Here is a 62921-nt window from a genome sequence, read left to right on the forward strand (position 1 = left end):
CTCAAGTGCCTTAGTAATTATTATTAGCCGCTAGTAATTAATATACGAGCTGTATAAAACCCAAATTGTAAGTAAAGCTTTAAAGCAAAGCCAAAGGCTTAAAAAATAATTATTGTTATAACTGCAATGTTATTAAATCTGCTAAGAAAGGCAAAGTTTCTCTATAACTAGGTTTACTCCGAGAAAAACAAAAAACAAAATTAGATAAAAAATATACCTTGTTTATTTGTTAAGTAATGCATTTTGATTTTTTTTTGTAAAATAAACTACTATCCTTATACTAAAGTAACAGGATGTCTGTTGTCTGTGTGTTTGTACCAATGGATCTTGCCAACTACTGAACCGATTGGGTTCTCCTTAACAGGGTAGCTTCTCATAGGTCCCGGGATGGTTTATAACTATTTTGGGGAGGGTACCACCACCCTCCCAAGAAAAATCGCCCCTAGAAAAAATTCCCCCCCCCTAAATTTTTTTTACTCTTTCTTTTAAAATCTAAAATAATAATTAAGATATCAAATTCGACTCTCTCCTCCTCAAGTGCTCCTAGAGGCCTAGATATGATATACAAAATTATTCCTTTTGAAGGTTGAAACTTTTGGTTGAAATGTTTAAACACTACAAGTTTGGAAGCAATCAATCAAAATCCATTACAAGTAAATAAAGTTTTGAACCAACAAATAAGATAACGCATTAGAAAAACTTTAGGAACAAGTGTAATTTACAATCCAATGTTCCCTCCCTCCCTTTGATGCTTTTAAAATTTCTTTTCAATTATATACCTATATTTATATACATAAATATGTATATATTCAGGTCTTTTGTGTTATTTATTCTGAAGTAAAGGATCATAAATGTATTTGCTAAATCTTTTACTGTCCAACAAGGATGACAACATTCAGTAAAGCAAAGCTCTAAAAATCAGAAGGAAGGACAAACGAACAATAACTTTTGTAGAGTTTCAGAAATTTATAAGCAGAACATTAATTTTTTAGTCTAAAGAAAAGTTTAAATAAATTTGTTGCAAAATTGCGTAAATATAGGATACAGTAAAAGGACATACTTTCATTTTTAGGATTTAATTATTGAGTTGACTCGCTTATAGCACTTTATAATCGATAGGACAAATTAACGAAAAGAGCAAACCGTTACGGACGGACTGACCGACCCTAATCATAAAAAAGCTTTGCTTTTAACAAGGAGAATTGTATCCATAATAAGTAACAACAAAATAACAAATTCTAAAGAGTACTTAAACTGTATACATTATTAAGATTCTGTACGTTTATGGGTGTCATATTGTATGGACAGGGTGGAACTTTGTAAAGAAGGCCATAATGTAGTCATTTTATTTGAATGATTTAGGATAGCGACTACCATAGAGAACCTTTTTATATTGTATTTACCCTACCTTACTATACCTTATTACTACAGGAATCATTAAGCAAGATCTGAATTCTAATTTGCATTAAAAAATAATTACAGCTATAATGTTACGTACGGACAAAGCATAATTGCAAACTGCTTCTCTTTAAAAAAAAGGTTTGCAATGCAATTTTTAAGGCAACATATTTTGTATCCATCTATCAATAATACTAAGTTGAAAAAAGACTTGTTTTCGTCAATAAAGGATTTTTAGAGGCAGACAAAATAGAAGATTTTTCTGACTACAGCAAAAACAAGGATGAATAGTAAATACAACTAATAGCGAAGCGTTTCAATTAAATAAATAAAATATTGAATAACAAGTACAATGTTGTTCTTTAGCGCTGCAATGAGAAAAAGATAGGGAGATAATCTATTTTATAAAGTAGTAGGTTTTAGTGTTCTGTAACTTAAGATTTCGATAACTACTGAACCGATTGAGATCTCTATTTCATGGAAGCTTCTTATAGATCCCTGGAAGGTTTTAGGCTATATATTTAGTGTTCCTTCGAATACAGAGCTTCTGGATGCTAGGAGTACAGCCGCTAGTCTATTTTATAAAGTAGTAAGTTTTTTGTTTGAAGCTTAATCACATTTCATTGTATTTTATGGCAACATTTTAAAAACTTTCCAAAGTAGATTTTCAAAGAGTTTTACATCATTTTTTAACTAGGGGTTTTACGGTTATTTTAGTTATGCCTTAAGTTTTGAGGATAAAATGCTGCTTGAATCCTACCCCTGCAGTTGGTTTTAACCCTTCTCGGCCCTTATGATCCTTCAGGGTACTATCCCTGCTGGGCTCTTCTCACCTGTACTTGACCTAACCTAACCCACAACACGCAAAAAGCTCAATATGAGAGAAACCGCCGAATTTTGGGCTCTGCCTACAGCTAGAAGAACATGATCACTTATATACTATCTCCGCAACTAAAAAACACTTATACATTTTGCCAACTTTTGATAAAGCTTTTTATAGTGCCTATAAAAAAATGACGTCATTTTGACCTACCATTGGTCAATTAAAATGAACACTTGCCTGCCATTGGTAATTTAGTCCTTGTATAGGCCTATCACAGGTCATTTTTATTGTATTACGTCATTTTTATAGGCACTATAAACAGCTTCACTTTTAATTATAATTTCTTTCTTAACTCTACGCATCCCTAACTATCAATTATATGTAAGAGTAGTTGATTTCAAAGCTGCCAATAGATGACTTTTGTTTGAATACTTAGATACTCATAAGAGAATTATCACAATTATAAAAATCAACTTTCCTACTCTAATTAACGGGGAGTTAGAGGAATGGATATATTATTACTTGGATCTTACACCAGGCTTTCATGTTCTCTAATAAAGTGAAACTTGCAACGGGCTAAATTAAAGATTCCACCCTGGATGAACGAAATGATAATTAACGAGTTCCAAATTAGCAAGTTAAATTGACGACAATTTCTCCCTTCTATGATATCCACGTATATTCTACATAAAGACATTTGAGCTGTAAATATTACTAGTACGTAGGTTTTATAAACACCTAGATATATTAGAGCTGGATTGGTGGGTTTAAACTAGCAGTGTTAATATTTTTTAATTGCAATTGGAATTGGAATTTGTTTATCATATTTGGGCATGTATATTAATTTATCATCCATTGTATTAACGAAACTTTAAATTTACTAATTAATACACGTTATTGAACTCTCATAATATGTTAGGCGAATTAGAATAATATGATAACCCTAAGAGTTTGGGTTTCCTATGGAAACGGCCTAGGATTCTATATGAGTTGGCTCTTTATTGCTGTTACAACTATTTTAACAATATTTACCCTGAAAACCAATGATGCCTATCCAACGGCAGCTTCTTGATTTTGAGTACACCTATAACCAGAGGCGTCTGTGAAAAATGAGCGTCAATGACGCATTTAGTACACAAGCAATCCAAGAGAAAAAGTAAGTTAAAAAAGAATGAAGCAAATGTGATTTGCGCAACTTTTATGAGGGTTGTTGAGATAACAATTTTAGTGGTCTTTGCTGATCTATTTTGTAGGTGATTTTTTTCTTATACTTTTCGCAGAGGGGTTTAATAGGGGGGCGTACAACCGCTTTAGCAAAAAAAAGGGGTTTGATACACCCCCTAGGTGTCCAAACCATTCACCCCCCCCCCCCTTGACAAGGGTGTACGTACATCCCCCTAGAACAGCCAAGGGAGGAATAGGAGGTGTCAAGTTACAAAAGTCAGCCCCCCTCCCCTAAGGGGGTTGTAAAAAAAATTTTGAAAGAGTGAGGGGAAGGGATGAAGATATTTTTTATATTTAAACATATACTAACAGACAGACATTAAATTGCTGTGCGTTAGTTTCTTTGATTTTACGCAATTTTCGCGTAACAAAGGTATGTAAAAATCGACGCACATTGCATAGAAATGGGTTAAATTTTGAAGACAGGTATTTTTAAGCATAGATATTTTATTTAACTGAATATATGAGAAGAAAATATCATAGCAATCCATGACTTCAGATTAAAATGTTTTCTTTTTAGTTTTTATGTGTAAATTTTATTTAATAAAAATTTGAAAAAAGCAGAAAATTTAGATTCAAGCTTTAAAACTTTTTTTAAGTTTGGAAGCTAGACAGTGAGATAAATTGATTTATAGAAAATTATATAGAATAAATACCATTTCAACATAGCGTTTTATTGTGACAGGCACACATATAAAAAATGTTGTTTATAAAGTTGCTTCCCTGCCCAAAATATTGAATTTAATTTTAAATATATATTGATAATTCAATATTTACGATGTTTATTTGTCTGTTCGCTCAAATCACTGAAAAGTTTGGGCAATTTTGGCTGTGATACAAACTTTTTCTTGAACAAACCCAATGATTCATTTTGGGATCCATGAGTAATCGCATGCGAAATAGCATCAAATTCTAGGTCTTCTCTTTTTAAAAGGTTGGCACGAGAAAATGTTTGATAAAATTATTTCTTACCGGATCTATTAGTAACATGAGATTGAGCGTGCAATAGTGGAGATGTGCACAATTTATAGAATAGCCGCACTGTCCTAAAAGAAAATTAACAGGATGTGTGTGTGTGGAGAGGGGGGGGGGGCGTTATTATAGCCAGCTACATGATAATCCAAGTAAGATCCAAGTCCATTGTCATAGCATAATTATAGAATAGCTGTATTAATACAAATGGAAAATCATGCCACACATTTATTGACCATGTTTTCATATCATATAAATTTTAGTTATCACAGGGAAAATAGTTAATCTAGTAAAAGTGTCTGACTCTGATTATGACGTATATATAGGCTAGGACACACAGTAATTGACCAATTGTAAAATATATAGTGGCCTCTCATTGGCTATTTTTTTACGTCATAATCAGAGTCAGACACTTTTACTACTTTCAAAAATAGTAGATTATTAAATCTCTCCGTCTTTTTGTTTTTAACTTGCTAGTTTCCAACTTCAAATAAAAAGTTCGTGTAATCATCAAGTTCGTTTCATATCAAGTTATATAATAGTTATTTATCGCATCGTATCATAGACAGCTTTCTGCGAATATCAAAATGAGAATTATAAGATTAAATCCAATTTTGTTAGGCTCGAGGGGCCCAAGGCTGGTATTAATTTAATGATTTTTTATTTTCGTAGAAAATTGTTTGTTATACGATGCTATATATGGTTTTTCGATATAGCCGATAACCGATTTTTATCCACAGGATAAAGTCAATTTGATAAATATTTTTTACGCCATCGTCGATCTCTGGCGGTTCATTAAAATATTTTTGGTATTTCTTTTAAAGGGGCGATTTGTATTGAGATGGTGGTGGTACCCTCCCACAAAATAGTTATAAACCTTCTTAGGATCTATGAGAAGCCACATTGTAAAGGAGAACCATATTGGTTCAGCAGTTAGCGAAATCCTTATAATATAAATTAGACAAGCAATTTTAAGCATTTAGATTAATTGTCATTTTTCTTTTCATTACTTTTAGGTATTTTCATAAAATATTACATTTGAATAATAATGGATGTTTGTCTGTCTATCTCTACCGGAGGATCTCGGTAACCGCTGAACCGATAAAGTTCTCCTTTCCTATGTAGCTTCTTATAAGTTGTTGGAATGTGTATAACAATTTTGAAGGAGGTTACCACAACCCTCCCAAGAGAAATCTGCCCTAGAAATAATGACCCTTAAAAATTCTTTTTAAAAATTTCTTTTTAAAACTATGTAAAATTGAAAATGAAGACTCAAGTTCCCCTAAAGGCCTCTAGGGGCGTAGTCTGACTACATCTTTCATAATAATAGTAAAAATACCGCTTGGCTGATATGTATTTCAAGGTTATACCTAATTGTTTCAGTGTTCTCCATGCAGGGTTGAGACACACACCTTAAAAGTAAAAAGGCTTCGAGTTTAAACGATGAAAAGAAAAAGAGAAAAAAAGAGATAGTCAAGAGAATAAGAGCTTTGCTTTGCTTATTACATAACTAGGTATTCCTAAATCAATGTTTAACACTAAATAACATATAAATGTTACTTTCTTAAAGCTTGCTAAATTGCTGGTTTAAAGAAGTCTGAATGACTATAAAAATCGCCCAAAGTATTTAGAGCGCATCTTAAACACGCACGGTTTTATGTTTCTCAAAAACTGTAGACTGCTTTTTCAGCGTTTGCAGAAAAAAATCCATATCTGTGGGGAAGGTTTAGTGTTTATTTCTAGCCTTCACTGCGTCATACAAAAGATTTTCATAATTTTGAACCTAATGATGATAATTGGGGCAAGTAACATTAAATTAATAATACATGGATTGCCTTGGACCATTAACAGTAATTTTTTACTATTTTTACTTTAATCTTATGCTACTTTTTTGAAACATTCGTACGGCGATGTAAAAGAAAAGAGAAAAACAGACAGAGGGGTAAAATTGCCCTCAACCATACGCACCCCCATATACAGAGAAGGGGAGGGGGTGTTGTCTACGTCGCCCCGTATTGTGTAAGCCGTGATATACGAGATTATGTTAGTAGATTTTGACCATCGAAGCAGTCAACTTGTTAGAAATGACATTGTATAGTGAACACAAAAGTAGAAGGATGTTTGTTTGTCTGTTGCTTTATATTTCTATATTCTTAAATGGCTAGATCGATTAAAACTTGTGCCAGGGAAGCTAAAAGTATTTAAACCAATATAAGTAATTTTAAGATAGAATTTTTCAATAACAGTGATAGGTTAATTGATAATAAATTTATCCTGTCAAGATTTCCTCTAAAATTAGTTGATTCGTCAAATAGAGCAAATTCAACCTCCCCCCCCCCCCCCACACCACTTAAAGTGATTATTTTTGGACATCTCATAAGGGTAAGTAAATTTGATTGAAAAGAAATCGACTTTTCTTTTCAATAATAATAAAGCTGAATTACAAAGTACAACCACAAATAGAATAGCATGATCGCTTTTGAGATACCATTTTTTTTTAATTCATATAATATAGAAAATTTATTTTGCGCATCATCTACGTATTCGATAAGTTTATTTTGCATATGCTTAACACCGTTACGGCAAATCATTAATAATGCAAGGACATCAACCAATGACCACAATATGTTTTTTTTTTATGGGGGTGGTGGTTAAAATTGCTTTTTAAAAGTTTCACCCCCTGATTTGTAAAATTCAGTGGCTTTAAAACATTAACTGAGCGCCCACAAATTTTTAGGGTTTTAGAGGCTTTTTGGGTTAAATTGCATGGGGGAAAATCTAATATATTTCAATAAATTTTGGGAGGGATAATAAACCCTTTACCCCACTTTGACATGTACATCCTTGTTAAAAACTATAAAAAAAATTTATACACCAAAAGGACAAACGAACATTAGCAGTCTGAAAGTAACTGCAATTTTACCATTGAAGAAAGAAAATATTCTCACGGAATTAACCTAGCTTCTTCTTACAATGGACAAAATATACTTACTGCTTTATATTATAGGAAATACCTTGATACCTATCTTTTACAGACATACATACAGAAAGATAGGTTTTATAAAAAGCTTCGCAGTTAAAAAAACAAAATAAATAAAATAAAAAATTATGATAATAAGTAAATCAGCATGTACCATTTTAATAAAATAACTGTTAACAAAATTAATTTCTGTTTTATTAGCTGTAAATATTTTATGAGATTATTATTCTTAGAATAACTAATCTGAAAGGATTTTTTTCATTAAACAATTAATTCTGATAAATTAGATATATTTGATGACAGACATGTAGAATGGTTAACGGATAGAAGACTGGCAAAGACTGACAAAGCTAGACAGACAGAAACACAGAAAGCTATACAGCTATACAGACAGAAAGACAGACACACAAAATTCTAGATTGACAGAAAGACAAACATACCGATTGCTAGACAGACAGACAGACACAAAGAAAGCAAGACAAACAGAAAGACAGACACAGAAAGCTAGACAGACAGATACACAGAAGGGCTAGACAGATTGAAAGACAGACACACAGTATGCTAGGCAGACAGACACTCAAAAAGCCTGACAGACAAAAAGACAAACACACAAAAAGCAATACGGACAGAATGAAAGACACACAAATAGCTAGACTGACAGAAAAACAGGCACACAGAAAAATAGACAGACAGAAAATCATCCAGAAGGGCTAGACAGATAGAAAGACAGACACACAGAAAGCTATACAGACAGATAGACAGACAAAGCTAGGAAGATAGTAATTCAGACACCCAGAAAGGCTAGATAGACAGACACAAAGAAAGAAAGACAAACAGAAAGACAGACACTGAAAGCTAGACAGACAGACACACAGAAGGGCTAGACAGACAGGAGGACAAACACAGAGAAAGCTAGACAGAAAAACAGAAAGCTAGACAGACAGAAAGACATCCAGAAGGGCTAAACAGATTGAAAGACAGGCACACAGAAAGATAGACGGACAGAAAGACAGACAAAGACTAACAAAGTTGAGCAATTTCTTTGTTAGAATTTTATTTCATGTGAATTATGTATGAATTTCTTGCAAAAAAGAGGAACATGGACATGTAATTTGAGAAATAGTTTACAATTTCCTAAAATCTTCGATTCATTTTCAATTTTCTGGAAGCAATTGAGGAGGGGAGAGGGGGTTGAAGGTGACTCTCTAACTTTAAATTTTCGTTTATAAAGAAAAAGATTGAAAAAACAATTTTAGGGGGGTTAATTTTTTTCTAAGGGGATATTTCTCTTGGGAGAGGTTTGGTACTTTCCCCTCAAATATTTAAAAACCTTCCCAGAACCTTTTAGGAGCTACACTGTAAGAAGAACCACATCGGTGTCATACAAGAAGATAGACAGACAAACATCCTCTTATTTTCTTAACACATAACTGTGAAAATATTAAATATGATGTTAATATTATATAGATCGGTTATTTCTGTTATATTTTTTTGTCTATAGCCGTTAGAATCGCCCTTTGTTCTTAAGACTGACCAATTTCACCCCCTCTATATCCTACTCTGTCTACAAGAAACATTATGTTGACTTATGAAATTATAGTTAATCATGACTTCTATCGACATAAATGCCATTATCTTGTTTTCTATAAAAAATGTAACCGTATCATAATAATAAAATATTATTGCAATCAGTGGCGTGCACAGCAATTTACCGGGGGGGGGGGGGGGTGAAAAAGGGGATAACAGACTTGAAAGGACAAATTTAAGGGGGGTGTTGTCACCCTCCTTAACCCACCTACCGTATGCCACTGACTACAATGTTATGTTAATATAATATCAGCACTTTTTATTAATAAATCACTAACATTTATAAAAAAAACTGTAGTATACCAAGTTTCATATTGATCGGATAATTCATTCACGCCTTAAAATTCCTAACTGATTCTTTGCTGTTCAAATGAAAGAAAAAGATTTTGCAAATTTAAAGAATCTTAAATTTTGCGTCTCACCAACAAAACTGAAATTATTTATTAAAGTCATGTTTAGTCTAAAATAATAAAAACCTATGACTTTGAATTTTAAACATTTGTTATGAACTTTTCAAAGCAGTTTTCCGCTAAGTTCCTGGTTAACAAGTTATTCCATTGTCAATTTCATTGCATTAAAACTCAACTTAGACATCAAATATAACTTTTATGACAAGGCCGATGACAATAATAAGTAATAAAAAAAGAAATAACAATGCCTTTTTTTATTTTTGTTTTTTTACCCTCTCCAAAAATTTAATAATTTCCCTTTTAGGAATTGACTATAGAGATGCTTCGTTTATAATATTGTACCTTGTTGTTCTAGGAATCATTAAAAAGGTAAAAATCAGCATGCTTTATGGACTTACAAACTTTTTGGTAACGATTATTTTGTTACTACGCTTTCGTTCATAATTGTTACAGGAATCATCATGTAAAGTTTGAAATCAATCGAATAATTCTAACACATCTAAATTAACGATACTTATTATAGAAAGCTTCGAATTTAAAAATGTGTAGACAAAGTAAAATAAGAATATGTTACGCAAATAAAGATGACAAGTTTTGTAAAACTATGATTTTACTTTTTACATGTCATAATTGCCAACTATGTCTTGTTATATGTTTTTAGTAACGAGGCTACTCAATAATAAAATTGTTCGTCTGTATGTCTATGTTATGTAGAAATTCGATTCACACACACTAGATTACTGTGTCTGTTAGTATACTTTAATACTTCTGGGGATAACGAACTTCATTACTCAGGAAATATAATTTTCTCAGATGCTATGACAGATATAGGTTAAAAAATTCCGAAGAAAAATGGGTATCTACTCTTTTTGAGCGTCTGTTTAAAAATTCAATGAATATTTTCTCGGCTGCAATGAAATAGCGCTTATTTTTTCAGTCACCGTTTTAAAATCTTAATTTTTCCTAACGGATACCAAAAAATAATAAGTAATTATTTGTTTTAACATTATGACTTGACAATAAGTAAAATGATAATCTATTTGAAGAATACAAATTATAGTAGAAACGGGCAAAGTAATTGAATATAATTAAATATAGGATGACAGCATTTATAAAAAGCGAAGCTTTGAATCAGTACGACAAAAGGACATTAACACTTGCAGAATGTCAGAACTGAATAAGCAGAATTTTGATTTTAAAAAAAGTAATGTTGTTAAAAACGTAAAAAATCCGCAACTACAGCAAGCTTGCGACATTTTGATGAAATATGAACAGTAAAGTGTAATAAAGAAAACGCTTATTTATTTTATCATGGAAAAGTGTTTGTGTGTGTATATGTGTGTGTTAACAGTAATGATAAACAGTGAAAGAAAGTTATTATGTCTCATGCAATGGTTTATTGTCGTTCGGTCAGACGTAGGTCATTCGGACGGTCGGTTACCTATACCCTAGTTACAAAGTATCTTCGCTACTATAAAAAGAAAACTCATTAACGCTATAAATGAGCGCTGTTATTAATAGGTTTTAAGTTGATTACTTTTCTTAAAACAATGTACAATTAACACTTAAGAAAACAAATAAAAACATAGAATGATTAATTAAAGCTTTTTTATAATATCCAATTTAATAAGATAATAGGATGAGTAATGATTATCGAGTATGATATTATCAAGGGATCGATAGCCACCCTTTCAACCGCAAGGTTGCTGTTGCGTGGCTTACCATTGGAATGTTGGCGGCTGAGAATGGCTACTGCTAAGAGTGGTTGAGGCTGAGGGTAGCTTCGTTGAGAAGCTGCCCAGCTTTCTCGAATCTGTGAGGTTTGTTTCGACTGCTTCTAAAAGCCGCTTTCCTATGAGTAGCTACGGGGTTAGCTGAGATTGAGAGTTAGGCATATTGGGTGTTTTTGAAAGTCATGTGGCTGACGGTGGCTGTGACTAGACTGCCAAGCCCTGGTATTATCCATTTATTTATTAAGACAAATAAACAAACGTAGAGTTCCAGATAATTATATTTTTCCAAATCTGGTGTCAAAACTCTAAAAAATAAATGAACGCTTCCTATATCATACCTTAATGTTAAAGTAATATGAGACAATTATTACGTACAAAGAATTTAAACATAAACACAGGGCCCTCAATATAAAAATTCTGTCATTTTGACTCTTTTATACTGATAGTGATTTATAGAGTAGCTATTATGTCATCAAGATATTTTTCTTTTATTCTTTGTGACTTATTATACTTTACTATTATACTTTCAGGACAATAGGTAGTTAATCAATGTTTATTTTCTATCTTAATGTTTTTTTTGTACATTTTCTCATGTTTAATTTTTATTGCTTAGCTTCTCCATGACAAATATAATCCGTCAATAGGATCCATGCTGGGATATAATGCAATTAGAGATAGGCCTTTTTGATTTTGGAATAGTTATTTATCGCATTTTTATAGACAGTTTTCTGCTGATAGTAAAATGAAATACTACTGGATTTATTCCAGTTTATGTTGAATAAATTGTAATTAGATGTGAATATTTATCTGAGGTATAACTATTTTGCATTATTTTATTCAAGAAAAAAATATTAATGATGACCGTTATTTCTTCCTCTTATGCTGTTTTTTAAAGTATATTTTCCTATAATAAATAATATTGTTTACATAATTAGTCTTTAAGTACAGTTAAGAAGTCATCTTCATTGCCGGGAAAATTCATATACAACAAGAACAACAACATAGCTTTCCAAAGGGCATGTAATTATAGCGAAAAGCCTTCCAAGAGCCTGGGACGTGCAAGATGTTTTTTTTGGGTGGGGGAAGGAGAAAATTATCCCAACGTCCATAAAATTTTAATCCAAGGGGTAATAAAATTTACGTCTAGAGGGGGGTGGGTAGTGGAATTAACACCACTATATTTGTTTGGTGGGGTGAAGGGTTGATCACCTCTTCCTTAAAGGTCTCTGAAATGAGCTATTTAAAAGTTTCCTTTAAAGCAGTAATGCCGTTCAACAAATCATAATATACATAAAGCAAAATATTTATCATATAATCTAATCCTAAATTAGGATAAACTTAATTATCTTTTATCTCCAAACGAACGTATAGGAAAAATTATGGAGTATCTATTCTTATAATTAGAATAATGTGTGTAAATTCATTAATTACTAAAAACCGATTTATCGCTATTTTTTCAAATATTTAAGTACAAGCTCCAGGAAAAAAGGGATTAGACGATAGGAACATTATTTTGAATTTTTATATTAGTGTGATTAATAAGAATAATACCTATGCATAAGTAGCGCAGCAATTTCAAACTAACAAATTATAGTCAAAATAAAATTAGCAAGAAAACGTGAAAAAATGGGGTTTCCTTCATTGATCCTAGTAGAGCACAGCCCCCTACCCCCCTTATTTTGAAATAATATGAAAAAAAGAAGGGTAGTTTTTCGAGTGTTTGTGTTTTACCTTAGATTTTGATAAGTTACTATGGGTATAGGGTATACCCACAGTATTATGGTAGCCCGCAGGAGTTAGACATAATAACTATCCCTTCCAATCCCCTTCATTTTCAATTTATCTTAAAATTAAAGAGTGTTTCTGTGTTCGCTGGGCACTTTGAGATTAAGCACCTTTTTTCCCTTTGGGTAAAATATTGATATCCCTGACTTAATACAAATAATGATAATTTTGTATGAGAATTGTCACACAATAGTATATGTAATTTAGATTTTTATATCTACACTACATTTTTAGACAATTGGTAGTTTTACATATTTTTTAGCAAACGAAGAGACATTGACATGTATTCTTTTTTTTAAATGATGATATTTCTCATATCAAGGTTTACAGTATCCATAAGAAACTATATTAGATATATAAAAACTTTCAAACTGCTAGATATTTTTATATTGACACTACATGTTTAGACAATTGGTAATTCTTCAACCATTTTTTTAGCAAACGAAGAACCACAGACATGTATCCTGAAGATATCAGTATTTTTTTTTACCAAAGTTGGCAGTGTCCATATGTATCGAAAATATTTAGACAGACAGACAATTAGTTTTGTAGAAGTAGCTCATTGGTCACCAGGCCACAATGTAATGGATGGACAGATAAACCAAGTGAGTTATAGATAAGATGCTAATTGATTATGAAATTTAATAAGAAAATTCTGAAACATATAGCAACAAAGAAAATATGGATTTTCTTAAAAGGGTCAGATATGTTTGTGTAATGGATGGACAATTCTAGTTAAGGTTTAATTTAGATTCTTATTTGTAAAAGGAATCAGAATTAGAATTTAAGATATCTATCTTTAATATTAGACCAGAAAATTATAATTCTTTTCTATATTTTATACAGAAAAATAAACGGAAAGCGAACAAACGGACAGACGTGCCTAACGTGCTAGAAATTAAAATTTTGAGTTCTTATTTGTATTGACCACATATGAAAAATTGTTCCTGGTTCAATGACCTAACTATAATGTGTGTAAACCCCAGAAATATGCATTGGGAATGAGGGAGTTAGGGCACATTGGGCTTTTTATTACACTAGTATCCAAAGTTTTTTTTAATAACGTTAGCTTATTCATTTGCTTAACAACTTTTGGGAATTTCAATGAATTTTGAATTGTTCATAATGTTTCAACCACTTATTATCATCTAAAGAAGGGGTAATTTTGTTTATCATCATAGGGAAGGTACATCAATTAAATGGACATTGTCTTATCCCTTTAGGTCCCTGATTTGGTATGCTGCAAACAGCGGATTTTCATTTATCTCACATTTTATCTTCAATATTTCTTAGTACATAGCCCTCGAAACGAAATGTATTAAATAATTCAAATTATAACTTTGATACATAAATGCTTGGGGTTTTCAATATAAATTACCATCATTTTAAAAACTATTGCCTTGTCCCTAGCCTCTAGAGGCTTGGGGGGGGGGGGGATGGGTCATTGAAATGGACTAAAACCCATAAATAATCATAACTAGGCAAGAATGTGAACTAATCAGTTTAGTAGTTTTTGAGATCCTAAATGACACACGTGCAAAAATTGGTATAATTACGCCTGTTTTCTTTGATTTAGCTTCGCATCTTCAAAAATGTTGTAAATTGTTGTTCTTGTTTTTATGACAAAAAGGATGTAATTTTTGTTACGTACTTGTCTCTTCTCCTATTATTCTTCAATTTTATAATAACGGTGATTTCTTCGTGCGAATTAACAATGGCATGAAAATTTTATTTTTGTGTAAAATATGAAATAGATAATAAAACTTTAATATTGACATAAGATTAAATTCAAATTATAATATAATCTTTACATTAAAGTAACAGGATGTCTTTCTATACTTATGAATATCATTATATGCCTCTAGGGGCGTAGCAGCAAGCCGTTCAATTAAAGTAGTAAGGGTTTTTAGTCTGTAGCTTAATATTGCGAAAACTACTAATCTGATTGATTTTTAAGAAAGCTTCACATGGGTCCTGGGACAGTTTTAGGATATTCTTATGCTAATTCCTGCCACTGGGCTCGTAGATGCTGGGGGCGCATCCTCTAGCATCTTAACACAATATATTCTATACATAGATAATATGTCAGTCATAACAACTTTTTAATGTCATATTATAAACATATTTTCTAGCATTTTTATATTTTGTTCAATTATATCCTACAGCACTAAATTTAATTTTTTACAAACTTTACTTATGCCTGGAGAAGCTACACTATAATTTCAATTTAAATGAAAGTTTTCAGGGAAATATTTGGTGTTATTTCTCTGACCAATAATCTTCGCACTAAGCTTTTGTTTTTGTTTCTACTACCTAATACTTATGAATGCTATCATCCTTGTTTCGTGTTTAATTTTGTCGTGGTAATACTTCATTTTTTTATACTTGACGACAATTGTTACAATATAAAACAAAAGCGATTTTGTTCAGTAATAGCGAAGCTCTTTGAAATTAATCTAATAGCAAGAGGATATAGATAGATAGATAGATAGATAGATAGATAGATAGATAGATAGATAGATAGATAGATAGATAGATAGATAGATAGATAGATAATAAATAGATAGATAGATAGATAGATAGATAGATAGATAGATAGATAGAAAGATAGATAGAGAGAGAGAGAGAGAGAGAGAGAGAGAGAGAGAGAGAGAGAGAGAGAGAGAGAGAGAGAGAGAGAGAGAGAGAGAGAGAGAGAGAGAGAGAGAGAGAGAGAGAGAGAGAGAGAGAGAGAGAGAGAGAGAGAGAGAGAGAGAGAGAGAGAGAGAGAGAGAGAGAGAGAGAGAGAGAGAGAGAGAGAGAGAGAGAGAGAGAGAGAGAGAGAGAGAGAGAGAGAGAGAGAGAGAGAGAGGAAAGCTGGAGACTTACAGACAGACAAAAAGAGTAGCTTCGCTAAAAAAAAATCGTTAAATAGAAACAAAGCTTTTAAAAAATTTTAACCTGAATAGCAACAAACTTACCTATTACGTAGTAGCTTTGCTACTAAAAATACTGTATAGTGTATAATTATGATTATTATTTTAAAAGCAATTCCAAACATCTTTTCCCTTTATTAAAAACAAAAACAAATAGTGTTCGTAAAATAAAACTAAAACTTATTTTAGCTAATACAAAATAATTATAACTTGCATAACTTGTTACAAAATTAAACATTACCTTAGATGAAATTTAAATAGGTAATAAATTCGTTTGCTTTTTTTTTTAGATAAAAAGGCATTTTATCCTTTTTCTAATTTTTTTTTTAAAACATGCGTTTAAAATGTTTTTGGTAATTAAATTCTGAAGAGGTTTTAAAATGTGATAAAAAAGGAAGTAATAAAGTAATAATATGCTTTTTTGTTCAAGACTTCAAAGTAAAATTATTTGTTTATTGACTGATGTTTTGTTAATAGTTTACTTTTAAAGTAGATGATCTATCATATATGTATTTTCTTTTATATTTCTTATTATCAATCATGAGCATAACAATCTAAGAAACTTGATAAAATTGATTTAATAATAGTTTAATATTGTGTTAATGTTGATATTTTGAGAATTCTACGCTATTTATAGAGAACATTTGTAGCAGATATATGTGAACACAGTGGCTTGTGTTAACTCCACTAATTATGTAATAACTACTTTGGTTTATAACAGGACATATACAATTATATTTAGTCCTTCATACATAGATAAATATATAGATAAGTAGATAGTTAGATGATTTGATATAAAATTTATAGATATAAAGGTAGATTGATAGATAAATATCTTCATGAAAATAGATAGACAGATATCTAGATATGAAAAATAAAATAAATGTAGATATAGATTTAAAAACATCTACAAAGAAAGATAAATATAATAAGATAGATATAAAAGTTAGAAAGATATCTATAGATAGATAGATTATTAAAGATAGAAAGATATCTGAAAGATAGATAGATAAAACATGTCGATACTAATTATAACACATTTATTAAATGTTAACAGTGGATCAAAATGTAGAAAATATTCCTCGGATTATTTATGTATAAAGGTTGACTTATGACAAGAACTAAGCAAAATGATATGATAGATAATAGATAACATTCTCATAGGATTTTTAAAGCCGTTTTAGAGATCTTATTAAACAAAAGGAAACGCACAATATTATTTTGGTATTTAATCCTTACATGCCATCGTGAACGACTTGTTAGAACAATTAAAGTGTAAATTACAAAAAAGCAAAATAAATATTTAGCCAAAAAAATATTAAATCCATATATGAGAGAGTTGTGGTGTTTGTATCGAAAGATATCGCTTACCCGGACCGATTAAGGTCTCTTTTTTTATTAAAGGGGGAGGGTAGATTAATTTAGTAATTTCAAGAAACTTATCGTAAGAAGGACAAGGTCGTTGTTGAAGGGGCCTAGGGTAAAGTGGTTAATACACCCAAAAAATCTTTTATTAATGCATACGGCGATATGTTATGAGAAGTATACCCTTAGTTATGGGTGCCATAAAAGTATAATATTTATGATATGAGAGGAATCTGTTTTTAAGTGGCCAGTCAATTAATATTTATGACGAACTTTATGCGTTACTTCTACAAATACATTAAATGTTAAATATTTAAAATTAAATTCTAGAAATATGAAATAACACACGACTCGCTATTTGATTTAGATATTATTTCTGCAATTTAACAGAAACACTTAATATCTCAAATAATATATAACCGTTATCTTCCTACTTTACCAGTAAAAATATCATTTAAACAAGTTCAATTTTAATCATAAAAAATTTGCTTAAAAAACGTTTATCAAATCGAAGCTATTTTACATTCAGGTAAGGTCCATCCCTAAATAATGGAGAGCTCTAATCGATTTATCTGACATGTTTAATAGTCTCAAGATTCAGATACAATTTAGAGAGCGTAGTAACTCTATAATTACTCCCAGAAAGTCAGTATGTCCATTTTATCCTTTTACTTGGCTTTTGAAATATTCATTTGGCTCTTTGGTAATTGCGAAGCATCTCTGTAATCAAGAGTATGTCTGACTTGTTGGGATTCGCTTTCAAGGAGGCTAAATATATCAAAAAATTTTCAATCATGCTATTACTTTTCATGTAAAATGTACTAATATGAACACGCTTTTTCTTATTGTTGACTAAATCTTACATGAAAATACATTAAACTAATTATAAATATCTAGTTATAAATACTGCGGGAAAGTTAAATAAGGAGAAGCTTTGCACACATTAAAATATATATAACAAATACTTCTTTGCAAATATAAAATTAATCTTTTAATAAACTATTTTATTGAAAACATTTTCCTATTGAATTATTTTACAATGCCTTGTAAAATTTTATTTAGATAACATTTTATTTTCTTTCATATATACTTAAATAATTCAAATTTGCAATTTTTATGTAATTTACTTTATTATTAAAAATAGAATATTTTATGAATAGCGTAGAAGCTCTTTAGCTAGGTTATTTCCATATGTCCGTACGACCAAGTCATTAAAAAAGTACAAAAGTTAAAGTAAAATCACTTCCTTGGCAAAACATTGTGTTTTTATCCATAGTAAATCCTTTTAGGAAATTTAATGAATGTATGTATGTTTGTGTGATCTCTTTCACCGCTGAACTTTCTCAGAGAAGTTTCAAATAGGTCAATGGAATTTTGCTAATCTTTATCTTCTATATAAAAACACTAGTGGCTGCGCTCCTAGCATCTAGGGGCTCTATATTCGAAGGGATGTGGAAGGCCAGAATAATAGCTTAAAACCATACCTAGGCTTCTTTATAAAAATAAAATAGCATAAAACCATCTCGGGACATATGTGAAGTTTTTCTGTAGAAGAGGACCATATCGGTTTATGGGTTAGCGATATCCTTCGCCACAGACAAAAAAGCTTGCACTTTATATAATAGGATATAAGGTATGTATTCATCTACGCATCTATGACCATTTTCGGTCTTTTCAAACTTACATATAATAAACATGTCTAAATTATTTAAAGTTGAGGACCACTATAAAGCTTCATTAAAGTCGTCGTCGTTTTTGAGATCTCAATGCAGAAAAACGTATATCCTTATGTATCTATATTTATGCTTTTATTCAAATTAATATTTATAAAGCAATCAAATGTTAATATATGTAAATAAATGTAATTGAAAAAAACCTTTGAATTGTGGTATTTAAAATTATTTTTAAAACTAAAGTGTGCCTGCGCGTCCGCTTAGTTTCCAATATTTACAAAGAGACACAATAATACTACATCCGTTAAACTTAAAAAGGGATTTCCATCAGACAACATTTTTGTTTATATTTAGTGACATATTATTCATTCCAATATTGTCAAGAATTTTTATTTATATGAAATTATTTCCCGCAAGCAAGCTTTATCCTAAGAACTTTATTGATTAAAATAAATACAAATGCCCCTACATACATTTACACCTTCTAATCATTAATATAGCCGGACTGTTCCGTCACTGTTTTCCTATGGGCCAAATTTAATGAGTATTAATAGTAGGGGTTAGCAATACCCTTCGTTACAAACAGACAGACATCCTGTTACTTCTATATAAGGATATTATGCTATTCTGATGATTTGAGAATGTGATACATGCGCGGAAATGATGCACATATACAATTTAATGATTAATTTATGTTTAAACGGTTTACACAAAAATATCAGGGATAAAGGAATGATAGGACAATGGATGATAACTCGATCTTCCTCCCTTTTATCAAAGCTGGATCTTTAAATCATTTCAATGGTGCGCCAAATCGGGGTGAGCCAACTTTCCACCAATGAGAGCACAGCATTTTACGAAATGCCGCGCTGTGATTCGGCGCACCCCGATTTAGCGCACCATTGAAATGATTTAAAGATCCAGCTCAAGTATGAAATTATGAATTTTTTAATTCTATGAATTGGGTTTAGATTTGGGGGTAGACAGATTTTTCTAAAATTGTCCTCTCCCTACTTCCTGAACATATCAATATGATTTAAAATTTATTTTTGATTGGAATAACATTAGTTTTTTTTTATTAAAGTAAATCTACTCTTTAATTAACTTTTAATTGTGATTCTCCTTTTTAAGCTATTCATACGTTTTTATATAAAATCTAATTACTAATTGTCGACATTATGACACTTTTAAGACTATAATTGACTTATCATCGAGATTGATATTAGTAACCTAAATTAACAACAATATTATATGTATGTTATTCTAGCATTGGCCCAACGTGTAATGTACAACGTTTTTTTTGTTTGTCCCTTTAGATCTCAAAAACCTACATGATAGTGGATTATAAAATTTCTTAATATTGAATTGCCCGATTAGAATTTATGTATAAATACTTTAACAATTGTAAAGTGTGTTTTTAATCAAACGTAGCTTTCAAATTTTAGAGTAGCTGCTATATTAACAAGGATGACAACATCCATAAAAGCAAAGCACTGAAACGGTAGGACAAACGGACACTAACACTTGTATAGTGTCAGAAATGAATAATCAGAATATAAATGTATAAATGTCGAAGCAAAATTGTAAGTAAAATTGTAAGTAAAATTGTTGAAAAACTGCTTGATACAGAATAATATTTATGGACATACTTACATTTTTAGGACTGAATTGAATATAGGATAATTTAGTATTTTGGTAAGATGAAATGCTAAGTTTAAGTCATAAAAAAATATTTTTGCCATTTACCTGTATGATCCTGCCAGGTATCCTGGCATCCTGAAGATATTCAACTTTCAGTTATGTGTCATACCCATTTTAAACAAGTCACTCAGTTATAGCTCTCTATCTTTCACACACAGAAAATGAGATCGAAAATACCAGAAGGGGGAGGGTCGCTCCCTCCCCCCCCCCGGGACTGTTAAGGGTTAACAAACATTGTTAATTGGGTTGTACAATATCTTTTGATATGAATCCCGTCAATGTAGCTCAAAAACAAAGGAAGTTACAGCTTCTGGAATGTGCTTATTAGACTATCTTTACCACCCCCCCTTGACGCCCTTTGTGTAAAACCCCAATTATAATTATTTTTCACCATTATTTAAAAAGATATATGTATACTTATTGCTATTTAAATAAAATTTCATAAAAAATTTTCAAATATACACTCTCTATGATTTTTTGTCATTTTTCGGGATTTCTGGAATACAGTGACTGAACCGATTGAGTTCCCCAATTTAGAGAAGCTTCTTATAGTATCTGGGATGATTCACGGCAATTTTTTTTTAAATTCAAGTCTTTGTGTATGTGCTATAGTATTAGTTGAATGAAATTGATTGCTGTGCTACTTATGGACATAATTCTCATTGTTTTTCATATGGTTCATTGATTACTGACTATAAATAATAAACAAATAATGTTTGATTTTCAACAGTTTTTTTAAAATTCAATTCAAACAAGAATATCACTTTTATAAAGAAGGGTAGCTAGGTATCATTCAAATTTATTTTCATATTATAATTCATCCATATTTATATTTATCTTATACCAGATTATTCTGTAGCTGGCTTAAATAACGTTTCGCCACCTTTACCTTATCCCCTCCTCTCCCCTGACCAATGAGTAGGTCCATGTTAGCAAGCTAAATTGACGACAATTTTTTCCCTGTCAAAATATCCGGTAATAGTCCCTTTCGTAACATCGCATCTTATGGGGCGATTCTTCGTTTTTTTCACATTAGATTTTCTCCTACTTCTAGCCCCTGCGGGGGTGCTTTAACCCTGCGGGCCAATTACCTAACCCTGTGGGGCAATCACCTAACCCAATATAACCTAACCTAACTAACCTATATTCTACATCCATATTATCGAGCTATAAAATCAGTCCTTTGTGGGGAAGATTTGAGTTGTGTGCCATTGTCCTATCTTTATTCGACCAATTATCCCTTTCTATGTCTTAATTTCAAAAGCGAGACTTTTCTATAATTAGGGTTGGCACGTCCGTCCGTAACGTTCAGTTCTTTTATTTATTTTCGACATTTTAGAATTGTCCTATAGATTTCATTCTTTGCATTGTGATTCCTATAACAATTAGGTATGATTCAGGAAGCGTAGCAACTCTATAACTGTAACTAGAAAGTCCATTAAAAACATTTTTAAACTATTTTTTAACTTTTTTGACTAAATATATTATTATTATATTATTCATTTGATTTTTATAATGATTCCTAGGACAACAAGGTTCAATATTTTAAGTATTTCCTTTTATTGTATCCTGTATTCACGCGATTTTGCAACAACTGTAAGTACAATTTTGTTAAGACCTACAAATTAATTTCTGACCCTCTACAAAAGTTATTGATTTTAGAGCTTCGCTTTATGGATGTTTTCATCCTTGTTGCTTTTGAATTTGTCCATTTGATACTTAAATCTTTGTCTGCCATTTTCTATTATTTATTATTAAAACTAATGCTCTATTATATTTATCCAACTAGTATATAAATCTGATTTAGTTAAACTCAAGCATAAAAGGAGAAGTTTGCTTGTTCATATGTTAACTACAAGGAAAACAACTATATGCTTATTAGACACGGGACCCTTCAAAAATCACAGACAACCAACCCTATCATTTATTTTTTTTCTCAATCCAAATCATATCATTTTGGTTGGGTTTTCTCATGCTATGCTATTGTAATGTATAGTACATTAAAAGAAAAATCATTCCCTGAAGAAAGAAAGCATTCTCCTAATATTTTCAAGCTTTTAATTATATGATTTCATTTGATTTCTACTTCTCATGCCCTATCCCTGAGGACTAAAAAACTTGTATTATGAATCAAGACATAAGTGTCTCAGATAATAAGATTTCATCAAAGGAATTTAGATAAATTTTTGGTGTGCAGTTATTTCTGCATTTGCAACATGGTGTTTCATATTTGCAAATTGACATTTTCTGGACCGATACGGTTCTACTTTACAATGTAGCTTATCATAGACCCGTTTAGGGAAGGTTTATTGCTATTTTGAGGGAGGGTATCATAATCCCCATCCCTAAAAAAATATCCCCCTACCTAAAAGAATTTGTTTAACATTTTCTTTTTGAAACTAGAATATGGGGGGAAGGGTCAAATTCAACCCCCCACCCATTAGCTCAAGTACTTCTAGAGGCCTCTTGGGGCGTATCCTCTAATGATATGATAATTTAATACATGTGCGTAAGTTGATTCATAAGTTTTATACACCTAGCATAAATGTGATATGCCATTGTCAATTTTAGTCCTCATCATACTTGCCAAATCAGACTTTTAAGTATACCAGCTACTCTATAAGTAGAGTACGTCCACTGACTCTATTTAACTTTTCAATGCATTCTTAATTCAACTGAAAGAAAATTCTTCATATAATCTTATTCCATTGTTTTCCTCCTAATAATCATCTGAATTTCACAGACAAGAATATTGGAGGGAATTAATATATATCTACTATTGTCCTTACCCCGTTTCCCTAGATTAGAAGATAATACTGTTTATATAAAATCTTAAAATGGAAAGATTATGTGATATAATCAGGAAGGGAGGGGATATTGGGCTGTTTATTACACTTTTTATGCTAATGTTTACTTATACATAGGCTTTAAAACTTTAGGGATTTTTTTTATCAAATTTTTATTGGTTGGTTCATTTAGTTGAGTGTCCAAACGTTTAAACTACTGATAGTAATCTACAGAAAGGATAATATTGTGTATCAACATTGGGGATGTACATGAATTTATCGACTATTGTCTTATCCCTCAACATCCCTTGTAATAATCTAAAATAATCTATAATCCTCTAAAGTTATATACATGAATAATAGCTTGAATTAGCAGTTGCGCCCGCCCGTTGCCTATAGGGTAGAATATCGAATTTATTTGGCTGCTCATTTGATATAGGCCTGTATTGGAGGCTTTGATCGTTGATTTATAGTTGTCAGAATCATCCTAGTATGAGGATTTCTGTAAAATTAGGCATAATCTTGAAAGCATAGCTACTCTATAATCTATATCAAGAATTATGTATGTATGTTCATCTTCATCATGTTTATATATCATATTTTGTAACCAAAGTTATAACATAATGATAATTTAAGTTTTACTTTATTTGGACTATTAAGAGAAAAATACAAACATATCAAAAATATTTGCTGTTTTAAAGATAAAAGGAAACAAAGAAAGAAACAAATAATTCATAATCAATTTAAAAAAATTATTTAATTATAAAACAAATAGATTTTAGTAATTCTAAAACTAATCCAGTGGCGTTCGGAAGGTGGTATCAACACCAACCTTAACATTTAAATTAGGAAGGCCTGCCTTCCTCTTTTTTTCAACCCCATTGGTTTTACAACCCCCTTATGAATCGCTGTGCACGCCACTGAACTAATCTGCAAGGAATGCAAAAAAACAAGCAGCTAAACAACTTTATTTTTGCAATACAACAAGACCAAATATACCCATAATAAAATCATATTTTTCTTTAAAACTTAGGGAAGGGCTGAAGGTGGTGAACTTTTGAATTTTAATTGTAATAAACCAATAGCATATTATAGTTCTCCATTTGAAAACAAAAATATCCACTTAAAAAACTTTTAAAAATACTTTAAGTTTGCTAAATTGTGTTGTGGCATGTTACACCCTGTATATGTGATATATTACTAGACACCATGTATATGTGATATATTACTAGATACCCTGTTTATGTGATACATTACTAGACACCCTGTATATGTGATATGTTACCGGACACCCTGTGTATGTGATATATAACTAGACACCCTGTATATGTGATATATTACTAGACACCCTGTATATGTGATATATTACTAGACACCCTGTATATGTGATATATTACTAGACACCCTGTATATGTGATATATTACTAGACACCCTGTATATGTGATAAATTACTAGACACCCTGTTTATGTGATACATTACTAGACACCCTGTATATGTGATATGTTACCGGACACCCTGTGTATGTGATATATTACTAGACACCCTCTATATGTTATATATTACTAGACACCCTGTATATGTGATATATTAACAGACACCCTGTATATGTGATATATTACTAGACACCCTGTATATGTGATATGTTACCGGACACCTTGTATATGTGATATGTTACCTGACACCCTGTATATTTGATATATTACTAGACACCCTGTATATGTGATATGTTACCGGACACCCTGTATATGTGATATATTACCGGACACCCTGTATATATGATATAAAAAGCTCATAAAACAAATTGCACTTAAACGGTATCAGTTTTTTTTATCATATCAGTTACGTCAATCTCAACAATAAAAGGATTTAACTAACTAACCCATCTGGTTATATCATTAGATAGATACACATACATTACCCAAAGGGTTATGCACCTTAAGGTTGCAAAAAAATGGAATGGCTTAAAACTTTTAAAAAAATAGTTAAGTTTTAACCCTTTGTATTAAAAAATTAAGATTCTTCTATACTCATTATGATTCCACAAAGGGAAGAGACACTTTTCAAGTTTTGCCTTGTAATCAAACATTGACAGAATATTTTGATTACCTATTTCAGAATGATCAATATTACAAAAATACAAAAAAATAGTTATTACTGTACTTAAACAATCTTTCTTGTTTATAATAAAAGCTGTCAAGCTTGAAAAATGGATATAGAATAAACGTGGATATTATGACAGAGGAAAAATTGTCATCAATTTAGGTTGCTAATATGGTCATCATTTATTGGGCTGTTCGTTCATCCAGTAGGAGGTAAGGGTTTGGGGTAAAGGGGTGAATAAGGGGGGGGGGTGGTGATAGTTATTTTAGCCAGCTACAAGTTGTCATGATAATTTGATGTTAGATCCAAGTAATAATAAATCCATTGTTAAAATGCATAATAATATTAATTAATATGGAGTGTGCCGTTTAATTGTGTTTTTATTGACACCTAGAGTTTTATTAAATGATCTGGTTATTAGTTGCAAAACTTTGAATAACATTTATGATTTGTCAAGTCTAATTTGTTGCTTGATATACATAAACAAACACAAACAATATAAAAAGGAAGCGTAGTAAAAGTTTTAAAGAGGTTTAACGCAGGAATCTTAAGGGATAAGAAAATAAACGATAAATTGATGAATGATATATATGTAAAACTTATCATTCTATAGATTAGAACTATTGGTCGAAACGTTTAAATACTCAACTTAAGAAACAAACAAAGCAAAAGCAAAATATAATAAAAAGTACCCAAAGTTTTCAAGCCAACGAGTAAACTTTGGGTACTAGTGCAAAGTCAGCTCCATCTAGGGGGTTATTTAAGAGTTTAAGACAAAATTTAAAATAGACAAACCAATGCTTAATATTATTATTTTAAAAAAATAAATTGTTTTGTTATGATTGGATATAATCGTCTTTATATAGATTTAATTAGGTGACAATTTGATAGGCTTCATATGGAAGTACAAAAATATTTCATACATTTTTAAATGTTTATTTTTTAAGTTCCTGTTTAAATATTAAAAACTAGCGGCTACGCCCTCTAGAGGCCTCTAGGGGCACTTTAGATGGTGGTGAATTGAATTTGATCCACCCCGTTGTTTTAGCAAAAAGAAAAGTACATCCTAAGGTTAACATCCTCCTTTAAATTGTTATAAACTATTCCAGACATATGAGAAGCTACCCTGTAATGGAGAAACATATCGGTTCAGCGCTTATTAGCGAGATACTTCGGTACACACACAAACAAACATCCTTTTATTTCATTATATAAAGCTAGATAAAAAAAATTTACAAGATTTTATTTAAGTTGGTCTTTTTATCCGTTTGTTAAAAATTATATATTCTTGTACCAAAACTTTTATCTTTTTATTAATTTTCTTCTATTTTCAGACATATAATGTGAAAAATGTTGAGCCTTAGCTACAGAGCTTTGCTTTTCGTTGTCCTTGGTTACAGTGCAACTTTGCTTTCAGCCCAACAATTCAATATTGCCGGCAGACGGGTAGATTTCGAGGGGTAAGTAATAGAATATAAGTCTAGGTGTATATTTTAGACTAGAGTTGGCTCGATATAAATATCTCGCTATTGGCTAGTTATCTATAAGTACATATCTTTTTCTCAATAAATCAATTTACTATGTAAAAGAAAGGAGTAATTATTTAATAATTTAAACGATTTTTTCAATAATATTATTTTTACATTACCATCACCAAAGGGTTAATATGATTAAAATTAAAATTTTAATATTTGAACTCACATAGGAAGTGTCGCCACGATCGAATTCTTTTAAAACAGAGTTTTCCTAAATTTACTATATTATGAACGCATATGTTTTGTTTCTTAAATAAAGATTAAATACTTCAATGAAATTCAAATATGAAATATCAAAATGAAGTGAAAAACTTGATTTATTCCATAAACAATAGAATAAAGGTCTTATCGCTTTGGTCAATGAGAGTTCAATTAAGATTATTAGAGCAATATGAGTATTAAACACTCTACCATTGGAAGACTCGAGCATTTATAGACATTTATTTTCTATATAGATCTGTCGTGGATCTTGAAGCAATAAATCAAGCCGTTTTATAAAAAATCAGTCGAAAATATTTCATAAGGTAAAAAATTGTCGCTCATATAGGTATAGAATAACTACATGTCCCAAATTACAAGGAACCTTTAACAGCAGACGAAAATTAATTTCATTAACTTTTATTTTTAAAGAAGGCGTCTTAACTTTTTTTTATAGCTAGCCGGTGCTTTTTGTAAGTAGTTGATGTAAAATTTTTCATAGAATTCAGATATGCAATCGTTTTTTTTGTAGACCTCTTACTTTTTAAGTAATTTAAGTTTTAAAAAAAAAATTAGGTCGATTTTAAGGTACTAAAAGGCAACAAAAAAGGAAGAAAATGGCCATTCTTTAGCATTAAGAATCTTTTGTTAACATTTTCATTATTTTAGTTAGTTTTTTTTACTAAAAGGCTAAAGTAACAGCTAATTATTGTCTGATTGTCTGCTGTGCTCTGCTACGCTTTTTTGATGGTTTCGTTCCTCTTTCAATCTTTTTTATAATCTAGCTATTTCCGACTCTAACAAAAACAATTATATAAAGATAAATTTTTATACTATTTGAAACAGGGAAATTGTATCTGCAAAAAAAATTTCTTTCCAACATTGTTTTACACCAAACATCATTTTGTTCTATTTTTGAAGGAAATGGTTACAATTGTAAGCTCATCATTTATTGTTTTTTTTTCTGTTTAGCATAATAGCTCTTTGTAATTACTGTATGCAGAAATGATTTAAGTCTAGTTTTATAGGAGTAAAATTTGAACTAATTTTTCTTTAGTTACCACATCCCTCTTCCTCCAAGAAAATCTTTGAAGCCTAACTCTTTTATACTTATAAAGACAAAGAAATATAAGAAATCATAAGATTTATAAATTTGACAGCTTCCAAAACAACTAAATATTTTCCCTAAAAATAGTGAAAATTAGCAAGGATAACATTATCAATAAAATAAATCTTAAAGACAAACAAATGTGGCCGAAAAAATAAATAATCTAATAAAACAAGGGCAAATATATCCATTAGTAACATAATAACCCTAAATTATTCACCATGACCTCTATCAAGTTTCACTGATAAAGAAAATAAAAATTTTCTAGTTTTCTTTTTAAAACAGACAGACAAGTAAACTTTTTAATTATGTTATTAAATTTTAATCCAATTCTCAGAAACCTAGCTATTTTATTATAAGCAATAATATAAAAACACGAAAATAAATTGTAAATAGCCACCATACCTTTTTACCTCAATGATTTTTTAAAATTTTCTACAGCCTTATCAATCATTAAGAGAGAAAGGAATTGGTATTCAGAAGAGTTAATTATCGTATCGTATTACAGACAGCTTTCCGCGGATATTAAAATGAAATGTATCAGTATTAAGATTTTTATTATAATATTCGTAGAAAATTTGCTATAGTACGACACGATACATGCTTTTCCAGTATGGCTTGGAACCAGTTCTAATCCAGCGGATATTAATCAGTTTGTAAGCCTTACTAAAAAGTATATTACCGACTTATCTTTAATTATTTGTTATTTGTATGATCTACATCATATTACTTTATTACAGTTAACTGTTCTATTTAAATCAAAGATTGTTATATTTTAGCTTCGAAACCGAATGATATCCGCTGGATTAGAACTGGTTCTCAGCCATAATAGAAATTATTTAAGTCATAATATTACAGACAATTTTCCAATTTTTCCCCGGGGGCTAAAAACTGGTTTCAATCTTATATTTTTTTATCCGCGAAAATCTGTCTATAATACAATGCTATAAATTCCTACTCTCCTATATCCCTTTATTGTATTAGCTAGACCGTCCTCAAATTTCATACATAATTTTACCTTTATACATTACATCTAAACTCATAAAAAATTTACCTACCAAGTTTTTTTTTACCAAAAAATAAATATTTTTCATTTGGTTGTGCTACCTAAGGACAAAATCATATCTGTTGTATTTTTTTAAGAATCTATGTTCCCATCCGAGGTATATAATGATTAAAATAAAAGATCTAATTTTGTGGGAAGACGTTTTTTTATAAAATAAGAAATAAAAAGGAAGAATTTGTACTATAAACAAGCATGACAACATCCATTACAGCGAAGCTTAACAAATCAGATAGCAAATGTACATTGATTATTATATATGTAGTAAAACTATAATCAATAGTTAAAATTACTTGAACAAATGCTTTTGGGTACATAGTCATAAATACTTATATTCATATATTCAAAGACTTTATTATAGATTATAGCCTTGCTTATACCAAATTTGTCCATATTTAAATGTTAATTAGATTTTTTTTTTTTTCAAAAACAATAAAAAAAATTATATCAACTTATAATTTATACAATATATCATGAAATACGTACAAAAAAGCAAAAGTAATGTAAAAACAATTCTTTATTATTTTTACATTTTATGTTTTACGATGTTTTTTTTCTCGATTCGGTGAACTAAGAGAAAGGAATTGGTATGCGATATTTTTCATGGATGCCTGTTTTTATAATCATTATAATGCTTCTTTTATGTCACACTAATATTTTTGCCACTAGCCGTCTGGACATTATGAAAATGGAATCTTTTAGCATTTTGATTTTAAAATCATTTGTATACTCATAATGTCAGACAACCTAAATTTTGAAGAATATTTCATAGGTAGTTAAATTTCTTAGGGAGGGTGTTTTCATAACCCCTCCTATAATAAAAAATTATAGGACCATTAGATACATGAATGCAATGCAGAACTTTATAATGCCAATGTTGGTAAGAAAGATCTTAATGACCAAATAGACAATCAACCTACATATATCCTATCATATAAATCAATAGGTTTTTTTGTCTGAAGCTGGTCCAAATTGGTTTTGATTTCAGGAAAGTTTTATAAATATCTTTGGTTGGTTTATTTTCATTAATTTTTGTAGATGCAAGGGGCGAAGCAACTACTAACTATACATTCCCATATAAACAACCCCTTAAATAGTGGATGTAAATATTCATTTATTTCCCGGAGGTAGTCATTTATTTTCCGGAGGTAGTCATTTTTAGAAGATTTTTAATTTTTTTTGGAAGATTTTAGAATTTTTATTAATTATTAAAAGAAACTTGATATCAGGGATATAAATGATCATAGCCGGGAAATAAATAAAAATTAAAAACCAAAATTAAACCACATTTTAGCATAAAAAATGAGTTTTTTGTTTGAATGAGAATGATATTCCTGTCCAGTGAATAAATGATGACCTAACGGTCCTAAACAAAAAACTGGACAGGAATACCCCATTTATAGTACTTAAGCTTTAGTTTTTCCTAACCACTGAAAAGATTTTTCATGAAATTTGTTGTTTCATTAATGTTAGTGTCCAAACGTTTCACTTTCACTCCCTTCTTGTAATCTACAAAATGTGTAATTTTGTGTATCATCCTTGGGAATGTAAATCCAATTATCGCCCATTGTCCTATCTCTTTCTATTCCTGAAATTCACCCTTATTATCCTTTTAATAAATAAGAAGATGAATTGAAATTGTACCAAAGTCACATCCATTAGTTAAAGAAAAAGCATCGATTTTATCTTTAACTTGACAACACTTTAAAAATGAATTGAAGCATGTTAAAAACATTCAAACGATTTACAACAAAAATTAAAGCATCTTTTTATTATGCCAAAAAGGCTATGTAGCTAAAACAATTACATTATGTGTAAAGATTACTAAACACATACTAAAGCTTTTAGAAAAAAAAATATAATCCTTATACTATAGTAACAGGATGTTTGTTTGTGTGTCTGTGTATCTGTGTGTCTGTCTGTACCGAAGGATCTCGCTAACCGCTGAACCGATCGGGTTCTCCTTTACAGGGTAGCTTCTCATAGGTCCCGGGAAGGTTTATAACTATTTTCTTGGGGGGTGGGACACCCCCAACTCCCCCAAAAAATGAAAACACAAAAAAGGGCGATAGTGCAGAGGGACGGGACAGATAGATATCCAGGTATTAGAGATGCTACACTCGTAAAAATCATCAATCCTTATAGTAAAGTAACAGGATGTGTGTTTGTCTGTGTGTTTGTGTGTGTGTTTGTGTGTGTTTGTATGTTTGTTCCGAAGGATCTCGCTAACCGCTGAACCGATCGGGTTCTCCTTAACAGGGTAGCTTCTCATAGGTCCCGGTGAGGTTTATAACTATTTTCTTGGGGGGTGGGACACCCCCAACCCCCCCAAAAAAATGAAAAATCCCCCCCCCCAAAAAAATTTAATTTTTTTAACTAAAATTAAAAATGAGGGGGGGGCAACCTTCCCCCCCCAAAAAAAATTTTCGCCCCCCCCAAAATTTTTTTTTACTTTTTCTTTTAAAATTAAAATAAGAAATTTAATTATTAAATTTGACTCTCTCCTCAAGTCCCCCTAGAAGCCTCTAGGGGCGTAGCCGCAAGTTTTAGTTTAATTTATAGAAAATTTATCGGTGCCAATTTTCTTTAAACTAAGGTAGTATCATCACTAACTACTGATCAGATCTCTATTATAGGGAAGATTTATATTTGTTTTTTACTTACATACTTTTATCTATAATACAAAGTAGAACGATGTCTGTCTGTCTGTGTGTTTGTGTGTTTGTCTGTTTGTTTGTAGCGAAGGATCTCGCTAACCGCTGAACCGATCGGGTTCTCCTTTACAGGGTAGCTTCTCATAGTTACCGGGAAGGTTTATAACTATTTTCTTGGGGGGTGGGACACCCCTAACCCCTCCAAAAATGAAAAATACCCCCCCCCAAAAAAAAAAAAAAAATTTTTCTTTTTAAAACTAAAATTAAAATAGTGGGGTCGACTACCCCCCCAAAAAAATTTTTTTTTTATTTTTTATTTTAAATCTAAAATACGAAAAATTGGTTTGATCAAACCTCTTGGGGCAAAGCCCCTAGAGGCTAGGGGCGAAGCCGCTAGTTAATCTATAAAGCTCCTACAGGCTAGGAGTGCAACCGCGCGCTATTATAATAAAGAGCATTACTTTTTTTTTTGTAATGATAGCAAAAGCAATGATAAACAAAGATTATTATCAATTAGTCAGATACTTTTTTTACAATTCTTAAAGTAAATCTACTCTAAAATACAATCAACTCTCAATCTGTATATCTTTGTATTAACTTTGATACAATTTATGGGGCTATCCAAACCTAACTTTAATTAGCCTTTACAAATCCAACTTAACCTAATCAAACTAGATTTTATAACTAAAAATATACTATTTACTTTTGTCCTTAATGATCTACAATTTACTTTTCAGGGACCCCAATGATGATTTACAAAATTAACCTTTTCTGTAGATTAGAAATAAGGCTTGTAATTATGGGTACTGTTAGTTTGAACCAACCAATTAAAATTTAACAAAAGTTAGCAAAGTTTTTAAGCTAATGAATTAGTGCTTTGGGTACCATCCTAAAATAAAAATATATAAAGTTTTGACAAATTTATACGTATATTTGTTCCAAAACTACTTAAATACAGAATACTGTTTAAGGACATACTGACATTTTAAGAACTTGGTTATAGAGATGCTGCGCTTATAATATTGTACCTTATTGTAATAGGAATCAGATCAATGGGATGATTATATTACATAAAAATGGTTGTTAAAAAAGATAAAAATCAACGTGTTTAAAATGAACGTACGAACATTCTGGTATTGATTATAGAGTTGCTACGCTTTTTGAATTGTACCTAACTACTACAGAAATCATTACGCAAAATTGAAATCGATAGGACAACTCTAATATGCCTAAATTCACGAAAATTCACGTACGGACCGACCCTAAGTTTAGAAAAGTATCGCTTTAAAAAGGAAGAAAATATGTCGTAATCTTTTCTGAAACTTATGGAACAATTGGTTTAGCCGTTGCAGAGATCTTACAGATCATTCATACATCTCAAAAACAACTTAATACTTTAGTAGGATTATTCAGCTTATTATCGTCCTTGTTTTTAAAGGCTAATTATTTTTACATTCAGTGATTATTAATTAAGAGACAAGGTTATTGCTCCTGAAGAAAAATCATATTGCCTCCAATTTTTCAAAAATATCAGTCTAACATAAAATGTTGCAAAATGTTCTGAATCACAATACACAAAAAACCACATTTCATTCTTAGAAAAAGTTGGCAAATAATCATTCTTTCGGAACAATTGATATATTATTCCTTGGATTTTACACCAAATTTTCATGTACTCTAATAAAGTGAAACTTCCAGCTGGCTAAAATAACGTAACCCACATCCGTCCTCTTTTCCCCATCTCCTCCCCTCCAACTGGATAAACGAACTGATCAATAAATGATTTCCATGTAAGCAACCTAAATTGACGATAATTTCCCCCCTATCATAATATCCACGTATATCTATATCCATTTTCGAAACTTTATTTCCTTTTTTTTTCATTTATTAATTAGTCAATAAGATCTATTGAACGGTTTGGGACAATTATTCTTAAAGGAGTAGAACAGAGATTTTATAGATTAAAAAAAAATTTGTTCGAATGGGAAAATTTTATTTTGACCATGGAAAGGATTTTGATATATACATAGGGTAGGTTAAATCTTTATCTTAAAATCCCCTCTCAAGAAATCTTTGTACATATTTTAGTTAACTTGGTACAGCGGTACGATGTCTTTCTCTGTGCTCGTTAAGATCTTTGATAACTTTGCTACCTTTATGCAGTACTTTTAGGCTGGGGGTTACACTCCGCTATCCATTTTTCCCCTTCAATTTATGATATTTTAGCTATTTTGGACACAAATTATAATATCAGAGGTGCCCTTTACACTTTTTTCGACCCCCCCCCCCCCCCCCTAGATATACCACACTTTTCTGGGATCTTGCTGAGTCAAGTATCAACTGTTGGGAATATCAAAGGATGACTCCATGCAAAATTTGAGCCGGATCCGGCCAAAACCGGCCGTGAATTTTATGAAAAACCGGTTTTTTTCCGGTTTTTAGGGGGTATCTGTAAATCGATTCAGCTGGAGCAAAACCAGTTAGAGGTACAAAAAAATTTTACTTCACATGAAATTTAGCCAATGCAATTGCCTACAAAAATGTACTTCATCATCAACTTGATTGGACAACTCTTTCCCCTCCTAAATGTCCATTAAAACCTCGGAAACGGCAAAAATCGCCAAAAATCACGCCTTCGGCGGCAAATAACGGCTAAACGGTCAGCCGGAGGCGAATGAAACATAAATAAAGAAATGTCTGCCTCAAAAAGTTGTTCAACATCAAAGAGATGCTTGAAGTCTCTAAAACGACTCCTTCCCCTCCTTTAAGGGGAAAAACTGAAAAAACGTGATTTTCAAAAGTATGACCACTTCGTGGGTGTGGGGGGCACTGAACCTGTCACCCCAGGGTCACCAAATATAAAGTCTAGGCGGCCCACAATGCTGAATTTTCACCAAGTGAAAGTCTTGTGTCATTATCTCTTATGAGAAAAAAGTTATTAATTAATTAAAATTTCAAATTGTGATTTTTTGATGGATTTCTTTGATGAAATGACTGGCTGGTCAATTTTTAGGCCATTTTTTGCTGTTTTCGGCCCGCCACGCCCAAACGGTTTGAGATAATCTCACGGGACCTTTTGCCCGACCTAAGCCTGGTTATTAGTAAGGTCTAAGAAAAAAAAAATCCCGGATTGGATGAAGCACGACGTCGCTGCGCGCCGTCAAAAATCGCTGGTCAGCTCATTTTGCCCCCTCAAACCCTCACCTCGTGCCATTTTTCTGTGTAAAGATTATAATTATAATCTTTTGCTTAAGTCTGTTTTTTTTCCTAGACCTCACAAATAACCAGACTTAGGTTGGGCAAAAGGTCCCGTGAGATTATCTCAAACCGTTTGGGCGTGACGGCCCAAAAACCGCAAAAAATGGCCTAAAAATTGACCGGCCTGTCATTTCATCAAAGAAATCCATCAAAAAATCACAATTTGAAATTTTAATTAATTAATAACTTTTTTCTCATAAGAGATAATGACACAAGACTTTCACTTGGTGAAAATTCAGCATTGTAGGCCGCCTAGACTTTATATTTGGTGACCCTGGGGTGACGGGTTCAGTGCCCCCCACACCCACGAAGTGGTCATACTTTTGAAAATCACGTTTTTTCAGTTTTTCCCCTTAAAGGAGGGGAAGGAGTCGTTTTAGAGACTTCAAGCATCTCTTTGATGTTGAACAACTTTTTGAGGCAGACATTTCTTTATTTATGTTTCATTCGCCTCCGGCTGACCGTTTAGCCGTTATTTGCCGCCGAAGGCGTGAATTTTGGCGATTTTTGCCGTTTCCGAGGTTTTAATGGACATTTAGGAGGGGAAAGAGTTGTCCAATCAAGTTGATGATGAAGTACATTTTTGTAGGCAATTGCATTGGCTAAATTTCATGTGAAGTAAAATTTTTTGTACCTCTAACCGGTTTTGCTCCAGCTGAATCGATTTACAGATACCCCCTAAAAACCGGGAAAAACCGGTTTTTCATAAAATTCACGGCCGGTTTTGGCCGGATCCGGCTCAAATTTTGCATAGAGTCATCCTTTGATATTCCCAACAGTTGATACTTGACTCAGCAAGATCCCAGAAAAGTGTGGTATATCTACCCCCCCCCCCCCTCGCCCAACAAAGTTATTGAATTATAATTAAATTTAGTTGTCCTCGCTATTTGTGCAGCTTTTCTATAATTGCAAATTAATAGGTGAGATTGTCTACTAATATAAATGTTCTGATTAAATTAATATTTCTGCGTTTTATGTGAATATTATTCTCCTTGTTTTGTTATGAATTTTGATTAGGCGATAAAGTGTAATTATGTGGAAATTTGCACAGCCCGTGAAATTTTTGCTAACAACAAAAATAGCTAAATACAAAGGTCTCAATTTAGCCAACATCTCAGAGACCACATATTTGATTGCCAAACCTGGTTTATAAGTTCCAAATCAATTTACATCAAACTTTCCTACAATTATGTAAGTCTAAAAATCTTATTTTTAATTTCTCTTAAGGCCACTAGGGACTAAAGGAAGGAGAAGGAAGTCAACCCTCCCTCTGTATAGAAGGAATATTTTCATCTTTTTTTCTATGGTTAGTGGTACCCTCCTCCAAAGAAGTTATGACACTTCCCAGGACCTTTGAGAAGCTACGCTGTTAAGGAGAACCATATTGGTTCATTGGTTAGCGAGATCCTTCGGTACATAGTAGAGATAAACAAACATCCTGATGCTTATATAAGGATTTTTAAGTAAACCATTTAAGTTGAAGAGTAGTCGAGCTACTTTATAAAAATATTAAAGTTAATTTGCATTAATATGAAGGACAAAGATTAATATAAAATCAATTAATTTCATTAACTGTTTATCTTAATTTTTTAAAAATAATCTCTATAGTAGCGCAGCTACTCTATAACTGAGGCCTGGCCAAAGACTCAAATAGTTATTTCTCGCATCGTATTATAAACGGCTTTCCGCGGATATAGAATGTACAGTTATGAGATTAAAACTAGTTTTTTTAGCCCCGAGGTGCCGAAGGCACCGGCTAAAAAAACTAGTTTTAATCTTATGATTGTACATTTCTATATTCGTAGAAAGCTGGATATAATACGATGCTAGACATAGTTTTTTCGTATGGATGAGAACCGGTTCCTATCCACCGGATTCGAATGTATACGAGAATAGTTATTTCTCGTATCGTATTATAAACGGCTTTCCGCGGATATAGAATGTGATTGTACATTTCTATATTCGTAGAAAACTGGATATAATACGATGCTAGACATAGTTTTTTTCGTATGGATGAGAACCGGTTCCTATCCACCGGATTCGAATGAATACAAGAAAAACAATTCTGGGGACCATAATTTGAAGTACTCAATCGGTTCAGTGGTTGACTAGATTTTAATGAACAAACTCAAACAACTTTATATAATGGGATTAAAGTAATGCACTTAAGAAATATGTTGGGATTTAGAAAGCTTGAATAATTAGATAATAAAAAGATAAAATCAACATATAAAAAGATTATATTTTGCAAGGGAGGAAATCTATTTTAAAAATAAGCTTGACAATATTTAAATAGGCCAGGATAAAAATAAAAAGTCTGACGTAAAATAAAAAGAATATTTATTATTTGTTTGTCTGTCTGTTTGTCCACCAAGATCTCGTTTTATCATTATGTCGGAATTAGTTCCATCAATCGATATATTATTACTTATATGCTTTACCAAATTTTCATGTTTTCTGATAAAGTGATGCTCGAGCTGGCTAAAATAACGGTAACCCCCCTCCCCCCCCCCAAAAAAAAAAAAAAAATCCATTACCCTATCCCCTTCCCTTCTTCTGGATTAACGTATTGACCAATTAATGTGGTCCATATTAGCAAGTTAAATTGACGACAAATTTTCCCCTTTCAACATGTCCACGTATATCCTATATACATTCTAATTCTTCTATCTAATTATATCTAAATCTCAAGTAGATTATTAACGCCACAAAATTTTCTTTGTACTATATTTTCTCCCATATGTATGAGGATTTACTTGTGCCTATTTAAAAAGATGAAACTAAAGATAAGCCATGTTGCCAAAACCAATCATGTATGTTGAAGCAGTCTAGGTAAAAAAGCTTCAAGAAACAAAATCTCAAAAACACATAAAAAGCATTTTAAAAACTTGAGGGTTTTGAAATATTTTTTTACATGCCGCAACAACAGTCGTCTTTGGCCGGGAGGGAGGGGACAATTGGCTGTTTATTACACTAGTCCTCAAAGTTCTGCAATAAGGTTTTCTTATTCGTTGGCTTAGATTAGATTAGATTTATTATTGTGTACATACATAGAAAAAAAACAATAATAAATGAATTAAATGAATATTATATACATTTATATATACAGTAAAATTTTATTGATATGGTTTTAAAAAAATTTTCTTCCCAAATGGCAGTTGCCTAAAAGGTAGGAAGTATGCAGTAATGTGTATTCACACATTGTTTTCATACAGGTCATAAGTTAAAGTAAGACAAAAAAAAGAAAAAAGATAATAAATTTGGGGACTTTTACTGAATTTCGATTGGTTGGTTCATTAAGTTGAGTGTCTAAACGGGTCAATTACTATTTGTAATTTACAAAAGAGGTAATTTTGTGTTTAAATTTTGGGGATGTACATCAATTTATCATCTATCTTCCCTTTAGATCCTTTCGTCTTGAGCCAATAATTTGCAGCTCGGCCAAAATCAATTACAATCATTTACAGCCGCTGGCGTCGAAAAAGGGAATGATTGCTTCTAAAAACACTTTGGCCTTATGTCTACAATTTACTTAAGTTTGTAACTGCAGCCAGCTGTTTTTTTTTCCACAATTCTTAGTCGCAGTCGAGACGCCGTTTTTAAATTGTATTTTAAAACCATCTGCCTTTTATAAAATACCCTATAATAGAATAGATTGAAAACAATCATACCAAAACTTCAATTAATTTTAATGATAAATATATCAATATTTCATAATAATTGTTAACAATTAAACTTTATTTTACAATAAAGTACGAAAATATTTATTGCATTTTCCCTCGACAGCAAATAGACCACCCCCCCCCCCCATTTTTAAATTTTGTTCTGGGAATTCGAGAGGAAAAAGACACAAAAAAGGTTTATGAGAAGGACAAGCAGACAGAATTATCAGTTTATCTTTCTGATAAATAGTGTAAAACCTGACTATTAAAAGAAATTTGTTAGCCTTTAAAACCGCATTATACTAAAAGAACACACTTAAATGCAAAATCTTTCGCTAATAAAATTATTTGAGAGGGTTAAAAACTGCTAAGAATCAAACCTTAAAGGAAATTTTAAAAAAGATAACAAATGTTAATTTTTGAAACACGGAAACCGCTAAAATACCAGAAAATATTATAAGACAAACACATCAATTTTGTAATATTTCATTTTATAGCAGATTTTCTATTGACAAAATTAAAAACAGTAGGTTTTTTTTATGATTAAAACATTTACATTTAATGAACAGCTAACTGTCCTTCAACAATTTTAGATATTACTCTTTTTTTCAATTAAATCACGCAAACTACTAAAAGTGTTTATAAATATCATTTAATTAGTTGCTTATATAATCATACTTTTTAATTGGTGTTAAATGAAAATCGCTAAAAAGTAAGAATAAGCCAAATGATGAAAAGTTTAGGTTATACTATTACGACTAAGTTCAAAGGCAAAAAGATTCTTTTCATGTGTGGTATATTCACTATAGGCTTCGCCCCTTGCACCTAGAGCCTCTGTATTTTTTTTGAAGGGGTAGGAAAGTACATGAATCAGTTAAAACCATCCTAGGACTTAACTTTAAAAATAAAAAAAAGTTAAGACAAAAAACCTTACTACTTTATGTAATAGGATAGAGTTTTACATTGACAAACATTATCCATTTCTGTCATTTTTGCTTGAGAAATAAAATCTTTTAAATCGTAAAAACACTCTTTAATAAATAATGCTGTTTCCTAATTTGATAAAAACTAAGATACCACAAAGAAAAACAACTCTCTGCACAGTTTTAGTTCCTTGACAGTAGAACGGGTGCACAACGCCCTGAGACAGTTACAAAATTTACAAGAACAATTACATTTGATATATCCATTTAAAACCTATACTTACACAAAAGTAAAAGGATGTCTTGTCTGTCAGTCAGTACAAAAGGATCTCGCTAACCGCTGTACCAATATTATTCTTCTTTACAATGTAGCTTAGCTCCTCATAAGTTACAGGTAGGTTTATAACTATTTGGGGGGATGTTCCGACCACCCTCCCAAGGTATATCGCCCCTAGAAAAAATGAAAGCCCCACCCCCCAATTTTTTTTACTTTTTATTTTCAAAAAAAAAATAAATCATAATGGTTCTACTCCCTCACCCCCAATCCTCTAACCTTAAGTGGGGCGAAGCCACTAGTAGTGAATACAATTTTAATAGTTTAAGTCGTCAATCATTTATATATACTGACTAAATGGTTTAAATAAAAATTGGCCTTGGCTGTCATTGGATCGACATAACAACCTATTTTTGGTGGTATGGTAACTAAACACTTTTTGACAGAGATTTAAGAGATCTTAAGCAACATAGAGACAAAAATACACGCAATCTACAGTTTTTATTATAGGATTTCCTGTTTATAAATTTCTAATTTCACTGTCTGGAAAAAATGCAATAAAAAGAAATTTAAACAAGGAAAAAAAGTTTCATAACACAATAAGTATTCTTTATTTTATGATCTAAAAAAATATTTTTCAAGGGTTATTTCTCACAAAGGTTAAAAGCTGTTAAATGCTTGATTTTAAAGCATTTAACATAAAATTTATATATATTTAGATCCAACAAAACAATAATCCAAAAATGTTTTTATATACGGATCATCGAAAAAAATGCCAATAAGTATTATTGAATAAAAAATGCTTATTGTGAAGTATAAATAAACAGACAAGGATTTATAGAGTTTCTTCGCGATAATCATATAAATAGAATGGTAAAATAAAGTTGCTTGTTGCTATGTACTAAAATTTATACACATTATACAAGGCAATAAACTATTTTCCAGTGAGGTTTCGAAACCTATTAATATAAACTGGATTAAAACTGGTTCTCAGCCATACTGAAAATTATGTATTGCATCGTACTAAAGACAATTTTGCCTTGGCCTTCGCCTCTAGGGGCTAACAAAACTGGTTTTAATCTATCATTTTTCATTTTAATATCCGCGGAAATACGAGGGGTTAGATAAGTATCATCTATGACATGATTACATGAAATACGCTAATAACAAGCAAAGACGGACTATGAAGAAATTTGTAAAGAAAAACATTGGATACTAAAGGATATTATAATATCCTTATGAGAAGAATCTGTGCGTGTGTCTGTTTTAACCGAGAGAATTCGCTAAACGCTAAACCGATATGTTTTCCCTAATCGCCAATATTTTAAAGTTCCGCTAAGCGGTGCCAAGCGGTATGACTTACTGGACATCACTTCGTAAATGATCATCGAAACATTTTCTTTTTAAAAATATAATTAAAGTGTGTTGACTCCCCTCCAACCAACCTAAAGATCCCATAGAGGCCTCTAGGGGGCGTAGCCGAGAGTATTGTAACTGGACAAAGTGTCTCGAAAATCAGCCATGTGACGTTTTATTTCCCACTTCTTCTCTCAGTTTTATGACGTCACATGGCTGAATTTTGGGACACTTTGTCCAGTTACTTATTATATCAAAATTGAGAATATTAATTGAACTCAGATTTACAGTAGATATTTGTTCTAACTAAGTTCATATATCAAGTTTCTTTTTCATTTACATTTCTTTATTTTAGCTATTGAGCTTCGCTTTCATGGGCGTTGTTAACCTTGTTTTTACCTTTTTTAATTGCAAAGTATATCAGTATTACTTGTTTTGGGTGTGTTTTTTTACGTTGTTTACAAGTTGCATTTTAAAATTTTGCTTTTCAGGGACCAATGGACCGTAAACCTGAATTTTATTTACTTTTGATTATTATTTATTTATCGCATCGTATATAGACAGCTTTACGCGGAAATAAAAATGAAAAATTATAAGAATTAAAACCATTTTTCAATTTTATTTCAATATTCGTTGAAAATTTTCTGTAATACGATGCGATTCACGATTTTTTTTATATATGGCTGAGAACCTATTCTAATCCAGCGAATAAAAATCAGTTTCGAAAAAATATTAGAACTTATATTTTAAGTTTGTTTTTTATTTAAGTTGTCCTTGTATCGCAAACTAAAAATTATAAGTTTTTTCCTCTGATTAATATGAGTATAGTAATAAATATATAAGTACATATTTATAACCAGGAAAAGGACCTGGCCCAAGTGGGAGGGACCTTTTTCGAAAGCTAGCAAATTGCTTTCTGCTCTTTTGTAGTGACTTGGTTGTGTTAATATTTCGATACTATTGGCTGATTTAGAATGACATATAGCTTGTGCCCCCTCTATTCTTTTACTTTTGTAGGTTAATAACTAATATGTATTAGTATACTAATTAGTATGACGAGATGCAAGTTTGATCCGACCGTAACACTTCATCATAGATCCGTTGTCCCTGTTTTATTTCATCCCTTATCACTATGCTGTTACTTAATATCTGGGAAATAGATACAAATTCTAAAAAAATAATTGTAGAATAGAATCTAGAAATTATTTTAATTTATGTCTGCTTTGTTTACAACTGTTTTTCTGCAATATACCATGAGCATTAGTTTTTTTTCACTAGACATGTTTAATGCTATTTTCAAGTGCAGGGGAGTCAACATACATACTTAAAGAAGTGGCATTGGAAAATTTAAATTTCCCTTGTGAGTAGTTATAAACCAGGACCTATGAGAAACTTAACTGTAAAGGAGAACCATATTAGCCTAGTGGCTAGCAAGGTCCTTTGATATAGACAGACATCGTGTTACTTTTATATTCGGATACTTTCATCCCATTTAACAGTAATAAAATATCGATGTATAGAGGACTATAATTCTATATGCTATAAAATTTTAAGAAAAATTGTCCCTATGTCTTTTAAATTAAACTTTCTCTTCTGGTTTTTGAAATTAAATGTGTTGCCGTCTTCGGTATTTTTCTTTTCCTGTTCCCCCCCCCTCCCCCAACCCCCACCGCCCTTTTTTACGTAACTGTTGCAGCAGCGAAACTCTTCTGTAATTTGACATGTTTGTCTGAAAGCCTTCAACAATAGATATAGAATATACGTAGATTTTTATTACAGTGGGAAAATTGTTGTTCATTTAGGTTGCTAACACCGACATCACTTTTTGGTCAGTGCGTTCATGCAGTAGGAGTACATGATAGTCTGTTGTAAGATCCAAAAATTTAATCCTTCAACATATAACTACCACCATGGGTAGTGAGATCCACTCTATTTTCCAGTGGCGACTACGGCTTTAAGTGGATTACAGTTGAATATATTTTACTGCGACTGAAGGTTAATTTGGTTGCCGAGCTCTGTTTTTTCCCTGCATTTTCAGACTGCTTTTAAGTTTGTTTCAGCTGCTTTTTAATATGTTATAATGTATTTCTACCATAGACGTCCAACAGGGTGGGGGGGGGAGGGGGATAAAAAGATGTTTAACCCCCTTCAAACTTTTTAACTGTCATTATACCCCCAAAAATTTTTTAATATATATTTGATCAACTCCCTCAATCCTTTAAACGCACTCGTTTTAAACCTCTTAAAAAAGCCTCTTTGGTCCTATTATTATAATACATAATTGTTTTTGTGCTGCACAACCTATTGGATGTTGTCATCCTTGTCTCTTTCATTTTGATATATTTATGTCATTAAATAAAATACATCAAGTAGTTAGGACAATAAAAAATAATGGTTGCAGTTATAAGAAGTAAAGGATAAAAATACGAGATTTATTGAGTAATTTTTATTAAAAGCAAATAGTAGAACTGGTTAGATAAAGAAATGGCTATTTTGTCTACAACTTTTCCGCAAGTCAAATGGTACCAATTATTAGAACACTGGACTTTAAACTAATCTTCTGTATAATTACGAGGTGTAAAACGCTAGCCTTTAGTAGCTAATAAATGTAAAAAATTAGAATGTGTTATTTTAGAGCCTGATCTACTCTAAAATTCGGAATGTCTCTCCGTCTGTCCGTTTTGGGGAAAACGTGATTTGTCGTCGTTAACATTTTCATCATTTTTTTTAGAGAAGCTACTCTATAATTCGAAATTTCTCGACGGCTGAAATTCTTTTTTAACACACTTCCATGAATATTTAGCTTTTTTAGTTCCTCTGTTCATCACTTAATGTCTTTGCTTCGCTACTTATGGAAGCTCTCATCCTTGTTTTTATTTTAACACAAATATGACATGATTCATATTGCAGTATTACAAAAAGTACATTGTTAACAAAACACTTCTTTTTTATGTTTTTCTTTTTTCTAAAAATCTGTCACTTTGTCTATTAACAAGGATGGCAACAAGCCATAGTAACAAAACACAAAAGAATACTGATAGCGTTGACAAGGAGCAAATCTTACGTCTGCATACACCTCATCAGGCTGCCAGCAGGCTGTGGCTACCAACATCTTAACATATTTTTTTTCTTCTAAATTCTATATTTCGTTACAATATTAAAGTAAACAAATAAAAGGGGGCACAAGCTATATGTAACTCCTCCAACGGGGTGAAGACACTGTGCCGACTTTCGATTGGGTCTTTGATGAATAGCCAATAGCGTCGGAAATATTAACACAGTCAAGTTGTTACGAAAGAACAGAAAGTAATTTAATAGCAGACGAAAAAGGTCTCCAGCCCTTGGGCCAGGTAGTTGTCTGGTTTAAACATCTATACTATATTATTATGCTATACTCATACTTTTTGAAATTTTAACTTGGGGTATAAAAATTTTTAAAATTGAAAAAATATTACTAAGAGGATATTACCAGAATTCTAAGCTCCGTGGAACATTTAGAACTTGTACAAAATATGCCATGTTTCTAAAAAACTAAAAACATGAAAAATGTACTTAAACATAAAGACAGTCAACATTTTGCTTTCCCACGTCTTAGGCAAAATTTCAAAAGGGATTACAAAATAAATAGTAATTTGAAAAATAGGTAATAATAATTTTGTTTGGCATATTTGCGATTAATACAAATACAAATCTTCGAAATTTTAGCAAAAGTGTTCAAGGATTTTACATAAAAAAGTAAAAATAAACACATCCATTTAATAAATATGTTTACATATTAAAAACTTTTTAAAAAATTGTGTTTTTGTATCACATTACTCGCAAAAAAATCAAAATGTAAATTTTCTTCTACCCGTTGAATGATGACATAAAATTAAATCATTTGTATTTTAATTTCTTAGAATTAAAGTTTTTACTAGTAACAAAGCTACTCTATAATTCACTCTGTCTCTCTGTCGTTCAGTTCAAAACGCTTAAGGAAAATGAGATTTAATCAGCCGCTATTAAAGCTAGACATGATTTGGGAGTAGTTTTTCTTTCAGGACATATCTCTGGTTATGAATTAGCGAAGAATTTTGAGGAAATACCCCTCACCACTTTATAAGTTATACATAGGCATTGCATTATTCAAAGCTTCCCTGTTAACTTGATTTCCTCAGTTCAACAGTTTTTTTCTTCAAAGTTTTCAGATAAAACTTAGTTAGCTTACAGAAAATTATTACGTGCCCTTAAGTCACTAATGCTGCCCTAATGCTTACATTACCCATGATTTTGAGTTAAGGGGGATGTCGAAGTTTTTGAGTGCGTTTTTGATTCCCCCCTAGCAAAATCCTCTGTACGCCACTGTATCTAAATAAAAAGTAAACTACTTACATTTATTACTTGAAGAGTTTTTTGCTACTAAAAAACACATAATCAATTATTTTGTTTTTTTTAGACCCGATCAAGCTGATAATCAAGTTCAAAATATCCAACATGTGCTTGGACTGCTCAAAGAAAGAGGTCTATTATCTCAGGTAGTATTTGAATTAGATTCGAATTAGAGACATTTCCCCACGAATATTATAATAAAACTCAAAAATCTGGTTCTAATCTAATATTTTTTTATTTCAATATTCGCGGAAATCTTTAGATTAAGGGGCGATTTCTTTTCGAAGGGTGGTAGTACCCTTTCCCAAAATATTTATAAACTATTCCTGAGGGTTTTAACTGTAAAAGAAGACCATATCGGTTCAGCATTTATCGGCATCCTGTTACTTTTATACAATCCAAAAATTAAATATTTTAACTGAAATCTAGAAAAGAGTCGTTCATCTTATTGGTTCTTCGGTACACATAGACAGACAATCAGTTTGATACTTTTATTTGAAGATACAATACAAAATTTGAATAGTACTAATCAATGAGAAAAACAGAAAATAAAAATTTAGGCTATGGATGACCTAATTTCTATAAAGAAAAAGAATAAGAGTAAATACTTAACACCTAGAAAAATATTTTTAGGTTGATCCATCATTGTTGAACAAAGCCAAGAATCTCATCCAATCAAATTCAAATGAACCTGTAAGTAAAATCTTTAAATAAAGGTTCTGGTTGCTAATTTTAACTAATCAAACCCTTTTTAAAAGCGAAGCTTTTCTATAATGAGGGTGGGTCCGTCCGTACGTCCGTCCGTAACGGATAGCTTTTTTCGTTAATTTAGACATGTTAGAATTGTCCTATCGATTTCAAATTTTGCATGGTGTTTTCTTTAGCAGTTAGGTATGATTTAGAAAGCGTAGCAACTCTATAATCATTACCAAAATGTCCGTACGTTCATTTTAAACATGTTGATTTTTTTTTACATTTTTAACAACAAATTTGTATGTGACCTAATTATCCGATTGGTCTGATTTTTGGTATACTGATTCCTGGGACAACAAAGTACAATATTATAAGCGAAGCAACTCTATATTCAAGTCCTAAAAATGTAAGTATGTCCATAATCATTATCCTGTATCAAGCAGTTTTTCAACAAATTTACTTACAATTTTGCTTTGACTCTTATACATTCGCATTCTGATTATTCAGTTCTGACATTATACAAGTGTTAATGTTCGTTTGTCCTACCGTTTCAGAGCTTCGCTTTTATGGATGTTGTCATCCTTGTTTGTTTGCAATTTTGTCCAATGAAAATGAAACATATTAAAAGTTGTACAATTCAAGATTATATCATCCTCAACTTGCCTGTATCTCTCATGGAGGGAGAAGACATTGAACTCTAAATTACACCGGTACCAAAGTTTATTTTTGTTGGATTAAAAACTTTGGGTAATTCTATTTAATTTCTTCTGGTTGGTTCAAAATTTGATAATTCTAATCTTCTCATGGGATAATTTTGTCTATGATCATTTCGAGTGTATATCAATTCCTCGTCCATTGTCTTATCCCTTAAGGTCCCTGATATCTTTCAATTAATTTGTCCAATTTCAGAGCGCAGCTCCTCTTGTATCTGCTATTGAGGTTGAAAAAGAACCACTTTCAAAAAGGTAACTTTAAACAACATAATGCCAAACGGACTTTCTGATATCGATTATAAAGGTTTGCTACGATTTCAAAAGTTTGCCTAACTGTTATTGGAATCATCATGCAAAGTTTTCAATCAATAAGATGATTTTAACGTGCCTAAATTGACAATAAAATGTATTCATCACGGACGTATTGACGGACATACCCTAATCATAGAAAGCATAAAAGATATTCTTCTTTCTAAGATATGAAAGGTTTCGTGAATATTTTAAAATAAGTAACTTTCCTTTGTTTAACTTATAATGAACGTCAGTTTTAGAACATTAGGCTTAATGAGAATGGTCCAACTAATTTACGTGACTTTTTTTCGTACAAATCAAAAAGAAATTAATTTTAATTTCTGTCTTTTAGTGACATATACAGAGCTAGCCGCGAAAGAATCCTAAATGGTTATTATACAAATAAAGATGCCACAACAGAGAAACCTTCCCCTGTTGAAAGAAGGTAGTATTTACTCTTTCATTTTGATAATGATCAAAATGGTCTCCTTATTTGTACTGTTTATAAAGAATATCTCAAAAAATGTGCTATTAAAATAATGCTCATTAAAATGTGTCTTTGTTATACTTTAATCATAGTAATTTAAGATTCTGAATGCAAAATTAGTCAAATTTTTTTATCTTTAAAATGTATTATTATTTAAGTGGCTTTAAATTTGATTTTTTACCATAAATTTGTATACAGGCCTGCTTTTGACCCACGAAGAAATATTCCAAGTCCTTTCAGTAGTAATGACAGGAACAGGTGATTTTATTGTACACTTGTACAGTAGAATTAATAATGTATACCAAGGACGATACTTGTTATTAAATATGAAAGGTTAAAATAAGTTTATCAATGCAAGAAGTATGTTTATGACTTCCATAGAAAGAAATAAGATCAGGTAAATTAAACCAGGGGAAAATATTTACATCATTTCTGGAAAAAAACGTTCATAAACGGCTATTAAAAGATATAAATATTAGCTGCAAGAAATTAGAGTAAAAAGTAGTTGTTTAAATGTAAACTTACATCACATGTTTTGTCAGGCTAAATGATGACTCTTCAAGCTGTCAAGCATTGCGCACAGAAAATCAATTGCTTAAACAGGTCCTGTTAGTAATAATGTTTGACATAAAAAAAAAATTTCTGAAGTATTCATTACTGCTTTTTAAGGCCAATCTACTTAAAGGGTGTTAAAAAAACCGATCGCTTCACTCTTTTTAATATAAACCCTATAGTTTTGGTCAAAAACTAACAAAAAATGACCCAAATCATGTCCAAGCAATGACAATTAGAAAACATTATTGATTTTGATTTCTACTTACCTCTCCTGAGCACTACAGCTTAAGTCCTAGCACTTGTGAAGAATTTTTCCTTACATGGAGATTAAAAATTAACAAATCGTCTTGAATACTACAAATTGTGTAGACAGACCCTATAATGTTCATAGTTTATGATGGGGCATGTAAAGACCTTTCTATAGACACCTTAACCAGGTTTCTAACTCAATCCTAGCCAATTTGGCATAAAAAAGACAGACCCATCAAACATTGAGACATGTAAGGTCTCTCTAGTTCTTGATGTTTGGCAGATTTTTCTTTTTGATGCCAAAATGGCTAGGATTGTGTTAGAAACCTGGTTAAGGTGTCTATAGAAAGATCTTGACATGCCCCATCAAAAATTCTAAACATTATGGGGTCTATCTACAAGATTTTAAGTACTTAAGGCGGTTTGTTCTTTTTTTTTTAAAAGACATAGCCGTCATGTCTCAATGTTTGATGGGTCTGTCTTATTGATGCCAAATTGACAAGGATTGAGTTAGAAATCTGGTTAAGGCGTCTATAGAAAGGTCTTTATATGCCCCATCAAAAACTCTAAACATTATGGGGTCTATCAAAATTCAATAGTGTTTTCTCATTGTCATTGCTTGGACATGAATTGGGTCATTTTTTGTTAGTTTTTGACCAAAACTGTAGGGTTTATATTGAAAAGAGTGAAGCAATCGGTTTTTTTTAACACCCTTTATTTGACTTTATTTAGTAATTTATATTTTCATCGCAAAATTAAAAATATTTTAAGAATATGTCATTCTTTATTTTTGTAGCAGTTAATCTAATCGCTAGATTTAAGTTTTTTTTAACGATATAAAATTTATGTCAAAACTAACATAACTATGAACCAGATGCTGAATAAACAAAAATATGAAGATGAGTTTGACAGTGGAGACTCTTCTCACAGGCTTTTATCACATCAAATATTCATTGAAAAGTATTCTTCCATATTGCCATGTTAATTTATCTTTAATTGATTCTGTGATTGAGTAAATTTTTTATATACAAATTTTTTTTTATTCCATTAGATAACAGTGCCTTTAGCTGACAAAAAATTTAAATCTCTAAATTGAACATCAATTTAAATTTAATTTAACTTTACCTAGACATAATTCATTTCTTCTAAAATCTTTATCACTTTTTGTAACATGATAACTCTTTTACATTTGGTAGCTCATCTCTTAATAAAAAAATACAAGAGTCAGTCTCATTACAATAAATTTATAAGTATAGATGTATAATTCTGATAACTACCTGGATACAGTGGTGGGGATCTTTATCGTCTGCTACAAAATTGCTTTCTGGTTTTTTATACTGAGTTGGCTGTGTTAATATTTTAACACTTTTGGATGATAAATCAAAGTCACAGTTAAAATTTGGCCCAGGGTCCTCACCTCGTGGATTGAGTTGAAAATAGCTTGTGTCCCCTCTATTGTCTTGCCATTTTTTATTGTTATAATTTTGTGATGAAAAACTGTCAGAATCTTAAGCAGTTTGACAAATAATGGAGCTCTTAATGTTTTTGATAATCATTACATCAACAATTTACAGGTAAATAGATGGATAGATATACAGATAGACTAATGGATAAATTGATATTTATGTATTAGATAGAATTAGACAATAGACAAATTTTCCCGTATTTTCTTTTAAGAAGAAACGGTTAGAACATTTTATAAATTACTTGTACAGCAGTAAATGGTGATCAAAAAGAAAATCTGATGTGAATTCTCTGAAATTTGAAGTAGAAAAACTCCAGGCTCCCCCCCCCATGTAATAATCCATAATATCCTTAAATTTATTTCTCTAGGCAGCTGAATCCAACCAGTCTCCAGTTTTCTCTCCCTCCAATCCATTGGAGGCTTTGTTGAACAAGGAAGATGATGACTATGACGATGATGAGCCTCCACTTAATCTTATTCCAGGTATAATTGTATACAGAAAAAGATGAGATGCTTATTGGCCAGGAGAATCTTCAAACAAATTATAGACGCCTATCTTATAAATCAAACTGAGAAAATGACATTTCATAATTAGATATTTAAGTTCCTCTAAAGTTATTGAAAAGGTAGACAGATAGAAGAGAGTGTTGTTGAAAAGATTTTCTATGATCTGAGGAATTTTCTCTGATATCATCCATCATCCATGTGAATTTCCTGACAGCCAGATGGACTGACGAACAAAGTAAATCATAGAATTGATTCGCCCCTAACCTTTATAATTTGAATTTAGGAAGTAACAAGCCCAGATCCAACAGAAATATTGATGTCAACATTGAAACAAAGAAAGATTTATTATAATCTAAAAAAAGTTTGCCCATTAATTTCTGTATAATTTGATGCATACTGGCATTAACAAAAACACTTGAATAAGAAAATGTTATGATTTTCAAAATTTCTATCATAAATTTTCTATTATTAGAAAATTGGCATTGAAAAAGGGAGTAAGACTGTCTGTCTGTCCTTCTACAACGGTGCTCTCTTTTCTCTCTCTATATTATAAACACATAGTAAACTTCTCTCTCTTATTAGTTAAACTCTTCCTCACTCTCTCTCTCTCTCTCTTTCTTTTTTCCTTTTTTTTATTTTCTCTGACGTTCTCTCTATTATTGTGTGCCCTTGTGTTCAGTTTATCATTTGAATCACTACAATTGGACGTTATTATCCTTGTTGAATATAAATTTATTAAATCTTAATGGAAAAGGAGTGTATTAATAACCCCTACCCCTGTGGTTACTACTCAATATGAGACATCAAGGTACGGTGCATACATTTATCTATTTTTCTATCTATTTTAATAATTTCTTACTACGTATCTAATATATACCTCTGAGCTATGAACCAGCTATATCTCATCTCTGCATATTTTTTTCTAGTCGTATTATATCTTCATCTTGACCAAAAATATAAAAAATCCTTAATTATACATTGCTATTCATTATGTGATGGATACAAGCTCGTGTGGCCTAACTAAATCCTGTGTCATATTTATTTTAGTCACACGACAACAGTAACCAATAATATCACTAAAGAAATTGGAATTCATTTTCATGGAAGAAAAATTGTAACTCATGTTATTGAGACTTCTGTTGAGGTATATCAATTAAAAGATTTATTGATAGATTGCTTGATTTTTCGAATGATAGATTGGTTGATAGAGTGATTGATAGATTGATTGATAGACTGATTGATAGATTGATTGATAGACTGATTGATAGATTGATTGATAGATTGATTGATAGATTGATTGATAGATTGATTGATAGATTGATTGATAGATTGATTGATAGATTGATTGATAGATTGATTGATAGATTGATTGATAGATTGATTGATAGATTGATTGATAGAGTGATTGATAGATTGATTGATAGATTGATTGATAGATTGATTGATAGATTGATTGATAGATTGATTGATAGATTGATTGATAGATTGATTGATAGATTGATTGATAGATTGATTGATATATTGATTGATAGATTGATTGAAATAATGATTGATAGATAGATTGATGTATGGATGAATGGATTGATAGATTTATTAAATGATATTTTTTAGGTTAAAACAACCCATACAACATTAAGCAGTACAGTTACGATTACCCCCACGCCTAGCTGGTCTTATTATACAGTCACACACACACCAACAGTAAGGTTAGTTATAGAGTAGCTTTGCTTATATCTAAAATATCTAAAAGTGATAAACAGAACCTGAAAAAATGTTATGCATAAAAAATTTCTGTTTTATCTCCTAAATAAACTTTTATTGAATATGGTTTTATCTGATTTATCTTAACTTGATAGGTAGAAAAGTTAAAGGCAAATTAATGATGATTAAAATGATTTTTTCAAAAATGAAACGGTATGAATATAAATTCTAATATTCGTAAACCTTTTAATTGTAATAGTTATTTCTCGCATCGTATTATAAACGGCTTTGCGCGGATATAGAATGTACATTGTACAATTATAAGATTAAAACCAGTTTTTTCAGCCCCGAGGTGCCGAAGGCACGGGCTAAAAAACTGGTTTTAATCTTATGATTGTACATTTTTATATTCGTAGAAAGCTGGATATAATACGATGCTAGACATAGTTTTTTCGTATGGATGAGAACCGGTTCCTATCCACCGGATTCGAATGAATACGAGAAAGATACTTAAGCTATTTTTAAGATTACATAATAGTTAATTATGGATAAAATAAATCACCTAATTGTGTGATGATTTTAGGAATGAGATAAGACCCAGGCCAAAAGACAAAGTAAGTTATATTTTTAATCAGATTTCCTTAAAAATTGTAATAAAATCTATTTGATAAATCTTAAGTATTATGTAAATTTGGTAAAGCTTGTTAAAGTGCCTAATAAAACAAGGATGTCAATATCCATAAGTAGCGAAGCACAAAATCTATTGTGAAATAGACAAACAGACAAAGTAAGTTGGACAGACAGACGGACATTTGGAATTATAGAGTAGCTTTGTTATATTGGAAGGAAATATGACGTCAATCGGGATACTTCAGCAAAAAGTTTTTAATTTGTTCCCTCTTTTAGGAGACATTTTACCAACTTCATTTAACAAATTTTAGATTCCATTTGGAGGTCACAGAGCCGAAGTGGTGGAAATTCCAGAATCTTTGGATAGCTTCAAATCTTTAACGGTAAAATTTTTATTTCTAACACAGCGGTAAAGATCATAGAGCTTCTACACTTTGAATTTGTACCAAAATGATATAGAAATCATCATGTAAACTTTAAAATTGATAGAAAAAATCTAACAAATCTAAATTAACGATATGAGCATACTGTTACAGACGTACGGACAGACAGACTCTAATAATTATTATTAAGTTGAGTGTCCAAACGTTTCAACCACTAGTTTAATATACAAAACGAGTAATTTTGTGGATCATCATTGTGGATGTACATTAATTTATCAGCCATTGTCTTATCCCTTTAGATCACTGATAGTGCTGTCGCCTTTAATAGAATTGTGATGTGAATTATTTAAATTGATGACACGACTATTTTAGAAAAATGTATATTGAGCTAATGGATATATTATTACTTGGATCTGACACCAAAATTTTATGTTATCTAATAAAGTGAAAATTGCAGCGGGCTTAAATAACGTTTTCCCCTTCTATATCCCGTACCCTATTGATTCCCCTCCTACTGGATGAACGAACTGACCAATATTTGACAAGGGAAAAATCAACCTAAGTTGACGACAATTTTTCCCCTGTCGTAATATCCACGTATATTTTGCATCCATTATTAAGCTACATCCGCTTTTCATATTTTTAAAATCATAAAAGAAGTATTTAATACAAGTTTTTAAAAAATATTATTAAGTTAAGGTTTATTTAAGATTAAGATAAATGCTGTTTTTCAAAGTTAAATCTTTTAAAAAACCTTTCTTTATAATAAATGAAATATGTATTATTTTTTTGTATACTATTTTGTAATTACATATGAATTTTTTTCATATTATGATCTATAGTCTTGCGGCAATTTGATAATTACATTTATTTATCATTTCATGTTAAGAATTTGCACTAGCAGCAACAAGAAATTATAATTTTTAATGATTTGTTGAAATTTTTAGGATATATTGATAAAAATCAAAGCCAAGCTTGGAGCCCCTCTTCCAACCCTTGTCCCTGTGGAGAGTAAAATAACAGAGCTAAAACCTGTGGGCCCCACAACCAGTGTTATGACTATATTCTTATCAGGTTATGAAAGTGTTGACATCTTCTCTTAAATTTTGAACAAAATCTAAAAAATGTACTTTCAAATGCTATGTGTGACAATTGAAATTAAAACCACCTGAAACTTGCTAAATAAATCGAAAATTAGGGAATTTTTAAATATTTTAAAGAGAGTTTTTCGGTAATTTTGCACTGAAATTGTAAATCAACCAGTGTTGTCTAAGGTTAAAAAATACGCCAATCTTGATTATGCAAGGTTATGAAAATTGTAACTTTTATCATAAACATTTTAGTAACACAAAATTATTTTTAGGTAGTAAACCTGGTGAGTTTACAACAAGCCTGAGAACCATTACTCTGGAAGCTCCTGGTGACGCAAGACATAAGAGGGAAGCTCTGGACCTCGTGGTTCAACCTTCACCTGTCCAGCCGATTCATCACACCCAGGTAATCAACATTTGGATGATTTTTTAAATCTTTCACAAGGAAAAATATTGATTTTTGAACTTTTTAGGTCTTATAATGGCAACAGAATAAATCACTGAGCACTTTATATTTATTTAAAACTATTTTAGTTATTGGAATTGGAAGATTTTTTCCTGTACTCTGAACAGCTGAACGATGCTATGGAGCTTGAGTCATCAATGTCGTCGTTGCTGCCCAAGGAACAGCTGATGCATAGGGATGTCACAGGCAGATCAGCTGATACAGACAAAATGGGGTCCACTGTTACTGTGACTGTTACTGTTACTGATTGTTCAATATAAATTATCTGACATTTAAAAAAAAAGCTTAAATCAAATTAAATTTAATTTTACTTAACAGTATTATTTTTAAATACTTGCATATCAATTTTATTACCATATTACCTTTATATTTTGATACAAAATTTGGTGATTGGTAACTGGTCTTTATTGTGTACAAAACAGACAAATATCTAGTACAATATATAAGAACATTTACCAATTACTTGACATCTTGTAAATATGATCTTATAGTTATGTATTTATCTGTTATTTTTCCCTTTATTTTGCCATTCTTATTTCATTAAGTGTTCTTGCTGTAGAGTTTATGTAAAAGTAATTACTTACCCTCCGAAAGCAGAAAATAAATCACTGTTTTAATTTGTACAAATAGATTTGGGCATTAAAAGTAATGTAATATATTTTTTAAGTTTTTTTTTTAAACTCAAAATATTTTATTGTTCAAATGTAAATTTTTAAAAAGTTCAATGAAATTTTTAAACATTTTTTTTGTAAAAATATCTTCTTTACTTTAAGCATCAATTAAGTATTTGGCTGTGACATAAACCTTGTTTTAAAACCAGGGTATTTTTAAATGGCCTTTTTTATAAGAGAATAAAGGGGGGGGGGGGGGTTTAATGCAACCATCTCGTAATCAGTGAGCAAATGGCACTTAGAATTCGAATTTCGATCTAAACTTTTGCATGAGTAATCCTTGGTAGGTCTATTTTCCCTAAATCGAACAAAAAGTTGGAAAAGTAACGGCTGGCGGCTCAGCCGTTTAGCCGTTTTTTTTTGCCTATTTTCAGGGTAAATTCATCATCAATTACGTAGGAATCAACTATTTAAAACATATTTTTGGTTTAATTCATGTTAAATAATAGCAATAACCATTTTTGAAACTTCTAGTACCAACAGATACTGTCTAGAACCGTTTGATAGCGTTTTGGAGTGGCAACAAGAATAAGGTAGAGATAAGTTTCGTGAATAATTTGTACTATAGATATCCAAAAAATGGCAAAACTGCTGAGCCGCCAGCCGTTAACCGTTACTTTTCCAACTTTTTGTTCGATTTAGGGAAAATAGACCTACCAAGGATTACTCATGCAAAATTTCAGATTTAAATTCGAATTCTAAGTGCCATTTGCTCACTGATTACGAGATGGTTACATTACCCCCCCCCCCCCCCCCCCCCTTATTTAGTCTTCTTAGCAAGACTTTTATTCAAAAGTCGTAATCGAGACAATTAAAAGAAAGTGGGTTAAAAGAAATCCTTCAACCCTTCAATTTTTATTGTCAAATTGTCAATTTTACAATAAAACCCAGTACAAAATTCACAATAATGAAGAAATATTGGAACACTGTTAAAAATATTAAATAATTTCTATCAACGTTTGCATTAACATTTGTAAAGAAAGTGGCATTTGTCGTTAAATAAATTTTAAAAATCTAAAAAGTTCTTTTTGTTTTAATTGCATATCAAGGATGAAAACATTTATTAGTGAAGTAGTCTTGATTGTTTATTAGCACCAAAAAGGCGTTTATAAATATTTTTTACTTTAGATATTAAAGGGCTATTTATAGTTGTCTATTGTTTTGAATGAAGCGTTGTATGAACTTCATTTCTAAAAGGGTTGACACACCCAACTCTATAGTGCCATCTTCAACTTCATGAAAAAAACAAGGATGATAACATCCATAAAGGCGAAGCTCTGAAACGGAATGACAAACGAACATTAACACTTGTAGAGTGTCAGAACTGAATAAAATGAATATTAATGCATATGTCTATTCAAAATTGTAAGTAAATTTGTTGCAAAAATGATTAAATACATGTTACTGTTTATTACATACTGACGTTTAAAGGACTTGATTATAGAGATGCTTCTCTTATAACACTATAGCTTGTTGTAATAGGAATCAGTATTAAAAAAATCAGATGAATAGGATAGTTTTAACATTAAAAAATGTATTGTCAAAAAAGTAAAAAATCAGCTTGATTTAAACGGACTTACGAACTTTCGGTAACGATTACAGAGTTGCTGAGCTTTCTAAGTCGTACCCAACTGTTATAGGAATCAGCATGAAAAGTTTGAAATCGATAGGACAATTCTAACTTTTTTTAAATTAACGAAAACAGCTAACTGTAACGAATGGACGTACGTACGGACCGACCCTAATTATAGAAAAGCTTCGGTTAATGTGTAAACATAACAAAAAGAATTAAACAGATAAGTTATAGGTACCAAGTCAGGCTGTCCTGACAAGGACAGCTGCGGGTACACGGACACTTGGTTTCTTATTAGGATGCAAAGCATACTCTTAAAATTTGTTGTTCCAAACACTACAAATCCCATACTACCATATAGTGCAATGCGTTTTTACTTTTTAGACTAAATTAGTTCGGTTTCCTAATGGCCTGATGTTAATAAGCCTTGTATCCTAAAACGTGATAAAACAGGACAAATATAGATCAATGCCCTTTGTTTAAAAGATCAGATCATTTTTCACACTCAAAATATGTTTTTAACCCCCAGATGCATATAGGGGGGATACCCCCTTCATGTAGATAATACCTCCTCCAGGGTGAATTAACTCCCTTTTACAGATTTTTACCTCTATCCCCCACCAAATAAAAAGCTTGGAGTTCTTGAACAGAGCTGGATCTTTAAATCATTTTAATGGTGAGCCAGATCGGGGTTAGCCAACTTTCCACCAATGAGAGCACAGCATTTTATGAAATGTTGCGCTGTGATTGTCTGAAATTCGACTCACCCCGATCTGGCTCACCACTAAAATGATTTAAAGATCCAGCTCAGGACAATTGATTTCAATCCTTCATAAGATCATTAATAATTAGATATACACACAACATACAAACATCAGTAACCTGCTATACATTTGCATAAGCTTCTTTAATTTTAAAGATTTTAAGAACTGACAAATAGAAGTGTTGACATGCACAAGTTATAGAGTAGCTGTGCTAATAATAAATATAAACATTTGACATTCATACCTGACCTTAATTCCAGATGGTAATCCTAAATTATAATGATTCATGTATGTTTTGATCCCAGGGATAATGCCAGTGAAATTTATTAAAATTTTTTTACTTTTGGCAATGTTTGCGCAATTAAACTGCGAACCAAAAAAATAGGCAACTCTGAATTTGTAGAATGGCAGCTTTAATATTCATTTAGGATTATTCTACTGTAAATATAAAATGTAGATGCAGCTTTTGGTAATAAGTTTCCACCGTTAATTTTTTTATAATCAGCACCAATGAAGCAAAAGATCTCAAAAACAGCATTTTGGTTAAAAACTGGTGAACCAAAAAGATATGCAAATCCAAAACAAATCAATGGAAAAACGATTTTTTTGCACTTTTATCCTGTTTTAAAGATTGATTCTGATAAATTAACCATTTTTGAAGGGATTTATGAATTAATTATTATGAAATATAGTATAAGGTAGAAATTAATGATTTTTTAAATAAGAAATATTAGAAACAAAGAAATTCGACCCCTATCACTTTAGAGGTCAGCTGCTGGCCTCCAGTTTAATGGATGTAGCCTGATACATGTTAAAGATAAAAATTAATCCCAAAAGTATACAAAAATTATTTTTAATGTGTTAAAAAAATCCATTTTAAAATCTTGATTTTGAGTATGATGACCTTTCAGATGCTCCTATTGGTAATGATGGTGAACTAAATGTTATCTAAGTACATGCCCATTACAACAACTTGTCTATCAACCTATGTACCATTTTTTGTAGTCATAGCAATCTCCAATGGTGCCTAATTACAAGAAATATAAACATCTTCTAGAAATGACAGTATTTACCTTATGAATTGGAGTAATTAAAATTGCAATTTTTTTCTTTTTACATACTGCTTGGCTGGAGGCTGCTATGAATACAAAAATTGGACCATAGTTCAATATATAGGTTGTCATCATGGTCATGCACTTTGATAACATTTGGCTCACCATCACTACCCATAGGAGCATCTTAAAGGCCATCATCATCAAAATCAAGATTTTAAAATGGATTTTTTTAACACATTAAAAATCATTTTTGTATACTTTTGGGAGTAATTTTTATCTTCAACATGTATTTAGCTTCATCCATAAGACTGTAGGTCAGCAGCTGTACTCTAAAGTGATAGGGTTCGAATTTCTTTTTTTTCTAATATTTCTTATTTTAAAAAATCATTAATTTCTACCTTAGACTACATTTCATAATAATTAATGCATAAATGCCTTAAAAAATTGTTAATTTATCAGAATCAATCTTTAAACCAGGAGAAAAGTGCAAAAAATATCGTTTTTCCATTGATTTGTTTTGGATTTGCATATCTTTTTGGTTCACCAGTTTTTACCCAAACTGCTGTTTTTGAGATCTTGTGCTTCAATGGTGCTGATTAATGAAAAATTAATGGTGGAAACTTGTAACCAAAAGATGCATCTACATTTTATATTTACAGTAGAATCATCTTAAATGCATATTAAAGCTGCCATTCTACAAATTCAGATTTGCCTATTTTTTTGGTTCGCAGTTTAGTTTATCTGTCTGTAGTTAAAATAACATTGATAATAAAACATCCACGGCCCCCAATACTTAACACCATAAAGTCGTAATTAATAAATTTTTGTAATTGCATATTGCTAATTTTTTAACAAAAGACACTTTGGGTATAGTCCCTTTTATGCCAACGCCTCTTAAGGAGCGTTTCATCGAATTTTAATAGTAGCTTCATGTAAGGTTATGTTATGTTAGGCTAGGTTAAGTTAAGTTAGGTAATTGCCCCGCAGAGTGAGGCAATTCCAGAAATATGAGAAAAGCTACTGTTAAATTATGACAAAACGCCCCTTAAAAGGCGTAGTCAATTATGGGACTATATTCGACACTTTTATTAATTAATTAGAATTGTAAGTAAGGTGGCTTTCTTATTAATTACAATCTTTCAAAGTCAAAGTTCCAAAAATACAAAATTGTGGAAAAGATCAAATTGTCACCAAATGCTCCTTCTCTATAATCCGGAATTTTACAAAACAATTTTTTTAATTGGAGATTATTTATCAACTAACAAGTGTTTTTTATAACTGTTATAAATCTACATTTGTTTATGTTTAAAACAAAAATAAGAAATTCAATGATAGCGAAGAAAAATACAGCAGACAATAATAAAGACAAAGATTAACGAAATTTAGAGTGACTTCGTTTTTAATATTGGAGAGATTGGCGTATAAAAAATAGTAACAGTCGCAATACATGCTTTTTATTTTTAGCAGAATGTAATTTTTTAACACTGATGGAATACTTATACTTATTCATAGAGTAGATTTTCTTCTGGGTTATTTTTAAATACTTAATTTTCGGAAATTCCTAACGATTAAAATGTATCATACAAAAGGAATTTTTATCATGAAAAAATTTAGCTGTTTTTACACTTGTTCTTCTTTATAAGTAGTTGCTTCGCCAATGCAAAAGGGGATTTAATACCTACAACAAAACTTTTTAGGTTAAAGAATAAAGTTAAATTATGTTTTAATATGGTGGTGGGTATTTCCTCCTCCCACAGCCCTTGGGGCTGGGAAATCACTCAAAACCTGACTTGGTTTCAAAGTATTACATTTTTTGTTTCTAATATCTTATAATCGATATTTTCATTCCCATATTAGCTAATGTGACGCAAATTTATTTTGCCATGACGCAAAATAAGTAATATAACCAAAAAAAAGGGATAAATTAGCACATTTTAAAGACCTTTATTCTATATTATCCAAAGAGTTTTAAATCTAGGTGAAATTTCTTTTTTAATGCTTTCCCTCAAATCATTTTTTGACCACAAAAAAAAGGGAGGAAAGGGAGTCATAGGGTATCCGGCCCTTTAAAGTAAAAAAAACTTGAATTGAATCAAGAACATCTTCACCAGAGTGCCGAGCTAGCACAGAACCCCCACCCCCTTATGTTAAAATACAAAAGGGGTGGGTGTTCATTATGCCTCTCCCCTGCACTGTGGTGGGCCCAAACACTGCGGAGCTACCCTATACCCCATATAATCTAACCCAACCTGAAATACAAAAAAAACCACTATTATTATTGTTATGTTGAAGAAAACCATCACCCCCCTTTTTTTAATCACGTTCCCGAGACCAAGCAAATTTATAATTTCCTATTACATAACCCTGTCAGATGACGTGAGTATATTTGTTAATATGGATTATCTATTATGCCATACAAATAAAAAACATTTAATTAAAAAAACTCTGCTGTGTTATTTTTATTCTTAAAATGCCTAAGCCCTAGTTTCTAGTGACTTCGCCCTCATGAAAGATTATAAATTTTCCAATCACTATTTAAGACAGATGTCTAAAACTATTGTGAAAATTAACCTCTAACCACAAATATGATAACTAACTTTGTCCGTCTGTCTGTTTGTATTATTTTTTTATAATGCATAAATCTATTAGCTTCGCTTCAGATATATGTTGTTATCCTTTTTAAATATACTTTGTACGCAAGTTGTAGACCATTTTTATTTGTTTTACATTAGTACAAGATTAATACAAAATTATTTATATCCTACATTACTAAATGCTAATCAATATTATATTGCTTTACAAATCTTTTTACTTCTTAACAACCTTATAAAAAACCTTTAATGGATGCTGTCTAAAATGGTGCAAAAAATGGGGACAAATTTCAAATTGATTTGACGGGGCAGTTTATTTACGTCACAAGTGAGGGGAAAGAAAAGGGAAGGAGGAAAGAAACCCCCTAGAAAAGAGATGGGGGTATGACGTCACACGCCAAAACAATTTGAAATTTGTCCCCATTTTATGCACCATTTTAGACAGCATCCCTTTAATGTTGCAAGTTGAAACAGTATGCAGAGTACTAAAGATTTCTATGACATATGCGCATCTTATCTATACATTGTTTTAGTCCTTCTGTCTCTTTTCTTTTGTTATGACAAGTAAACATCTGTTCTTTAACTCACTTTGTCCGTTTGTCCGGTCGCTACTTATGGATGTTGTCATCCTTGTTTTTAGAATACTTAAATGAAGACCCACTTCTAATGCACATCTGGTTTATAATGTCTTAAAATTGTTGATAACTTTAAGATCTGTAAATTCTATGCAATATTTTTTATCATAACTAAAACGATTTGAAAATAAATCTTATCTTATTATCTTAAGAAAAGTATAAATATATTTGTTTTTAAAAGCCTAGGCGTATAAATACTACACATACTTTAAAAGTACAGACATATTTTTACTTTTAAAACTATAACCAGGGAATAAGATACAAATTTGATTTAGTTTACAACCTTTTTCACCCAAAACATTTTGCACTTTCTATTAACATAGAAAAAATTTGTGGGGGGGGGGGAGATATATTAACCTACACTATCTATTCAGTATATTAGTAAGTTCGTATTAAACCCTTTACTATAGTCAAACTTACATAAATTACATATTTTCTGAATTTAAGAAAATTTTGTTATTTTCTATTTTGTAAAAGGGAAACTTTGTTCTAGAAAAGGTAATATTTTTATCAACGCCCTAAACAGAAATGATCCCAGTAAAATATCT

At 31.1% G+C, this 62921-nt stretch overlaps 1 protein-coding gene across 2 annotated transcripts; it reads left to right on the plus strand.

The window, feature by feature from the left end:
* Positions 1–26786: 26786 nt before the first annotated feature.
* On the plus strand, positions 26787–56473 carry LOC145328545 (uncharacterized). Of its 2 annotated transcripts, XM_080172276.1 has the most exons (19): positions 26787–26914; positions 45921–45999; positions 46487–46546; positions 47456–47511; positions 47903–47995; positions 48236–48295; positions 48580–48640; positions 49716–49771; positions 50346–50415; positions 50675–50789; positions 51097–51148; positions 51568–51621; positions 51861–51957; positions 52425–52519; positions 53098–53128; positions 53456–53527; positions 54475–54601; positions 54891–55024; positions 55153–56473. In XM_080172276.1, exons 1-19 carry the CDS (start codon positions 26805–26807, stop codon positions 55342–55344), a joined length of 1614 nt encoding a protein of 537 aa, XP_080028402.1. In that variant the 5' UTR covers positions 26787–26804; the 3' UTR covers positions 55345–56473. The 2 variants fall into 2 exon arrangements, with proteins under 2 accessions (XP_080028402.1, XP_080028403.1); XM_080172277.1 differs by lacking the exon at positions 48236–48295 and having other exon boundaries at positions 55153–56472.
* Positions 56474–62921: the final 6448 nt, after the last annotated feature.

This window comes from Acartia tonsa, chromosome 9 (assembly GCF_053477335.1).
Source record: "Acartia tonsa isolate MP-2025a chromosome 9, ASM5347733v1, whole genome shotgun sequence".
Taxonomy (NCBI): Eukaryota; Metazoa; Arthropoda; class Copepoda; order Calanoida; family Acartiidae; genus Acartia; species Acartia tonsa.

Bases quoted from the DNA above. Each gene is read 5' to 3' on its own strand.
- LOC145328545 (XM_080172276.1), top strand. From the start codon at position 26,805: ATGTTGAGCCTTAGCTACAGAGCTTTGCTTTTCGTTGTCCTTGGTTAC. The intron at 52,520-53,097 runs GTTAGTTATAGA...TGATGATTTTAG, and splicing joins ACACACACACCAACAGTAAG to GAATGAGATAAGACCCAGGC. The intron at 53,528-54,474 runs GTAAAATTTTTA...TGAAATTTTTAG, and splicing joins ATAGCTTCAAATCTTTAACG to GATATATTGATAAAAATCAA.